This window comes from Brachypodium distachyon, chromosome 3 (genome assembly GCF_000005505.3).
Source record: "Brachypodium distachyon strain Bd21 chromosome 3, Brachypodium_distachyon_v3.0, whole genome shotgun sequence".
NCBI lineage: Eukaryota > Viridiplantae > Streptophyta > Magnoliopsida > Poales > Poaceae > Brachypodium > Brachypodium distachyon.
This window is the reverse complement of record NC_016133.3, coordinates 15,751,471-15,823,559: the sequence shown is the minus strand read 5'-3', so window position 1 is coordinate 15,823,559 and position 72,089 is coordinate 15,751,471. Positions and strand designations below refer to the sequence as shown.

The 72,089-nt window shown below is 43.9% G+C and overlaps 1 protein-coding gene, 3 long non-coding RNA genes and 1 pseudogene across 21 annotated transcripts; 2 read left to right on the top strand and 3 right to left on the bottom strand.

Annotated features, from left to right (window-relative positions):
* The first annotated feature begins 26,899 nt into the window (after positions 1–26,899).
* LOC104584056 lies at positions 26,900–30,240 on the top strand. Of its 18 annotated transcripts, none has more exons than XM_024460526.1 (5): positions 26,900–27,469; positions 28,168–28,217; positions 28,717–28,758; positions 29,812–29,870; positions 30,042–30,240. In XM_024460526.1, the coding sequence occupies exons 1-5, from the start codon at positions 27,148–27,150 to the stop codon at positions 30,064–30,066; spliced, it is 498 nt and encodes a 165-aa protein (XP_024316294.1). In that variant the 5' UTR covers positions 26,900–27,147; the 3' UTR covers positions 30,067–30,240. The 18 variants fall into 18 exon arrangements, 6 of the variants coding, with proteins under 6 accessions (XP_024316294.1, XP_014755872.1, XP_014755873.1 ...); XM_014900386.2 differs by lacking the exons at positions 29,812–29,870; positions 30,042–30,240 and adding exons at positions 28,980–29,040; positions 29,132–29,463; XM_014900387.2 differs by lacking the exons at positions 29,812–29,870; positions 30,042–30,240 and adding exons at positions 28,980–29,040; positions 29,122–29,463 and having other exon boundaries at positions 26,905–27,469.
* A 3,361-nt stretch (positions 30,241–33,601) lies between these two features.
* Positions 33,602–34,384, bottom strand: LOC112271819. Its single transcript, XR_002965292.1, has 2 exons — positions 34,186–34,384; positions 33,602–33,734 (listed from the first exon to the last, which is right to left on the bottom strand). It is a non-coding gene; the product is annotated as an uncharacterized LOC112271819 (long non-coding RNA).
* Positions 34,385–37,677: 3,293 nt separating this feature from the next.
* LOC112271808 lies at positions 37,678–41,875 on the bottom strand. The gene is made up of 3 exons (XR_002965261.1): positions 41,861–41,875; positions 38,334–41,761; positions 37,678–38,236 (listed from the first exon to the last, which is right to left on the bottom strand). It is a non-coding gene; the product is annotated as an uncharacterized LOC112271808 (long non-coding RNA).
* Positions 41,876–46,779: 4,904 nt separating this feature from the next.
* Positions 46,780–49,038, bottom strand: LOC112271941. Its single transcript, XR_002965498.1, has 2 exons — positions 47,211–49,038; positions 46,780–46,954 (listed from the first exon to the last, which is right to left on the bottom strand). It is a non-coding gene; the product is annotated as an uncharacterized LOC112271941 (long non-coding RNA).
* Positions 48,884–60,166, top strand: LOC100846723 (annotated as a pseudogene).
* The last annotated feature ends 11,923 nt before the right edge of the window (positions 60,167–72,089 follow it).

The following is a 72,089-nucleotide window of genomic DNA, read 5'->3' as shown; positions in this document are numbered from 1 at the left end:
CAGTACATGTGATACCTGTACATGCCTGTGATGGTTGAGAATTTTGTCTCTTTGTGAGCAAAATAGCCGACTTTTCTATATAAAAGAGAACAAGTTATGCCTGCCATGGGTTATGGATCAAGTTGTTTCTCAAACTGAATTAATAAAGCCTCCATTCAAGTTTCAGACTACAAGCCAATAAATATTGTGCAGTTCTTCCATGTTCACAAGTTGCTTTGTGTAACAATCTTCTTAATTGTGCAGGTGAGACAAGAAGTAAAGATTTTCTTTATTGTGCAAGAAACAAGCCGAGACTTGTGTAATGTGACTCTGAATGCAACTTGTAATACAGAGAAACCTGGCTGTTAAATTTCTGATAATGAAAGTTCCAATCTAAAATACAGAGAAACCTGCCTCTTCATTATATGAATGCCTACTGTACTCTCCTACTCACCATACATTGCAATATGAATGTTGAATATTGTGTACCTATCTCTTATTTATCTAGCCTATTCTAAATGTTGAATGTTGTGTACGTGCCTCAGCTTACCCTGTACTCTGTTCTTGGGACACTAGATGCTGAATGTTGTGAGTTCTGTAGGTGACTAGCTAGTTAGCCGGGGCAGCAGCAAAACCAATCCCGTGATTACAGTATTTCAGTGTGCTGCCATGTATATGCTCGTAAGTTCAGTGAACTTTCCTGAAGAAAATATTCTGGTATGGATAATAGCCTCTGACTTTTCTGATGACAACATTCACACTGAACAGGTAAGATGTACTTAACAATTTATGTCTCAGCATGGTACAATTATGTTAACTATACATATAACACATATTTCCCTCTATAGCCCAACGGCCGGTATGCTCCTTTAATCCTCAAGAGGATAGGGGAAGTCGGGAGTTCGATCCTTCGTACCTGCGTGTCCTGCTATAGGAAAAAGAAACAAAAAGGCAGGAGCGGACCAACGTGTCCTTCCAATTATAGGAAAAAGAAAAAGAAAAGCAGGAGCGGACCAACGCACATAAGCAGCAGAGCGGCCCGGTACCATAGCCCATAACGACCCCAGCATGGCCAATTAATGCAAATAGAAAAAAGAAAAAACGTGTACTCAGTGCTAGAAAAGAAAATTAATTCCTCTCAAATAAAATAAAATAAAATAATTTCAGCCATATCGGCCCAACACGGCCAATTTACTGCAAATAGGAAAACGAAAATAAAAACGTGAACTATGAAACAAAAATAATTTCATCAAGTTTTTTTTGTCTAACTAGCATGTCACAAATAACGTCATAGAGAGGCAAATGTATAGTTTTAGTCATGCATGACGTTTTTTCTCATGACGATATTTCAATTTCGTCAAAGGGTTGCATGGCAATTCGGCTTTGGACAAACCCATGACGTTTTGACGAAAATCGTCATAGATCTATGACAAAATAATTGTGCGTCATAAAGAAAACGTCATGGACCACCAGATTTCTTGTAGTGTGATGTTGGTTTCGGTAAATTGATTTACAGTGGAGAGACACCGGCTAATTTGTAAAACCTAATTTTGTACTCGCTATGTCGCAGCTCCCTTCTATAAATCGATGATACACCCACTTCGGTGTATTCTAGAAAAAAAATCAAGTAATGAACATCGACTAGTTGTGGGCAAAGAAAACACAATCTTGCACCGAATGGTTGGAATCTTGGTCTGGTATGCATGAATTCACCAAGCTAGTGCGTGGATATCATTTCCAATGGCACCAATGGAAATCTGGTTCTCGCATACAAATTTCGGAGTAAAGACAAAACAAACTGAATCACACTAAAAAAAAAGTACTCGCAAGAGTTCCACCAAAGGCTAATCCTCATCCTTTGCAGAGGTCAACAACTAGTACATGGCTAGCAACGAGTTCACCTGGGAATAAAATCGGGGGCATAACGGAAATACTACCTCCGTTTCATAATTCTTGTCTCAAATTTGTTCAGAAATGAATGTATCTATTTCTAAAAAGTGTCTGCATACATGCAATATTTCGATAAGAATTATGGAACGGAGGGAGTAGTTATTCCGAACAACAACATCAATCTAGTAGGGCTCCGGGATCCCCATCAACCAAACCAGAGCAGGATCATGCTTGGAGTGGCAGGAGAAGGGTGTGGGTGGAACTAGAGGAGCTACCTCAGCCCACAGACCCGAAGAACGCTGCGGCATTTCCCGCTGGCTGATGCTGCCGCCGGCCAAAAGAATGCGGCGGAGCCTCCTAGGGTAAACCTCGCTCTGATTTCGGTTTTTTTTTTTGAGAATACCTCGCTCTTTTTTCAGTGAGAGTGAGTTGGGCTGTTTGGCTGGTCCTCCTCATTTGTCCACGAAAGGGCCCAACAAGTCACTTCACTTTTTTTAGCTGCACATTCTTCATTCTTCTTTTTGACCTCACTCCAGTGTTCTTTCTCTCAAATTTTTTTAATACGAGTAGTTCAGTGTGAGCTGTCATGCAAGATTTTTTTTTGTCCAAAGACTTAAAACTCTGTTACGGAGTATTTTCATAAGTGGACTCATGTCGCACGGCTCCTTGGTGCATGGTCACGTGCATCACTAGCCCGTCGTGTCTTCTGAATGGAAACCGTGCATCACCGGAGGAACAACAACGAAGATCGCTTCGAATGCTGACCGGTTGCCGGAGAAGCGCGCCGAACAAGATCACACGGAGGAAGATGGACCTTTTGTTGTTCTTGGAGTGGCCATCAGCTCTGCTACAAAGTCTTATGCCGTTCTGGAGCTGACAGGTTTGCTACCGGATAAGAAACTATTCCCTCCGATTACTATTACTTATCTTAAATATGTTCAAATACGTATGTATCTATGTGTAAAAAGTGTTTAGATACGTGTAATATTTTGACTTTCGGCGTAATTATTCTGCTCCCTCCGTCCAGAAAGGACTTGCGGGGTGATTTTTGCGAAAATAAACCTCTCGTTTTCTCCGACAAGCATCCTCTCCTCCCCCGTCTCGCCCGTCCCCGTACCGCTCCGCGCGCCTCGCCCGTCGCCGTGCCGCTCCGCGCCGGCCACCACGCCGGCCACCACGCCTCGCTCGCACCTGCGCCGCACTGCTCTCCCTTGATTCGGATGGCCACCACGCCTCGCTCGCGCCTGCGCCGCGCTGCTGCTAAATGTGCCGGCAATTCGGGCGGCTCGGCGTACTCCGGCGGTTCAGCAGCAGATGATCGAGGTGGCTCGGTGGCTACCTCCGGTGGATTCAATCTGGTGGGCATGGGGACGAGTGAGGCGATGAGCTGGTGACGTGGTGCTGCGGTGCGACGAGGTGGACAAAGCTTCTACCTTTGTCCTCCATGGCAGGTGGAGACTGAGCAGTAGGTCGTGCTGAGGCAGCTCAGCGACCGGCTGGCCCTCTTCCTCGTCGTTCCCCATCTCCTGCAAGCTTCGAGGGTGACCAGGATGACGACGTCCAGCCCGACCACGACGGATCTTTTTTCTGCTCCAATTTGCTGCAAATTATGGTCAATTTCAGCAAAGAAGCTTGTTTAAGACGCTGATAACACATGAAATTATTCTCATACTTTTGGTGGAAATGTACATCTGTCAGTTGGAGCTGGTTTAACTTTCACGCTGGAGGGGAGTTAGCTGACTTCATTATTGTTCTGAGGAACACTGATGCCATCAAAACATTCAGAGGAAATGCACATCTGTCAGTTGGAGCTGGTATTGAGTTCAGGTGCTCAACCATTCAGTTGTTTTTCCATCTTTTTCCATCTTTAAATCAAGTTCAGGTGCTCAACCGTAAGTTTTTAAATTTGCAACCAGTGACTGTTCTACTCCTAATTGTGCTCTGTTTGGTGATTTAGTTGAATAATTGTGCTATGTTTGGTGATGCTCTGACCACTTACTCTGTTTGCAAATAACCTAGAGTAACTAAAACTCGGGCATCTTACTCTGTTTGTTGCTATTCTCTTTTAGCCTGAATGTTCCATAGATCTACATACTCCTAATCAGAAAGATTACTAGGCCTGAACTTGCAGTATACTCCTAATCAATAATTAGTAAGATTACTTGGCTTATTATTGAAATCAAAACTCTGTGTTACTTAGGGCCAGAACTTGGAGCTTTAGAAATATGGACATCACTTTACTGGAGTAAAATTTAGTTGATTAATTGTGCTCTGTTTGGTGATGTATGCTAACTGTTTGGTTCTGTTTTGTCCTTAAACAGAGTAAGCTTGTATACAGAGTAATGCTCTGTTTACACTAAGGATATAATTGTGCTCTGTTACCTAGGATAAAATAATTTATATAGTACATGTACTCTGTTTAGTCCTTAAACAGAGTAAACTGTATACAGAGTAATGTATGTTTACAATTATCTTGTTTAGTCCTTAAACAGAGTAAGTTGTATACTAACTGTTTGGTTCCACAGATCATGAATAATTATTCATGTAGGATGACCATATTAGAATAATCAGAAAGATTAGTTCCACAGATTAGGCCTGTTCTGGGAGTAGAAAGATTGCAGTTTCAGTAAAATGTTACTGCCAAATTTAGATTATTTGTTTGTCTGCAGTGGGATTGAAATCAGAACCTAATCTGCAAATTGTGTTTCACGGTCTCTTGTATGGAGGAAATGACATTCTTTTCGAGTCATATAGATGATGAAGTATGGGCAAATGTTTGCAGGTTAGTTTTACCTTCTCCTTGGGAAATTTATGGCTTATTGAGCTGATAAACAAATCAAGTGTTGCAATATGTTTTTAAATAAAATTCAGTAAAATTATAATTTATGTAGAGATACGCTAAAATTGTCTAGTACACAAGTACTATCATACACATGGTAATATCATTCTCCTCCTTTCTCAACCTCACATTTTCTTTTTCAACCTCTCCTTCTATAAGTGATTTGGTTTTTGTTAGTAAATCTGCCGTGATAAATGGTAGCTAATTCCCTTCTGCGCGCTCCTTATGCTTGTGCGGGGGGTCATAACCTATTCCTTCTTCCACTTTCATAGCCTCAACCATACGGTATTGCAGTAGTGTCATGAAGCTTCGAGCGAGCTTCTGGAAATCGTCATTATTGTATTCTTCCTCCACACCCTCTATTAGTTCTTTGATACTTGCCGGTGCTCTGCTATCGGTGAGTGACTGTAGGGACCTGAAGAAGCACAGGTCGAGGACATTCATGTCCGGACTGTTTGGAGGCTGTTGTATCAACTTAATGTCCAAATCAGTCTCGTCCACGACCTGTCGAAAAGCATCATCAGTAGGGAGGAGATGAGGTTTAGCGTTATCTGGTTGCATGAGGATTGTTCTTCCAACACTGTCGTCGCACGGTGCTCCGACACCGGGGGCGTGCAGCCATGGCCCCCTTTTAGGTTCGGTAGGGGCGTCGGGGTTCGCCCTGGCGGTCGCCGGTACGGCCGAAGGGGCCCTGCAGGACCGGCGAGATGCAATGCTAGAGGTGCGCGCTAATTCAAGAACAAACACACGCACGTTTTTACCCAGATTCGGGCCACCCAGAGGTGTAAAACCCTACGTCCTGCTTGTCTGGGCTGGTATTAGTTTAGAATCGGGTTTTTACAAGTTGCCGGGCAAGTTCCCGGGTTTTCTCTCACTGGCTAGGTACTCCTTACTACTCTTTGCTGGTGCTGGAAGTTAACCATAAGCTGGTCGAACTCAGCCCCACAGTCTACTGGAGCCAACCAATCTTCTGCCCAGCCCCTTTGACCGTTGGCGAGGGTTCTCCTTTTATACTCAAGGGGATGCCACAGGTGCCACGGTGCATGAGCTACAAGTGTCGGGCGGGGAGGCATACAACTCTTCCCGGTGAGCTGGTGGCGCGCATGGATGCCACCTCCGCCGCTAGGGGTCTAGAACCTCTAGGGTAGGATTGGACAGCTACTGTTTCTTTGATCGGACGGGTAACGACCCGTCGGTCGGCTCATTTACTGAGCCGTGCGCCTTGCTTCTTGCCCTGGTGGGACCGTGCATCCCACGCCCGCCACGCGTCCTCGTGGCGCTGTTGATCTGGCTACTGGGCCCCGCGCCTGAGGCAGGGGCATGCGCCCGGGAACCCCCTGCCCCGGCAAGTCGACCTCGGGAAGTGCCTGGGCCCAACACACCCGGGAACACCCCCCCCCCCCCCCAGGAAGCAGCTTCCCGGGAGGCGCCCAGGTGGAAATATTCCCTGAAGCCCCGCTAGCCCCTTCCGGGATGGTAGCTTGCCGGGCTGCTCATAGACGCTCCTCGGGGTGAAACCTTCCCGGGGACTCGGGAACGGGGCCCACGCGTCGCGCAGCGGTGGTACCCCGGGTGCCACTGGTGCGACATACACCCTCATCTGGCCACCGATCCTGGATCGCTGGAATGACCTTCTTGCAAATGTACACTCTCATGACATCATAACATTGACTGATTTCAGTTCAAGTGTCCCCTTATCTCTGTGTTTGGAATTATTTTTAGCTGGCGTCTCTTGGACAAAGACCCAGGTGCCTATCTTTCCATCGAATGTGACCTCTCCACCTTCACCAAATCTTGGCTTCGCCACAGTCGTCAAAAACATAACTTTCCCAATGCTGTTCTTATTCTGCACTGTGCGCAATGGTCGAGGTTCATCGGGAAGTAAATAGTAGTTATTGTTTACCCGGGTCATGTAGAACCACTTTTCATCGATGTGGACGATATTGTCCATTTTCTTGAAGAAAGGGCAAGGAGTTGTCAACCCATCATCGTCAAGCATCGAGACACATAACTCTAGTATCTTAATCTTGTTTGCTGCTGTCATCGAAGGCTTCAAGCTACTATACTATGTCGTGTCAAATCACCCAGCTTGAACCTTAGGTGTAAGGTTGAGTCCTAGAATTTGTATGCTTCTATTCTTGTTCTTGGATGAAGGGAGTACTCAGATTCCCGGGGGGGAAATAAGTCCTGGAATTTGTATGCTTCTGGTCTTCCATTGGAGCTAGCTGCTACACTAACAGATTTGGACCGAAATGAATGTGTTCAGCACTTCAGCTTTGATTCCGGATGCTTCCTATTCCCATCAAAACATCGACCAAGACAAGGGTTGGATCGCATGTCATTTTGATGACTACCCCCGATCTCCTGATCAAAGTTCTTGGCATTGTACATCATGGTATATACGTACATATATGCATCAAGAAAATGGGGATCGACTTCTTGCCAAGGTATGGTGTAGAAATCAGGCCGACACAAAGCCTATTTATGTATCTAGGTATATATGCAGCAATTAAGCATGTCGGGCCCCAGAAAATTTTGTCCAAAGTTTGTACTTGCGGCAGCTGGTTAATGATATGCAAACATTAATTTATGACACAAAAAGAGGTACTCTGGTAGATGGGCAGGCATATGTGGATCATATCGTAGGCAGATGCCAAAATTCCAGTGGTTCGTTTCTATATAACTCCATTAACAACAAGAGTAGAGTGCGATGTTTATATTTTCTTTTTCTGGAAATGAAGCGATACAACCACATAGTAATTGATATGGAGAAATAAGAAACACACACTATCTAGCTAGGATGTTCATGTGGCAACATATACTGGGAAAAGGAGGCATGTGGGATTCAACATCTAGTTGTAAATGGGCATTGTCTCAATGAGTGCGAGTGATTATTACATTCGCCAACTGTTATCATAGCACCTGCAGAAGACAATGAAGTAATCAACGGATAATATCATGGCTGAAGTGTACATGTACAGTCTATGCATGTTTCCCTCGGCAAATTAAAATTCGGTTTTGCTATATCTAAGTCGACTAATTTTTAGTTAGAGATAAGTCGATTTATCAGCCATTAGATATGGTCTGTGTTTTAAGATTCGAGACTAAAAATTGAAAACGGAGAGTAAAATGGTATCCATATATTAATCCAATGGTTATGACACGATCGACTGAAATTTAATCCTTTTGATTAAGAAACAGTGGACTGAGATATAGTCACGCCCATTAAAATTCACCAAGTGTATTGATTACTAGTGTATCAAAGGTACAACAAGTAATCCCATGCAAGGGAAGCAAAAAGCATGTGCAATAATTCTTTTCAGCTGAACACAAAATGCTCGATGATGAAGCTTTGTGGGCAAATAAAACACAATCTTGCACGGAATGGTTGGAATCTGGGTCTTGCATACATTAATTCCCCAAGCTTGTGCTTGAATATCATTTCCAATCTTCCCTCAAAAAATATCATTTCCAATGGCACCAACCTTAATGGAAACAATGGAAATCTGAGTCTCGTGTACAGATTTCCGAGCAAAGACAGAACAGACTAAATCACACTACAGAAAAATACTCGCAAGAGTTCCATCAAAGGCTAATATGAGGTGTGTGGATGGAACTAGAGCGCTACCTCGATTCGGTTGGAGTGGCGATCCCATAGACCCGAAGAATGCCAGCGGTGATTTCCCGCTGGCTGATGCTGCCGCCGGCAAGAGGAACGCGACGGAGTCTATGTAAACCTTGCTCTCTTTTGCGGTGAGAGTGAAAATGAGTTGGACTGTTGGTTGGGCCTTCTCAGTTGTCCCCTAATGGGCCCAACAAACCACTTCACATTCTTCGTTTTTGATTTCACTTGTGTCTTTCCTAGTTTGTCCCTAAAGGTTAAAGAGCCCAACAAACCGCTTCACGTCCTTCTTTTAGACCTCACTTTAGTATTTTTTTTGTCTCTCAATTTTTCTTAATACTCAGTATTGTGTGCAAGAAAAAAAAATCTCTCAAAGAAAAACCCCTGTATTTTCGTAAGTATTTCGTGTCCCACGTCTCCTTTGGTCACGTGCTTCTGTATATAGCTGACGGATCTTATGAACGGTTGCTTCAAATGCTGACCGTCGTCGGAGAACTCGACCGTACAACTCTCCACCAAGCCCAAGGTCTCTAGGATCAAGTACAGGACAGGCCTGTTGTTGTAGTTGGAGTGTGTACACGTCAGGTATGTCGTGGACGCCTAGCCAATGTCATTTGTGGCGAGCGCCTAATGGCAAGCTGGTTCTCCCCACACCTCTGGCCATTTGCCCTCGGATGGAAACTCATATGGCGTCTTGGAGCCGCTAGCTTTGATTCTGGATAAGAAACTAATTGTTCAAACAGGTTTGGACTTTGATTCCGGATTCCTCCTATTTCCATAAAAAAACATCAACACGAGACAGGTTTTGAACTCTGGATATCACATGCCATTCTACGGAGTACTGCCCTCTCTCCTCAATTTCTGCTTAAAGCTCTTACATCCAGACACTGATTTATACTAGACATGTGACTATTTATGTACCTAGATTTGCAGCAAGTTAGCATGCCAGCCCTAAGAAAGTTTTACCAAAGTTTTGTGCTTGCGGCAGGTTAATGATATACATGCATTACTACCCCAAAATAGGGAGTACTATATATATGCAAGCCCAGTACTCTCTTAGGTGGGCAGGCATATGTGGATCATGTGGTATAGTCAGATGCCAAAATTCAGGTCATTCATTTCTATATAACTCCATTAACAAGAGTGGACTGCAATGATTATTTCTTTTCCCAGAAATGGTACGTTGCCAACTTGTGGGCGGAGAAAACACATTATCTAGCTGGGTTGTTCATGTGGCAACATATATTGGAAAAAGGAGGCATGTGGGAATCAATATCTAGTTGTAAATGCGGGTGGCGGACTTGCATGGTCTTATCGAGTGCGAGTGATCATTACATTTGCTAAATGTTCCCGTAATACCTGCAAAAGCAATCAAGTAATCACTGGACAGTATCATGGCCGAAGTGTACATGCACGGTCTATTCATGCTCCACTTGACAAAACTTCGCTGAGTGTATTGATTATTATTGTGTCTAAGCTACATACGCTGTGAGTCGGACTGGTGCAATTCATGTGCAGAAAACTAAATTCAGAGTTTAGCTTCATTACAGCCTGCTAGTTCCTTTGGCAACTGCAGAGCAAGTCGCCTAAGCTAGCTCTAGAAGGTTTCAAACTTGTGCAGTACCTGACCAGGGTTGTTTTAGGAAAAAAATTGCACTGTATCGCGGGCATAACTCGGCAATGGTTACAACGAACAAGAACATTGATCTAGCTGGGGTTGGGGATCCCTACCAGGCAGACCAGACCAGGATGACACATGGAGTAGCAGGAGCTAGAGCAGCTAGCTCGATTCGGTTGGAGCAGCACCCGAAGAATGGCGGCGACGATCTCCCGCTGGCTGATGTTGCCGCTGCCGAGAGGAACGGAGCGGAGTCTCCCCCGGCCCCGCACCCTCGCTCTTTTTGCAGTGATGAGAGAATTTTATTTTGGGACCGTCTAGGGAGTGCGCGCGCACTCCCTAGTCTTATGCGGTACTCACATCCGACGGTCCAAAATAGGAAAGCTCTCTGTTCCACGTTCTGACACGTCGACGTGAGGAGGCCACGGTCCGTTCTTCCGTTCCCTCCGCGGCTCCGCGTGAAAGAGCTCACGCAGTCACCCTTCATCTCCCATCTCGTTCCCTGTACGTGACCCTGCGGCAGCAACACCATTGTAATAAAAAATGTGAAAAACAACTATGGAGTATAACTCATATGATATTTACAGTATACATCAGATTTAAATTGAGAAGAGAACTAAACAATACGTGTGTTAGAAAATTTGTTGTTGGCTTCAAAATAATTCTGTAAATCCAAGAAAGTACTGAAAACATAATTGCATCCACTGGTCTATATAGACAAACAAAAATCTTCCACTTGGAAGGGGAAAAAGCTTGTCCTGCCAACTCTTTAACCAATGAGGCACACATTCCACAAACCCAAGAAGAGCAGAAATTTGTTCTCTTCATTGCAGTAACTGTCCTGTCTGGAAGTAACCTCAATGGATGCAAAACCCCCTTCCATCCACCCTGTTAACAAAATAAGAACAATAGAAAATTAGAGCAGCAACTGGCAGGATGTAGAATATTGGGAAAAAATTGCAACCATTCGAAAGCAACACTAGTAGGGAAGAAACTTGTTGTCTAACTTCAAGGTAAAGTGCCTAAGATGGATGAAATTTGTTTTGTCATGTACAGACATGTATCTGAGTTTCGGTCAGATTGGTTCTACCTTAACTATTTTTTGTGCAAACTGAGGGTATACAAGATGAAGGTTACTCCTATCCAGTGGAAATTATTGAACAATGTACTAAAAAAACTCACAACTATGGCAGAGAATTACTTTGCAAGGAGAACAATGGTACATGCTACGTGTATCATCATACCTAATTAGGAACCACAAGCTGAAGCCTATAGAAATTCTGTACACAAAAATAACCTATGAATAGCTTTAGCTTTAATGAATGACATGACCGAATGCATACTACCTAGAAACTTGCTTTGTGGTAAAGGAAAACTACATCGTTGGAGTAACATATCAACGTCCTCCAAAACTTGATCAACCCACTTCACATTGACATCTAGATACAGACATGACCCAAGCTTGAGCTGAACCAAAAATGTAGCAATAGCATTAAAAAACTTCAGGAACAAGGGAAAATTCATACACAACAACCTAATATAGTTCACAGCAGCATAAATAGAGAACCTAGTTACACCTAGTACCTTTTAACATTGCATCTCACCTCACATAATATGGGAGAGATGAGATCTGACAGCAGACAGATCCATGCTTTATAGGACCAGGAAGAAGTTCGTTTAGGATGAGAAGGGCAGCACCATGGATTTGACGGTTGCTTTGTCATTTCTCGAAAAATGTTGATGGTGTTTGAGCATGCAATATATACTTGGTGCTGAAGTACTGATAATACCTTTCAGCATCATCATAATTCATAGTTAAATCTAAAACTATTGGAAATACTTAAGTTAGTTTCTTACATCCTGTGATAATATAGTCCTCATAACGCTAATATAATTTATAGTTACATCTAGTGCAATACAAATTTACATCCAATAGTGATGACCAAACCCATTTGCTAAACCTAACCACTTGGCAAAGTATAATTTTCATCTAAGACCATTGCACTAACTCTCTAGTAGATGCAGAGTTATTCACAATTGTGCTTGCAAAAGTAACTTCTATTGGACAAGACGACTAAAGGAGTAGTTAGTTCCCGACAAGCACATAATTACATCTAGATCTAGCAGCTGAAAGTAACTATGTGTAAGGAAGTAACTAAATCAATTGGCTTAAAATTTTGTCACAAGTACAAATCATACTTGTAAGTGGAGTTACAACCAAGTAACTTAAGCATGCCATTTCAGATCCAACAAAAATAGTAGCTCATATCCAAAACAAAAGAAACAATTCAGACCTTATGACCAAGCTGCTCCATATATAGCAACCCCAGTTAGATCCCATTTCATTGGTACTTACATAACTACATCTAAAAAATCATGAAAGTAACTCTTAAGATTAAAACAACATCCAGTGAACTCATGAAAGAACTCTTAAGATAAAAACTACATCTAGAGAACTCATATAAGTAATTGGCATATGTTGAAACTACATCCAGTGAAACCTAAAAGTAACTCTTAACCTGGAATTTACATCCGAGAAAATAAGACGATCTCTTCATGGAAGACATTCTTAACTCAAAGTTGTCACTACGGGTAGAGGACCAGAGCGCGGCGTCGATGCTTCTGGAGGCATCAAGCAGCGTCTGGCTTGGCTCGGGAACGAAGGGTGCCAGCCGATGAACCCGTTGGGCCGTTGGGGGGAGACGTCCAGCACCTCGATCGTCAGGAAGAAAGACTCGTCAGTGCCGGAGCTCGCAGGGACGGACTCGCCAGAGAGCGAGCTGGCACTCAAGACGAGCACCCGGAGCGCCGGGCACAGGACGAGAACCGTCGTGGGGGCCTGGCCACCTTGCAGAGATGCAGCAGCTCGTCACCGCTGTCGCAGGGTCGACGACGATGGTGGATCTCGCGGAGGAGAGCGGCGGCCTAGGTTCACGAAGGGAGGCGGCCGCGGCTCACCCAGAGGAGCGAGGCGGCCTCGGTTCGCGGCGGGAGGCGGCCGTGGCTCTCACGGAGGAGGGTGCGGCCTTGGTTCGCGGAGGTAGCGGCGGCTCACGCGGAGGAGGAAGGTGGCGGCGGCGGCTCATGAGGAGGAGGGAGTTGGCGGCGGAGGCCTTCACGGGATGGAGGCGGGGGCCAGCCGGCGGCGGCAAGGGCACATCAGGCAAGAGAGGTCCATGGAGGAGAAAATCCAGAACAGAAGAGATAAGGAGGTGAGAGAGAGGGACGGAAGGAAAAATCAGAACGGACTAAAATTTGAAAGAGTAAATGCTCAGGGAGAGAAACAACCCCACGATTTGATCGGACGGAGCTCACGGTGCGCACCACGTGTGACAAGCGAGTGCACGGTCACAAATAAGATTCGGCGTTTTATTTTTAAAACTGGTGAGAGTGAAAGCGAGTTGGCTGTTTGGTGTCTTCGAGCCGCCAGCTTTGAGTCCAGATAAGAAATTAATTATTCTAACAGCTTTGGACCAAAACCGGTTTGTTGAGCTTTGATTCCGGGTTCCTTCTATTCCCATCAAAAACATCAACGAGACAGGTTTGGAACTCTGGATCACATGCCATTCTTGCCCCTCCTCAAATTTCCGCTTAAAGCCCTCCTTACACATGCCAGACATCGATTTATATATCATACACGATTATGTGCGTTCTTGGCATTGTACTTCATGATATATATATGTATGAAACAAAAGATCGGGATCGGACTTCTTGCCAAGCTATGGTGTAGAAATGAGGCTCACATGTGGCTGTTTATGTACCTAGATAAATAACTCATTTATTTTTTTTCGGGAAAAAATAGTACCAGTGGCGGTTAAGAACCACCGCCACTGAACACATAGTAGTGGCGGTTAGGCAGGACCGCCATTGGAAATTGTCCAGTGGCGGGTACTTTGCCCACCACTGATGTACTCCACGCACTTTTCGGGTGGTGCCGGAGGGATTTACAGTGGCGGTTTGTGGGTATTCGGTGGCGGGTATTTTACCCGCCATTGTTGATCTCGGAACGGCAGTGACGGGTATTTTACCTGCCACCGGTGCCGAAATCTCCAGTGACGCAGAGTTGGTGACGGGCGTGATCACCGCTACCAACCCCATTTTTTGACCGCCTCTGGAGGGGTTTTCTGGAGTAGTGAACGTATGGTCCAAATTAGTTTTGGCTATACAGAAACAAAAAACAATTGTAAGGTATAAATTAGTCAGGAAGAAATATAGATCGATCTACACCATTTTTTTGATAGGACAACATTTGACAATTAATGTAGTAGCATATAAAAATATTACTGAAACTACATACAGAAACAACAAAGCGCAAATTGCGTGTAACGGATCAAGGTCGAAGGTAGAGTCTACACTATTACAGAATGCTCATCAAAGTGCACTTCCAATGCACCAATCTTGAGTTGTATCATATACATTATATATATGATTAGATACAACTTTTACAATCTTTTGTATCATAGTTATGCATCTAAACAAGCTATCTCTTTTGGGAAACAGAAATTATGAATTTTCTAGGATGCGATGCTAATAGTGGTATCTAAATTAAGATACAAATTATTTCTGTTTCGTCGTATAATTGGATACCATGTCAGATATTTTCTTAGTTTCCATGTTTTAGATAAGGTACATGGTGGAGCATTGATAGGACTGCCTCATACACTTCGAAGCAGACCATCAATTTTAATTTTTGAGAAACATTTGGCTTTATTGATTCAGCAAACGGAGTGCAGATGCTTGCAACAAGCTGTCGTTGACATAAAGTTATAATGTGCATGAAACTGATAAGAAAATAAATCAATTACGGCTTTATAATTTACTAATATAAAAAAGAGGAAATTGAAAGTAGCACTGTGCATGACGCTCCAGAGCGGGGCCGTGTTGACCGATATCCAATCCCCTGGTTCAATGGTCATCTCGCTTGGGCTCTAACTGCTCTCCTCTCTGTTGTTGGGATGAGTTAAGAGGGGCTAGGTTTTGAAGACAAAGAGGAATGCAGGGAAAGATAATTAGGCGGACATGGCCCAGCTTCATCCATAGATATAAGACCTCCGTGTTAGAACAGGTTTGTTCGAAAGGGGTCTCTTGTTCTTCCATCAAATATTATGTTTTTTCCTGGTACTCGGGTTCAAATACCCATGGATATTTTTCATTGCTTAAATAGAACTTTCATAAGCGAAGAGAGAATGGGAAGAGAAGGGATTTTTTTTTAGAAAATGAGAGAAGGGAATGAGTATCCGAAACAACAACCTTGTCTCTACTAGATAGGGTTAGGAGGCCTCGGGACATCAACAAGACCAGCAAGAATAGTCTCCACTGGGCCACAAGTGTCGGCGGGGCCTAGTTTTTTCAGAATCTTCCGCCCCGCAACCTGCAAAAGGAGTCCCCCGTTCCCAGAAAATACAGACAAATGCATGCCATCGGCCATCAGGCGGTGAAATGGTTAGCATTGCGTTTGAATGACCACCAAGCATCAACACTGGAGCCTTCGGCCATCAACCACTTTGACCACTTCGATGCCCCACTCGAGGCTGGACCGGGCCGACCCGCAAGGGACAACTCCTCCGCGCGCAAAATCGGCCCATTTCCACGACGCAGGAGAGAGCCCTGCTGCCACCTTCCATCAGAGCGTAGAGGGCATGTCCGCCAATTTTCTCTCGTAGGGCGGTGGCTAGGTCAGGTGCTTAAGTTGCAGGTCGGATATGTTGTCGTGAAGAGCAATCGCCATGCTTGCGAGATCTGTTTCTGTTCCAGCTTCTTCTGGCAATGACAAGAAGCGTGGAGGAGCTGCTCGCGGACCGGTCTGGAACAAGAGTACTCCACCATTGCTCTATGTACTCCCGCACCCAGATCGACATTTGGCATCTGTATTGTTTCTGCGGAAAAAAAAATGTTGGGGTGAATCCTGCCGAGGACCAAAATAAAAGAACCATAGGTACATTAATTTCAGACCAGATGATACCTTGCTGCCGCAGCTGAGCCCCTCCAGCTGCAGGCGGAGCTGCATCCGCCATGGACCATGGATCTTGGCAACATCGGGCTCGAGGTGGGCGGTGAATGGCTGTGTGGCGCAGTTAGCAGAGAAGATGGGGATCGAAAAGCCGTAAAATGTGCTGGAAGGATATGTGCTCAATACTCTATCCATCCCCTAAGTCACCTCAGATGGGACATTTCGCCAAGTGAAAATAGGTACGGTAAAAGCAAACCCCACCTGGGAGCATATCTCTCAACTTGTTCTGCACATCTCAAAGCGCAATGGTGCGGTCTGGATATGCCAAGCGGTCACTGATACATGTAGATTTGCTTTTCCCCAACTCTAAATTGGTTTTATTAGATCCTTCATGATTTTTTTTAGGAGTATACTGATTTGATATTCGTATATTTTTCTATTAACTAGGTCAAACTTAAAGACGTTTGACTTAGAACAAAAATAAAACGTCATCAATATTAATTAGCAAACGAAGATTAAGAGAAGAGGTGACCTAACCAATAATATGACGATCTTATTTTGTAGCACATACGGCATTGGAACTCAGCCCACAGAAGCGTACCCATTGCTCACACATTGCAAAGATCAGAAGTAAGATGGAGAATAATTGAGCCATAGTAAATTCTAGTGTGGGACATAAAGTTTCCGGTGCCTCCTCTTCCTAGCAAATCGCTGCTGCTCCCTCCGATCCTAAATTGTCGTCGTGGTTTTAGTACAAATTTGAACTGAAATCATGACAAGAATTTTGGATCAGAGGGAGTACCTGCTATCATTGCTTTAGCCATGCATTGATCTGCAGTGATACATCAAACTGCGTGGGTAGAATTTTTTACACGCTGAGACACAATATGTGAGCTCCCTTCGTCGTGAGAGTGGATGTGCAACCCAAACACCGGCCACGGTTAATATCCTTTTGTATTGTGGTGATTTCCTTGCAGATTTTTGTCGGAAAAATATGTAAGTCCTGCTATTTATTTGCTCCATACATCAAGTCCATGTATATGTATGCAAATGGTTGCTATTTATCACAGATCGATGCAGCAATAAAGTATATAGATACTTAGAGATCAGCAAGGGGTACCTGCAGGCAGAACGTGCGTACCCAACAACCCTAGGTAAATGGCATTGTGGCAGTGGTTGCACAAAGGTACAACTTCTTCCATCGGTTGCAAATACTTATACTACCATGCATCTACGGTTGTACATAGATCTCTTGGATCCCATGAAACCCTTCCAAACTAAATTCAAGGAAAGATTAGGCATGCAGAACAAATTCAAGGAACATCGTCCGATCTTGAAACTATAGTTCACCCAGCCCTCGTCCAGCATGATCCCAAAGGGCCTCTTGCTCCTTGATAGTGACGATAACATTTCTGGATGAAGAGGCTTATTTTGGAACATACGCTTGTTGCATTCCTTCCATGTTTCCGATACTGTGAGGAGCAGATGGGAGAGAAGGAATGCATGGCTAAAGGTCACTGCTGAGCTGAACTGCACATCCCTACAATTAACCTCCGTAGATGAAATCATTGATCGAGATGCAAAGAACTGATGGGAGACAATAGAGGATCTTCTAAGGATTCGTTCAACCTGAATAGGCAGACCGTAGCAACATGAGAAAGTATTTGATCCTAATGTGCGCAATGCAACAACCCTTCGAGAGCCCAAGGAGGGCAACCTAGAGGATGATAATGTCCTTACTCTTGTTCTTTATTTTGTAGCCATCCTCATTTCCTTTCTTTTTGAATGGAACACATATGTTCCAAGCCGTCCTCATTTTAGTCTAGAGCAGAAGTTTCTGGTGCCTCTCCTTCTAATAGATCTTTGTTAATTCACTCATGTGTGCACATGCTATGTTCATTCCTCAGCAAATGCATATCTGCAATAGTGTGAACTGTGAAGAGTCTAAAATTTTCTAAGAACATGAAAAAAAGATACGGAGCACTCATTTTTATTTGCCCCAAGAATGCAGTCATAGAGATATATGTAACCAGCTACTCCTTTCAATCGAATCGGGGGTAGGCACGGGATAATTACATTTTTTCTAGATAATGAAGTAATGGAACTATAAAGAGGTATTTATCGGCACTGACGTGAGGTGTATGCATAAGAAAGGACATGTATTGAACACTAGTACTATAACTCAGTCTAAGAATGGTGGGGACATCATTTACTGTTTACAAAATTAAGATTTCTTTCCCATTTCTTAATTCTTTTTAAAGCTAAGGATGGATACGAACGGTGTTGAAAACTATGACCCCTTATTAGGAGAGACAGTTTTGTTTACTGCACCATGCTTTAATTTATGGAACCACATAGGCTCCATACATAATAGTTTTAAAAGAAAAAAATCAAAATTTTATCGGAAATCCTGTCCGAGACGAACCGTGACCGGACGGTAAAAGGCCAAGACAGGTGTGGCTCCAGATGCCACACTTGTGTTCCACAACCTGATCATCATAGCAAGTTTGAGGATTTGTTATTAACAAGAAAGGAAAATAGATATGACCATTTCCTTACATATATAGTTTACAGCACAACACAAATATATAGCCCATGTAAACAAGTTTAACAAAAATATGCTTCTGCCATTACATGTTGCTCTGTTTTCTTTGTATCTAAAGGTTCCAAACCCACGGTAAGCATGGGTAATTAAGCTCACTCTAGCAGCACTATTGCTATTGCTATCGCGCAAATGGGGAGGAAATTGAGTCTGTTCTGCTCCTGCATAGTGGATCACACTCGCAAACAATCCGAACTCTGACTTCCCTGTTTTGGATGAAAGGTCTGAGGCCCAGCTTTCATAGAACACAACAAAGTCTGAACTCTATCCTAGTGTCTTCCCTGATTTGTTGTCATTTCTAGTCAAGAACTCAATTTTCCTGGTGCCTCTCCTTCCTACTAGATCCGGAATAGCAGGTGTAGCACTTTCCGGACTATACATGCAAATGCTATCTGCTATAGATCATTGTTTAAGCTATAGCCTAGCCAGTTTGTGCATGGACCTGCAGTTTTATATAACCTAGATTGAATTTTCTGTGGAATCAATAAACAAGAAGAGGATGTCTCGTCCTTCGTTTCCTCCGAGTATGAATGCAGGTAGCTACTTTCTTAGTCCTTGAATTGAATTGGATCCTGCATGCCAGCATTAACTGGAGTAATGAAACTCAACGAGAGCAGGATGACACATGGTGTGCGTGGAACTAGAGCGGCTACCTCGAGACGGATGGAGCGGCGAGACAGCAGATCCGAAGGACGCTGGCGGCGATTTTTTCCCGCTGGCTGATGCTGCCGTCGCCCGCCGGCGGGACGAACGCGGCGGAGCCTCCCTGCCCTACCCATGCAACGCCCGCGTGCTGTTCGGAGTTGGGCCGGCCCAGTATTCCTACCCAATAGCCGGCACATTTATTGAGAAAATAGTACTGCAAAATAATGGGCTTCCTGGAGCCGGGAGCCGAAATACCATGTCCAATATCGGCGATTTACCTCTGTTGAATGCTTATTCTCAAAAAAATATCATAGGACAATATTTTGACAATGTATTATAGCATAGAATATATTACTGAAACTACATACAAGAAAAAAGAAAGAGCAAATTGCGCGGGCTACTCCATGTCACATATTTTCTTACTTACCATGCTTTAGATAAGGTGCATGCATGATGGAGCATTAGGAATTCCTCATATACTTTGAAACACACCATTAATTTTATTTTTTGAGAAACATTAGACTTTATTGATTCAATAAACAAACTGCACATGCTTGCAACAAGCTTTCGTTGACATAAAGTTATAAGGTGCACAAATTTCATTTTTTTTTGCCCTTTGAATTAGCTGGTAATTAATTAGTCAGTGCTGCCTAACTAGGAATGTTAGAGAAAAAAATTAACTTCTTCCACACAAGTTATACATAAAACATTCTCGAGCTAAGTTGATGTCGTTTTATCCGTGTGCTGCTGTGCAGCGTATACTTTTCAGCATCTGTTTCTCTTTAGCTTTAGAGTTACTTTGATCTGTAATAACTCCGTGGCAGTTTCTTTATTGGAGATCGATTGGGGGAGCACATTGTTTTTAAAAAATAAAAAAAAATCTAGTTTCTGCGCTTTTTAAATGAATGTACAACTGATTACATGCCACGTGAGTTTAAAACAACTTTCTCATAATGTCATTGTGACACCGATGTTGTACTATTCCTCCAATTCCCGGCAACCGAGAGTTTCTTGTTGTGCAAAGATTGACTCTGCCTCTAACTCCTCCCATGATCTGCATTGGGATGTTTGTTTTAACAGCTCCATCATTGACATACTATAGACAACACATTGGCCAGCATGAGAGTATGTGATGAGGAAACAAAACTCAGCCCTCCAGCATTGAGCATTCCCTCTGCCCCCTATTCTCAAACGGTTTCACATGTATCGTGTAAGGGAGTAATTTACTACTCTAGCTTAGGGATGGCACCCGGGGGATATGGGTATGGGTGGAGCCTTCCCATACCCTTACCCGCTCGATTTGAGCTTACCCGTTACCCGTATCCATACCCGGCAACGGGTACAACTTTTCCCATACCCGTTACCCGTCAGGTAGACCGGTACCCGCAGGTAAAACTACCCATAATAAAATTTGATAAACAATAACATGGTCTTTAGAAACGACATCATATTTCTCGAAAACGCAGCAACTTGAGTACTATATTAGCACATTATAAACAACAATAACACATAAAAAGACAATTTATTGATAAAATGGCAAGACATAAAGATGAAAGCTGCAATACATCGTTAGTCTCTCTTCTCTGCCAAGATCTCACCCCTATGTGAGTTTATTATATGGGTAAATGGGTACACGGGTATGGGTTATGTGTTCCCATACCCGTACCCGCTATATCCGATGGGTATGAAGTTTTTCCCATTTATGTACCCACGGGTTAAAAAGATGTCAAAAATATTTAACTTGTAATGTTGCCTAGTAATAATTAAAACACATAATAGATGTATGAAGTTTCAAAATTAATTATATCGTATGTGATCGCAATAGATAGAATTTAAATTGTATATTTCTAGATTGTTCAACATCCCTTGTCCAAAGAAATCCCGAGGGGGTACCGATGCCCAACAGTGCAAAACCTCTCATATATATGATAGGTCGATTGGAACTTTGGACCGTCGGCTATATTACAAACTGAAGGTGCTGGACTCCACTCAATTATAAGTATCCCCGTCGGTGTGTGCGTACCCTTGGCGATTATACTAATTGACAGTAAACGTACCGTCAACTCTTAAACATGTTGACGGTGAGAAATAACCGTTGGCCAATACATATTCGACGGGACACGGTCGGCTATCAGAGTCACATGACCGAGCGGGCAACCGTCGGATAATTACTGTAGGCTAATACAATACCCGACGGTACCGTCGGCTATTAAAGTAATGGCTAACGCCGCATAGCCGACGGTTTACCGTCGGTTAAACTGTTAGCCGACGGTGATTTCCCCCTCAGCTAAAATGTGATATCTAGTAGTGAATTTTAGCCCAAACCCGTATCCTAATGGAGATTTACCCGCCGGGTACGCGGGTAATAGGTACCCATTGCCATCCCTACTAGTCTAGCTAGCTCTGGCTAGTTCTGTCTAGTACTCTATAGCTTGCTTCTGAGATTTTACCTTGCTATTTATCGTCTTCGGGTTGTGTGTGTGAACTGTGAAGGGGAAAAGAAGAGTGTTAGTTACGTTTATCTCTGAGATCTGAACTCATGCTATAGGTGCAAATGAGTATCCAGGCACATGTTTCCATTTTCATCGTTCCCTGCATCTGTTGGCCTTCTTAAACTTGAACAACACGTGGTAGATGTACGCTATAACTTTGGTAAGGTAGATAGGGTACGCTATCACCTTAACGCTAGCGGGCAACACAGGTGTACCCTGGTCATGTACAGCCAGATATCAGAAATCGAAACTCCCTGATTCGTGTGACATTCTAGGAATTTACGCGTGAAGCAAGACCCATGTAAGAAACACAAGTGGAAACACAATTGTACCTCTGATTATTATGCCACTATTTTGGAAATTTGAACCGTAAATATCCATTAAGGAAATAGTAGACGAAACAAATTAGGTGTAAATTATAGTTGTCTAGCTAAATTGTAGACCGACAAGTATTTCCTAGCTTTGAAACAAAATGTGAATCTTAAGTCGATACATGTACTAAGGAAGAGCTGCGTATACCATACATTCTGAAGTCAAATAATGTTTTATTGAAAATGACTTAGGACTCCTTGCGTACGTATCTTAGGGACATAGAGATCCCCGTGTGCTTCAGATTTAATTGTGCACTTATAAATACTGTACCCCGCTGTTCATTTGAATAAAGCAATACGATTCCCACAAATTGTTTGGTCTTTACATTCTACTATCATAAAGCACCCACTATTTTGCATATGTAAGTCATGTGTATGCCAACCACTCGCAAGTATATCATATATAAGTTAACACTTCTGATACAATACAACCCCCCTCCTCTAAAAAGAAACACAAAGACGGTTCAGATTAATCCGTACCCTTTCATAAAAAAGGACACAATGGATATTAAACAATATTTTCTTTTATCATTTCCATATGTCTTCGAACAACACTCGATGTTTTCAATTTTTTTAGAGATTTCACCGTTGGATTGTCATGAAATTTCACTCTATAGTGGTACGCACAATTCCACACAATCTCACTGAAGGGCTCGACGAAATATTTCTTGAGCCAGCGGGAAACAGGCGAACAAGTCGGATGTTCGTGCTGTCCCGCACGGCCGCGAGAATTCGAAACAGCACTCGGTGTTTCGAATCTTTCCGGAAATTCCACCGTTGGATCGTGATGAAATTTTACATTGTCGTAGTAGATAAAATTTCGCACAAGCCCACCGAAGGGATCGGCAAAACACTTCTCGAGGAATCGGGACATATTCGATTAAGTCGGATGTTCGTGCTGTCCCGCACGGTCGCGAGAAATCCAAATAACCCTAAGTATTTTGAATTTTTCCAGAGATTCCACCGTTGGATCGCAATGAAATTTCACAATGTCATAGTACACAAAATTCCTCACAGTCTCACCGAAGGGATCATTGAAACATTGTTTGAATCAGCGGGAAACCTGTTAACATCGTGCTATCATGCAGGGCCGCAAGAAATCCGAACAACACTTAGTATTTTGGTATTGGCCGGAGATTTCACCGTTGGATCGTGATGAAAAGCATTGTCGAAGACACAATCCGAACATTCTCACCGGAGGGATCGTCGAAAAAGCATCGTGCTATCATGCAGGGCCGCAAGAAATCCGAACAACACTTAGTATTTTGGTATTGGCCGGAGATTTCACCGTTGGATCGTGATGAAAAGCATTGTCGAAGACACAATCGAACATTCTCACCGGAGGGATCGTCGAAAAAAGTTCTTGATGCAGAGGATACCTTGCGAGAGAGAAAGGAGGGAGGAAGAAAGAAAGAATAGGAGGAAAAAAGAAAACGTGAAAAGACTACCCTTTAAGTTTGGGGAGGGGGGTGTATTGAATTAGACCTCATAAGTTAATACCATGTTTGGATTCCATTGCCTAGCCTATAAGTTTTAGCTAAGACAGTGGATATTAAGCTCATGTTTCAATAGAACTTTCATAAGCCAAGACTCAATGGAAGAGGATGAGTATCCGAAACAAAAACCTTGTCTACTAGGGTTAGGAGGCATCCAGACATCAACAAGTCGAGGAAGAATAGCATCGGGTGGGCAACTAGTGTCGGCACGGCCTACTGACTCAATCAACCGTACGATGGTTCAAAGACGGATTTGCAAGATGGATCCATTGAAACCAGCTGTTAAGCAGTTGGATGGTAAAGGATGTCCCTCTCATGGCTGTTAACGGAGGGTAACTGCTTGCACTGCCTAGTCCACCACGAGAAACCTGTTTCGAAGAGTAACAGAAGTAACAACATATAGAGTAATGATGAGATCTGACCTGATTTGATGAGCTTTTCTATTGTGTCCCCTCCGTTACTCTCAGTTTTTGCCAGAACTAGCCATGGATTCATGTGATTAATTTGTACTTGAACTTGTGTCTGTATAGATTAACTGCTTGCTTGTGAAGATAGATGCTGCAGGACCGATCAGTTGCGGCACCAACGAGCCCAGTAGTCGATGTTGCTATCTTAGAGTCCTGTCTTTAACTCTGGCGTTCAACGAATGGGGTAGTAATGAAACATTGATAAAAAAAATGTATAGCCTTTATCCCTGTTTCAACCAACGGTGGATCTTAGAAGCTACTCTTTAAAGGTGAGGAGGTACAAGTGATACCTCCGAAGCACCGAAAATTGCTCCATTTAGTGCTCCGCCTAACGCGGAACATCGTTCAATGTCAAAATCTCTTCGACACATTCTTATTTTATTTTATGGTAAGGCCTTCCATTAACTGGTAGTAACACATATTACACAACCTGTAGTGTAACACATATTACACTCAAGACTAGACACGGTGTCATCGAGCCATTCGAGAGCCCTTTCCTCCCTAGCAGAGAGGGCAAGAGAATTGCATCCAACTAGTTTTAAAATCTCTAGCTCTCTGATAACGAAGCACAGCTGGATTGGATCGCCATGTACTGAATGTACTCCTGTGGTTATCTCCTGGTAGTTGCTCTCCACTTGAATTTCCAGGAACAGCCGATTGCGGAGGGTCATCAGGCCATCCAGGCATGCGCTTGCTTCAGCTTCCAACGCATCTCTGCATTGCCGCACGCGCCCTTGGCAGGCATCATAGAGAAATGCGAACAAAATAGCGGTTTGTGATGCAGTCTTGCGTGCTCAAGTTGAGCTCCTGGTGCCTCTCATGCCTAGTATGTATGGTCCCATGTATAATCGTTTCATCGCCAAGATATATCTACAATTATGTTCTGCTGTTCGACATCGGTCTATAAAATTCTTGTCCCCGTGTCAATTCACAGAGATCCTCCTGCATATATATACAGAACTGTTTAACCGAGGCTCCTGATTCGTGTCGAGAATATTTACACGGACATTTTCGAAAATCAACTGGTGGAGATCTATATATGGACTTGGGATGGCACATGAGCATGCACTAGCTCGTCACAAAACCCAGCTATCATTTCTGTATAAAGACGCTAGGTACACATTGGGCTCGTCACCAAAACCGGTGAAGGCCTGCATGCATCCATGGATCAGGGTTGAAATTGGGACGGCCGGACACACCAGCAGGGGCAGTTTCTTCCTCTGGCACCTGGAAACGGACAGCAGTAACAGAAACGATGGCACTACATTGTCCACATTGTAACTTTTCTCAAACTTATCTACATCGAATCAATAAAAGTCAAGAACATCGTTCACAAGTTCATCCGGCATTACAAATATAGCACCGCAAAAAGTTCTTGGGGCGTACTGAGTACAATCCACCTTTCTTGTGCAATCCGCTGCACAAATTTATAAATAACTCGGAAAAAAATGTATATAAACTTTTAGACATAATCAACTCACATCTAAAATTTGAACATCGAACACGACATATGTAGGAGCACAAATTAAAAATTCCGAAAGGGGAATTCTTATACCGTTAAAATAGGTGATATGAGATAGCAATCAGGTTGAAGCATTCAAAATGGGTAGAAAGAACAAAATTTACTGCGATGCAAAAAAGATCTGATGCTGCAGTTCCAAGATATATGACGCTTCAGTCTAATGTCTTTCGTTCGTTTCAAGAGTCAGTAGCTCCATCATTGACATACTCCGGTCCACATGGGTGTATGTGATGAGGAGGAAACACAACGTGCATTATTCTTTTCAGCTGGACACAAAATGATCGATAATGAAGCACGGCAAACATTGACTAATTTGGTTGCGAACTTATGGGCAACGAAAAGACAATCTTGCAGTATGATTTAATTCAAAAAGAACCAACCTTAAATGGGAACATCGAAATTTTTAAGCAAACACAGAACAGACTACGTACAAAAACTAGTTGCAAGAGTTGCATCAAAGGCTACTAATCCTCGTCCTTTGCACAGGCCTGCTACTGTTCTTGGAGAATGTATGGACCGCGTATGTCGTGGACAGCAAGCCATAATGGTGTATGGGGGGCGCGGCATGACGACCTGGTTCCCCACGCCTCTGCCCGTCAGCTCAGCTAGAAAGTCTTGTGGCGTCTTGGAGCCGCCAGATTTGATTCCGGATAAGAAATTGATCATTCGAACAAATTTGGTCCGAAGTGGATGTGTTCAGTTTTGGTTCCTGCTTCCTCCTATTCTCATAAAAAACATCGACCCGAGACGAGTTTGGATCACATGCCATTCTGCTAGCTAGAGATGCCGCATTTAGGCATGCCGGCCCTAAAAAAATTTCTCCAGAGTTTTATGCTTGCAGTGACAGGTTAATGATATACGTGTGTGGACTAACTTATGACTGCAAAATATATATGCAAGCTTTCACAGCCACGTGCCAAAATCCCATGCATTGATCAATATAACTTCCATTGACAAAATGACAATATATAGTGGACTCAGACGACTACATGGAGAAAAGAACGCACTGTCTAGCTAGGTTGTTCATGCGAGAGTTCATGTGACGACATATATTGGGAAAAGGAGGCATGTGGAAATCAACATCTAGTCCTAGATGCAGGTGCTGGCATAGACATTGTCTCAATCGAACCACTTCTCATTGATGTGGAACATGTTTGTCATATCGTTGAAGATCGGATTGAGAGTTGTGATCCAATTCTCATCAAGCATGGACATGCAGAACTTTAATCTTGCAACATTATTAGCTTGCTTCAGCAGAGGCTTCACGGTCCAAGTGTGACGCTTCAGCTCACCCCACTTGAACCTTCTGTGTAAGGTCGAGCGACAAACACACAATGACCTTGATAAACCTCGAAGTGTCCTCCTTCAATCCTCGAGAGATCCAGACCTTTCCTCTTTCTGCAAATTCCCCTAATCTCTATCTCTTCTTTATCTCTATCTCTATCTCTACTGCTTATAAAGACACGAACTTAACTGACAGTCCGCCTGGCAGGAGAATATTCCCTCAAAGATGCTGGTTTAGCACCTCAAAGACGCTGGTTTAGCGCCTGCAGAGGGAAAAAACCGCAATTATACCCCGTTAATCGCTTCAAAACGAGTCTTCTACCCCGTTACCTCCCGTCGTAGGCTCGCAGCCCCGCCGCCCTCCCGCCCCATGACGCCGTCGCCGCCCTCCAGCCCCGCCCTCGCATCCCCGGAGCGCCGCGCCGCTGTCGCGCGCCACGGCGCACTGGCCGCGCTCGTCCTTCGTTACCAGCCGTCGTGTCGGCCCGCGCGCCACGACGTCGAAGACCGCCGCTCCCTCCTTCGCCACTGCCATCTCCGGCGCAACATCGAAGCCCCTCCCAGCCCCGGCTTGCAGCGCCACCGACGCTTCCTCCTCTTCTTCGGCCACCGCTGCTGTTGGGGACCAGAAGCCGTGGCTTTTCGTCAGGCTCGGGAACCCCGGCAGGATGTACAAGGGGACTCACCACAACGTAAGCTTCTGCGCTCTCTCGATTTGGGTACTGCTTCCTGTATTCTGAACGAAATGCGTGGCCGATGTTGCCCTATTCTTGTTAGGTCGTCAAGCAATCTACCGCCTTTTAGAGTTTTAGTAGCGTATTTATGCCATGGCCATGGGTTTGATGTAGTTCTTGTTAGATCTTACTTTGGCAATCAATTAAGAGCTACTACAAGGCCTTTGTTGAGGTAAGTTTTTTTACCGGCGCAAATAGCATTTGAGAATCGATTTCTGATATTTATCATGCTGATCGCAAGCAATGAAACTCAATTATATTCACAGTACATTGAATGGATAGAAGTAGCAGTAAAATGTTACTCCTAATTTTTAGTTTGGCATCCCTGAATTTTGTAGTCCTAGCAATTGCTCTCGAGTTTCATTACTGTGCATTTGTTTTCTTTGTTTAGGCTGTTCTTACAAGGAAAACACAATCACAAATGAGGCCTACAAATACGATCCTACTATTCTTACTATATAAAGTATGCATGTGAACATGTCATATGATGTGGAAATCGATCTTTTACACAATATTTCAAAGGGATGGGATCCTAGCAATGCTGCTACCCAAACTGAAGCATGTTGGTCTATTAATTACTAATCTAATACTTGCTTTGTGGCATCCATTTAGTTTTTAGGGACGAGTCATTTATGCTTTATATATTTGGTGTATAGGTAACAGTGGCAGTTCATGTTCTAACTCCAAAAAAGATTCAGTTTCACAGGTAAATACAGGTCGTGGTAGCAAAACTCCTGGAAATACAAAATAGCTAGGTAGCTTTCCAATTTTGTTCTTGTTGCAATATACTCCCCCCTGTGGTTGAACATAGGTCGCTTCCACACCTGGTCTGTCCTAAAAGAGGAGATGTTCTACGGAGAAGATTAAAATCTTAACAAAGTTCTGACTGTCAGTACAACATATTTTTGACACTTCTGGTTCCTGTAAACGTACCCGTACAATCTGGTGGCTTTTCTTTTACATCAAGTGTTACTTAAGATCGCGAAAGAGATACATCTAAGTTCTTTTAAATATGGGCAACTCATTTTCCTTAGTGTTCAAGTTAGAACATCAATAATTATGTTTCTGGGTGCTGATAACCTGATGTATTTATCTCAAACATGCGGCTGTTTTTTCTCTTTCCTTTATTAGAGAACAACTCGAGTTTGGTTTACAACGGAACATAACAAATCTTCTGTTTTTATTTTTGGCCGGTGACAATCCAGGAGCCGGTGGCAGCATCCAAAGGGGGCAGCGCCGGCGGCAAGGTGAGTCGGTTTGGTCATGGCTCTGTTCTACTCCCTCCATCCCATATTAAGTGTCTCAAATTTGTCCAAATATGGATGTATTTATGCCTAAAAAGCGTCTAGATTCATGTAATATTTCGACACTTAATATGGGACGGAGGGAGTACTTGTCTCCACTTGTTCGTGCCTCATCTTTTTTAGGGAATGTCAGCTCAAAGAAGATTGTTATTTTGCCCGAGCAGATTGTTTGCTTGGCCTACTCTTTGGTTCTAGGTGTTGAGTGTCACACTCTTTGTGCTCAAGGTATACACCAATTGCAGTTTTATTAGCAATTAAATTCCAAAAAGAAGTGAAAAAGAAAGATCTTACACACACCACTAACAGTTCTGGACAGCACATGGTAAGAATATGGCGTGGTAGCTGTGTGTGAGACAAGGGGATTGCTGACGGGGATTGCGGCGTCACGGGGAATTCAGATAAGATCATAAATTGTGACAAAAGGAACGGTGGCAATTGTGTTGTATGGAAATTAAGAAAGTTGTGGTCATCATATTTGTTATTTTTGTATAATCGAGTATTCGGTCTTATGCAATGTGCTGAAACGATGGTTATATATCATCTCTTTTACCTCCCCTTGTTGAATTTGCGGAACCTGGTAATAAGACTTCTTTGTTCACAATGTGTTGTTGATGAATATGATATCCAGGGTCTTGGTATTGCCTCTCATTATTGATCGGTGTATCTTGTCACTGTTGTTTTACTGCCGATCACATATACACACACATGGCCATTTCAGTCAAGGTTCTAAGTTTTAAGCAAACTTTGGACTTGAATAAAATTAACTTACTTAAAATAAGATTCTAAAGATATGTTTTAAAATTTAGGGACGTGCATGCACGTGCACATTTACTAGTTTTTCCAAGGAGGAAAACTAGTTCTCTCATGGTATTTTGATACTGCAGGCTCAGACTATGAAAGAAAAACTTGATTATCCTGGTAGTGAACATGCAGAGTATTGAATTTCTGAATCAGTTGCAGATTGATTTCTGAATTTCGGTCTGACCACAAATACAGGTTGATTTGACTGAAAACGAAGCTCGCGAGAAAGTTAAGAAGCTACAGCCTATGAAAACGTGAGTGACATTCGAATACTCTATACCACGTCACTGCGCATCTTCTCTGTTTTAATGTGTAACCACAAAAATACTCCAAGGCAAGAGTTCGCCAAACTTGTCTTACTTCAAAGTTCAGAGACATTTTTGTCTTGACATACCTTCTGCAAAGCTATTTAACCACAAAAATAGGAGGCGGCACGGGAGGACGGAGTAAGGAGGCGGTGGTAGGCCGCGAGCTGTGGAGGCGCGACGAGATGAGCTCACGAGGCCGCGAAGTAGGAGGGGATCGCCAGGGTCTAGAATTGTATCGGGTTTGAAATGTAAAGGGTGTAACTGCAAAATGGTGTTTAATTTAATTTTTTTTGTCCCTCGCGACACTTGAATCGGGACAGTGGGAGTAGTTGTCTAGCTTGAAATGCCAACAAGTGTTTCTTAGCTTTGAAACAAAATGTGAATCTTAAATCGATATATGTATTAGGAGAGCTGTGAATACCATACATATTTATAACAAATAATATTTTTATTAAAAATGACTTAGGATTCCTTGTCTACGTATCTTAGGGACGTAGTGATCCCTGTGTCCTTCAGTTGTAATATATTGCGCAGAGCATCTGCACTTATAGATACCGTGCCCCTCCGTTCAATTGAATCTAGCAATACAATTCCCAGCAATTATTTGTTTTTTACATTACTATCATAAAGCAACCACTATATATTCTGCATATGAGTCGCATGTATGCCAACCACTCGCGACTATATCATATATAAGTCGCATGTTTCAATTCCATTGCCTATATATAGGTTTTAGTTAAGACGGTGGATATGGAGCTCATGTTTCAATAGAGTTTTCATAGGCCAAGAGTCGATGCAAGGGAATGAGTATCCGAAACAAAAACTTGTGTTCTAGGTTTAGGAGGCCTCGGCACATCAACAAGTCGATCAACAATTCCCTATAGCTAGCCGCCCCTTATTAGGAGAGATAGTTTGGTCTACTGCATTATGGATGCATTTATGGAATCCCATAGGTTTGATACATAATATTTTTTTTCTCGCCAAAAAACAGATACATAATAATTTTACAAGAAAAACAACTCATAATTTTATCATAAATCCCGTCTGCGACACGGAGCACGACCGACCGTTAAAAGGCGCTGTTATCACGAATTCTAATCCCCTCCAAAAATAGATCTAGCATCCAAAACCTTGGTCAGAGATGACACGGAGCACCACCGGCTGCCACACTTGTGTGCCACAATCTGGTAATCACAGCAAGTTTGAGGATTTGTTATTAGTAACTAGAAAGAGAAATAAATATGGACATTTTCTTATAGTTCTGCATAACACACATAACCCACCACATGCAAACAAGTTTAACGAAAATATTTATACTTCCGCTGTTACATGTTCCTCTGTTTTCTTTGTATTTAAAGGTTTTAAACCCACGATAAGCAATGGTAAGCTCACTCTAGTCTCTAGTAGCGCTATTGCTATCGCACAAATGAGGAGGAAATCGAGCCTGATTCTGTTCTCGTTGCAGCAAGGATAATACATCACACCCTCAAACAATCCGAACCCATCCTGTCCTTTTTTGGAGGAAAGGTCCGAGACCCAGCTTCCATAGAACATACCGAAGTCTAAATTCTATCCTAGTGTGCCTTCCCTGATTCGTTGACATCTCTAGTCAAGAACATGAGTTTTCTGTTGCCTCTCCTTCCTAGTAGATCCGGAGTAGCAGGGTTCGCACCAAGTAAACAAGTAACCCATGTAGAACACAATACAATACACATAATCCATGTAAACAAGTTTAACGAATATATGCTTCTGCTGTTCTACCCGCCTCAGTTTTCTTAAAAGTTTCAAACCCGCGATAGGCAAGGGTATGCTCACTCTAGCAGCAATGTTGGGAGGAGGAAAATGAGTCTGATTCTGCTCCTGCACAAGACTGTTTTTGGTTTCAGCAGGTCAACATCACACTCTCATGCCGTCAGAACCCTGTCTGTCCCTTTTTAGAGGAAATATCTGAGGCTCAGCTTTCATAGAACACAACGAAGTATGAACTCGATCCTATCCCCTTCCTTGATCTGTTGTCATTTCTCCTCAAGAACTCAAGTTTTCTGGTGCCTCTCCTTCCTAGAAGATCCGGAATATATAGCAGGCTTTGACATGGACCTGGACCTGCTATCTACTATCGATCATTGCTTTGATAGCCTAGCCAGCTTGGACATGGACCTGCAGTTTTATACAACCTACCTTGATTTTTCTGTAGAATTTAAAAATAAATAAGAAGGCGTCGATCTCCTTTGATTTCTCCGGGCAGGGATGCATATAGATAGCTTCTTAGTCCTTGAATTGGATTTGCATTGAAGCATTAATTAATAGGAGTTATGAAACAATAGGGAGGTACTCCCTCCTTTACAAGATACAATGCATATAATTTTGAGTAAAATGCATTTGAGGTCCTAAATGTATTCCACATGTGTCAAGTTAGTCCAAACATTGTGCACATACTACTTTTTATTTTCTTTGTTCCTAAAAGTAAGGAGTCATAACTCTGTCCTAATTCAAACTTCTGAAAGTTTGACTAAGTTTATAGAAAACATATCAACATCTAGAATGTCGAATAAGTATAGTATGAAAATATATATCGTTAATTTATAAAAACTAATGTAGAGTCGTAGATGTTTGTTGATTTTTCTATAGAGTTGGTCAAACTTGAAGAAGTTTGACTTAGAACAAAGTTAGGACTTCTTACATTTAGTAACAGAGAGGGTAGATTTTATTGTTTTTAAATGTAAAACAAGAACATTTTTACATTTTCACATTAGCTTTAATTAATTATTTTTCTAACATGGTTCCGCGCGCAGCAACACGCTGGAAATCACCTAGTAGTTATATATGATGGCAACATGATAAATCCCTGCTGTGTATTTTTGTTATCCTATATCAATTTATGGCAGCCAGATCCTTCACACAGAACAATTGAGAAGCTCGCGGGCAGTTCATGGAAAAAGTAAATCAGTTGCTGAATCTGAGATCCAGAAACCATGCGTGATTCAGAAACAAGCATGGGCGGGAGGCAGGAAATTCAGAGACCAAACCCGATGGAGAAGGTAGGCGTTATTTTAAAGGTAAAACAGTAGGTGTAAAAACTACAACCCAAGTTTTAGTAAAACGAAAGTTATTGTACAATGGAAAGATGTGCTCCTACATGAGAAAGAAATGAAAAGCCTATCTGAATGTCAAACTAACTCTTGAAACATGTGTAAGTGTTTCTCTTAGCTCTGTGAAAAAATTGGTTGAGCTCTTCCTTAAAAAAAATTCCTGCATTTATAGAGTTGGCTGTGGAATTGTTGAAGATAAAGTCATTTGTGGTTTTCCAGATGCTTCAAGTAGCAAGGGTGATCGAATGCCATGGCGGATGGAAACTCACCATCCTTCTCTACTCTACACCACATGGCAATCAATGTCTTCGGTATGCTCATCCGGTCTAGGGAGCTAGCAGGTTGAGCATAAACCAGCGATGTCTATCTCCAAAAGAGATTTGACAAAGGCTTCAAGCCAGATTCCTGGTGCCTCGTACTCTAATTTCTTAGTGATACGATTGGTATATCCTACTCTTTGTTTCTTTTGGAAAACCCAACATATATAGGGTACTTTTTTCGGATCCTCTCCTTCCCTCGCCACACAAATAATTGCTTAAAGATGTGCGTCTTGCACATCGAGTTCACAATATATAGTAGGTAAGAAACAAGGGGCCGAACGTGCAACTTATTAGCTAGTGAATCAGTACAAATCCATAAAACTCTATATATACATGCAAATATTTGTTTTGGTCAAAGGTGTCACGCTCTGGACCACGCTCCGCATGCCAGCTGGCATCACCTGCATGGCAAAAAATGTGCCAAATATTGAGATGTTAGATGAACTCTTCTATGGTACACCGGAATTAATTTGGACCGTCCGTTTTCTTTGATCTAATAGCTCAGATTAGTGACTACTCCTTAATACTCCAATTTAGAGATGCGGAGTAGTATCAAGTGGAACCAAATGAAGTATTAGAGTAAATTTCAAGAAACCACGGGTTTTGGGGCTAGGGTTTCACGGGGCACAAGTTTTGTGCTTTGCAACAAAAAACCACAAGTTATGAGCCTAATTGTTTAGGAAAACCCAAATGACTAGGATTAGGCATTTTGATAGCGAAACCGACAGATATGGCCCACAAGTAAGTCGCCACGTCAGAAAATCTCTCTTTTTTCCAACCCCTCATCTGAGTTTGTATTTGCACCCAACTCCAAATCACATCTGAGAAAACAAAACAAAAACAAAAAGTTACCAAGAACCCGATGGTAGCACGGGTCAGGGGCGGGTCGGCACGGGGCAGGTGCGGGTCGCCGGCGGTGGGATGGGGCAGGAGGACGCGGCATGGGGCTGGCCGATTGCCGGCAGCGGGCCGGGGCAGGCGGAAGGCGGGCCGGGATTGGGGCGAGTCGCCGCCGGCGGGCGGGGGCAGGCACAGCGGCGCAGGGCAGGGGCGGGTCGCCGGGACAGGCGGGGGCTGTGCGGGGCGGGCGGCGGCGGCGTCGAGCAGGGGCGTGGGGCGGGCGGAGGCGGAGGCGGTGCGGGGGCAGACGGAGGCGGCGGCGGGCAGGGACGCGGGGTGGGCGGAGGCAGACGGGGGCGGCGGCGGGCAGGGGCGCGGGGCGGGCGGAGGCGGAGGCGGCGCGGGGCGGGGGCAGACGAAGGCTAGGCGGGGCAGGGGTGCGGGGCGGGGGCAGATGGAGGAGGCGCAGGGCCCGGCCGGTCGCCGGTGGCTGTCCGGGGCAGGCGGAGGCGGCGCTGGGCAGGTCACCGGCTGCGGGCAAGGTAGAGAGGAAGAGAAGCTCCATGGCAGTTGGTGGGGTGAAGGAGAGTTTGTGAATAGAGCAAAGGCAAGGGGTCTATGTGAATAAATGAGATGCACAAAAACTGCCAATGTGGCGGCTGACCTGTGGGCCGTCTCTCTGTTGGTTTCACTGTCAAATAGCCTAATCCGGGTCATTTGGGTTTTCTGAAAAGATTAGACACAAAACCACAGGTTTTGTGTTGCAAATCACAAAACTCGCCCCTATGTGAAAGTCGAACCCCAACACCTGTGGTTTTGTGAAATTTACTCGGAGCATTAAGAAGTCATAGATAAAAAGTTAATCTAAACCCGCAACTTAACACAACGAAAAAAGAAAAACGGTTTTGCTATTAGACGAATTATTTCTTAGTCGATGATAACAACCTTTTATTCAAACATTGAGATTCGTATAAGATTAATTAAGATTGGATGGATAAAAAAATCTTTATTGGATGGGTTCCATTGTCGACCGAAAATAACTATATTTTAGGGCACGGATAGACACTCTCAAAGAAAAAAAATGTCGGCAGTTTCCGTCGTTATCCCCATCCCGCATCTCTTGGCCGATTCACTTCGCACGAGCAGCTCTACTCCGCCGTCGCCGCTGCTTCTGCAGACCGCCTCACGAGCTCCCTCCTCCGCCGCCTTTGGTGCTGGAGGCGACGCGGCGGCCTCGACGGCTCGCTTATTTCCTTGCTACAGCAGCAGTTTAATTCTTTCAGTTTACTTCTGAACTCTAAGATTTTGGATTGAGTTCCTCACTACACTGGTGCCACCGTTACATTAATGACGATTATTCCTATTCGGATCACACTTCGTCATGTATCATGGTTCAGAAAAATGAACAATCAAACAAACAAATTATGCTTGAAAGAAAGCTCGGACGTAGTTAATTAAAACATGGTAAGCTCCGACTCAATAAACATGGTTGCCAGGAGAAGGCAGCGCCAGAGAAGATGATCGGGGCAGTGTGGCCGGAGTTGAAGAAGAAATGCGGCGGCGTGGGCTGGGTCGAGGTTGGCGGCGGCGCGCTGGAGGAGGGCGAGGAGCCGAGGACGGCGCGGTCTGCGGTGGCGCGCTGAATTAGGCCAGGTGCTAGGGGAGGGCAGCGGTGGCGTGCTGAGACGAGGCTCCCCTTATTTGGAGGACGGCTTTTCCTGAATTCGGGATCAGGAAAATCGACGAAGCGATGTTTTTTTCCTTTCCTTTTTGTGAAAAGACTACCATGCCCTTCCCTAATAGTCCATTTAGACTATGGAGTGTTAGGCACAGTAGAAAACGTCTTCAACAGTGCATTGTATTTTTGCACGTTTGCAATGACAAGGAGTAGAATTGATACAGGAATCATGGCGTGACTGCATTTTTGCACGTTTTCCCGTTGTCTTCTCATCTTCTTCTCCAAGATGTCCTTGCACTCTTTTTTATTTATTACATACTTCTTGCTCTTCTTTCTTTAATTTACTGATTAGCCCCAACAATGTCCATTCATCTGAGTACTCCGATTTGTAGAGTATCCACCCAAAATTTGGTGTTTATATAATGTCTTTTCGCACTGTTCTGCAATAAAAGGTAAAGAGCTTCTAGTAACTGATTTCTGGAGTATACTGAATAAATAAAATTATGCTTTTAGCCGACGTTTTCAGTGACAAGGAGCAGAATTGACACAGCCCGCAATCATGCTAAGAATATTATGCAAATTGTTGGCGGGTTAATCCCGAACAGTAAACTTGTAGCACCCTGGTTTGGACACTTGGCTCAACGAGATGTGCATACGGGGAAACGAGCTTCACACCAATATCTTGCCCCCATCACGTCCATGGCTCCTTTGCTTCCTTGCGGTCTTGGTGTTTCGTCTGTTGTGCTTCGCTCGTCGCCTCCGCGTTGTGCTGGCTTCAAGTGGCCTCCGCCTCGCGTGGTCTTGACGTCACAAGCGCCCAAGGTGTTCATGTGTCCTCCTACACACCAAGAAGATGCAAGGGGAGGAGAGCTCACAAGAAGAGATTTTATTTAATTAAGATCCCAACCCTTACATTGTGTTCGGCTACTCTGACAACCTTAAGCATGGGTCACGACTTCGAGAGTCGGAACGACTACGTGGGTCGGGAAGCTTCTACACTCGACGACTTCAAGAGTCGGAGTCTTACGTCGAGCGACTTCGAAAGTCGGAACGACTATGTGGGTCTGGAGGCTTCTCCACTCGACGACTTCAGGAGTTGGAGTCTTACGTCGAGCGACCTCGAGAGTCTGAATGACTACGTGGTTCCGGAGGCTTCACCACTCGATGACTGCAGGAGTCAGAGTCTTACGTCGAGCGACTTCGAGAGTCGGAACGACTACGTGAGTCTGGAGGCTTCTCCACTCGACGACTTCAGGAGTCGGAGTCTTACGTTGAGCGACCTTGAGAGTCGGAACGACTACGTGGTTCTGGAGGCTTCACCACTCGACGACTTCAGAAGTCAGAGTCTTACGTCGAGCCACTTCGAGAGTCGGAACGACAACGTGGGTCTGGAGGCTTCTCCACTCGACGACTGCAGGAGTCGGAATCTTGTGACCTGGGATGACAAGGGGAGAGGCATGACCTCAAGCAAATGCCACCCACCCAAAATATGAGTGGGTGCCCTTCTATTTATAGATTTTGGAAGTTGAAAGATTACAAGCTTGCCCCTAGGCAATTTACGGTCATGCCCTCAGTCCTTATGCTTGGCCGAGGGCAATTGTGTCTTTTCCTTTCTACTTCTAGGGAATATTCCAATGAATCTTAGGGATGAGGGGGAAGTACATGTTTGCCTCTTACATAATTACAACTCTGCCACTCTAGGAAGCAACTACTGTGATGTGGTATGTACTGGTGCAATGAGATGATGCGAGATGAGGAGTCGTATGAAGATGGGTGCTGGGCCATGATGAGGCCAGACGTAGCGCGTCGAGGTGCAACACAGATTATTAGGGTTTATAAGAGTCAGAATAATTTGCGTCGATTCAGGGTGGGCGGGGACCCCCTTCCACAACACAAATGATATTTGTCACACACCTCAGGCGTCACAAATCAAGTAGCAGCCATTAGATTGCCGCGACAGCCGGGACTCCATCTGAACAACACTGTAGAACAACAATGTAGTTCAGGGGTGATATGGCCAGACTTATCTCTGGATAGCATCATGGAGAGAAGTGGTCAATGGAAAGTGTGAGTTGTGGGTCACTGCATAGAGGCGGAAGAGAAGCCGGGGTCTGGCAAGAAGGGTAGGGGTGAAGTAGCTGCGCCGGGGAGAGGAGTAGTTGCGACAAAGGTCTTGGTTGGTACTTCATATCTTGAGGCACTGACCATGGTGAAACGGCTTTCGTTGTCTGCCATCTTGCATAATCGAATTTTATTTCCTGATGCCACACAAGTCCAAATGTTGCAAGCTCCATCGATCGAGCCGCACGCTATGCAACGTTTTGCATCAACCAATTCCGCATTTCATATCTGGCATCATCCTTGTAAGCGCACCTAAGACCCGGCCTGTATATATCAAGTACAGTATATGTGTGAGCTTCTTTCGTGGGTTTATGATATCCATGAGAACGATGAGACACGATGCCTCAATTTATCGATCTACCTAGGAAGTGAGACGTCGGCATGGTTTAGGATATCCATGGCTATCATATTTGCTCATGTCATCCCGGTGAGCTAGGCCGGGTCCGTCCATGGAGGTGGTATGTCTGGCGCATGATCTCTCGGGGCGCTAGTCCGAGCCTTCTCATGGCCGTCTTTTTTGCTCATGTCATCCCGGTGAGCTAGGCCGGGTCCGTCCATGGCGGGGTATGTCTGGCACATGATGTTTCGGAGAGTTAGCCCGAGCCCTCTCATGGCTATCTTATTTGCTCATGTCGTCCCAGTGAGCTAGGCCGGGTCCGTCCATGGAGGGGGTATGTCTGGCGCATGATTTCTCGGGGAGCTAGTCCGAGCCCTCTCATGGCCGTATTACCTTCTCATGTCGTCCCGGTGAGCTAGACCTGGTCCATTCATGGTGGAATTTTATTGACTTGGCATTGTCATGATAGATAGGTGTTGTGAATAAATCTCATCCTGCAAAAGGCATAACATAGAAGATTCACGTAGTTCATTGTGTCAAACCAAAGTCGACAAAGAGGTGAATGTAATGTCAAGAAATATTAATATAATAAGAAAGTAAAATGCGGCTAGATAAATATCAAAAGCTCAAAATGTAGCTCGGGGTGTTGAACCCCTTGCAAGCTTATACCCATTACTTCATGAGGTTCGGGAGAAATTAATTGGGGTGTTGAACCCCCTGTGAGTTCTGTTAATTGATTCACCATTGTAGCCGATGGATGGCTTAAGTGACGCCATAGGCTCGGAGTGTGGCCTCGAGTGGTTAACTCTTAGCGCGGTTGCACCGATTGCTTTTTGTTCACGATGGATTGAGCTTCACGTATGACGGTGACGGATGTTGTAAGCTTGATGCGTCACGGGGTGTTGAACCCCTTGCGATTTGGTGCCAATCGCTTCCTTGCCGCATTCGATTGGCGCTGCTCGTCATGTGTGCCATCCTGAGCTTGTTGTTCGTCCCAGGGGTATTGAGCGAGGCTACAACAATTGCTTCATTGAAGTATCTAAGTTGACGTTGAGAGTCTATGAAGAAAAATGCATCCAATGCCAACCCGATGACAAAATCTCTAGCATTATCGATAATGCTACGTTTTTTCTTTTACCTGCCATCGATCCCGCTAGCTGCTGATCCTATCCACTCACTCACCTGCTCCTTCCTACTCAGCTTTCTTCTTATCTTCTGCCCCTGCGCTCTCTCTTCTCCCCGCCCTGCTTGCTCCCCAGCTCGTCTCCCAAGCTCTCTCCTCCTGTACAGGTGGTCGAGCTAGGTTGAGGATGGTCCAGCGAAGGGCACAGGCGCCGAGCAGGGAAGGGGACTTGGTGGTTCGGACGGTCTTCGGCGCCCGCGAGCTCGAGGCTGGGTGCAGAGGTCATGCATGGTCTGCGGCCTGCACACCAAAAATCGGGGCTTCTTTGTTGAGCAGCGGCGCCCGGCGAGGCACGGGCTCCGGCCTGGTGGCCCCGAGCAGGTGCGCGGTGCGGGGTCCTTAACGCGTGTGCGTCATAGGCGCGTGGCGTGGCCTCATGGGGCGAGCGCATGCGGAGTGCATTGAGGATCGGGTGTGGAGCGCGGCGGGTCGGGGAGGGGGACTCCGGCGCGGTCCTGCGTCGAGGCGCGCTGGTGCATCCGTGCGTGGCTTCTGCGGAGCGCGGACAAGATGGCGGTGACGGGCGCGTGGCGCAGACGCCGAGCGAGCTCGGGGAGCAGAGCAGCGCGGTGGAATGCAGAGCGGAGCGAGGCCGGATCGGGTGTGCGGCGCGCGGCACCCCGACGGTGGTGAAGCTCCGATGCACGGAGTGGCGACATCGTAGCCAGCGTGGCCGCTCTTTCCCGTGGAGTCGCCAAGGTTGGTGTGTCCTTGGGCGCTGAAATCGATGCGTGGAGGCAGCGGGAGCGCCATGCGCGCCGTTCCTCGTCAGTTTTGGGGGAGCCTGATGGGATGCTGCTGCAGAGGACGCCTGCAGAGTGCAGAGGACGTCACGGCGGCGGGAAGCTCAGCGCCGGAGCACGTCTAGCTAGGCAGAGCGGCCATGGCACGCTGGGTCCGCCGGGAGCGTCGTGGTCAAGCAAGGACGGGCACAGCGAGGCGCCAGGATTCTTGTGAGCTCGATGCCCTTGGTTGTCGGCAGGTACGCGGCGGCAGGAGGCGGAGGTCCGGGAGCGAGCTCGGTCGCAGAGGGCCAGCACTGATGGGAACCAGGCGGGGGCGAGTCGTGATGTTCTTGGGTACAGGCAAGGCTAGCAGCGACAGACGCAGGAACTGACCGTCTGGCAGAGGAGAGCTCGGCCAGTATCTTCAAGCCTAGCGCGACTAGATGCAAGACGGCGTCGAGCGCGGCGTGCTTGGCGAGAAGCTTCAGCCAGAAGGTGTGCCTTCGTGTGAGTCGCTCGCATGCGGCCGGCCTGGAAGCATCAGCAGCCACCAACGTGTCACTGCAGGATGGAGCACCTGACGTGGCATAGGACCTTGGCCTAAGGATAAGGATGAACTTTCTTATCAAAAAATAAAAATAAACATAAGGATAAACTTCAGCGTGCAGTACGCACATCAGGCCACTGCTCGATATGATGGTGTCCTGGCGCTGGCTGGAGCCACGTGGGGGGCCAGTTTTCTTTGTACGTATCATCTAGAGGTTGTTTGTAGATAATGGTCGTATACTTGTATATTTATTTGCGCCATGAATTATTCTACTTCACTATATTTTGTGTGAGTTCAACCTTGCTGGCATTGTCTATGTTGACGGTGTCCTTACACTAGGCTTAATTTCAGCACGAGCCCGGCCCATTGCGCTGACACTGCCGCAATATGACTTTGGTGTCGGCAGAGCGAGTTGCTTTGCGCGGCACGTTGTCGTGGAGTATTCACTGCCCGCGGACAAGGATAAGACGCTACTCGACACAATGTGCCGTCGCCAAGTCTCCGGCGCACGGGAATCAGTTGCTTCTCGACATCATCTTGGAGTTCCTTCGAGTTCCTCGGACGGATCTGTTGATGCGATATGGCGCTTTGCGGAAGGCTTCTCGACATGGGATGTTGCCATGTGACATCTCCGATGCACCTAAAGGACCTTTGGAGTTAGACTTGATGAAGGCACTTGCTTGGAGTGTTAACATTTCATTACATAGCTTCTCGTGTCGATTTCCACAGATGGCGCCAACTGTTGGCGGGTTAATCCCGAACAGTAAACTTGTAACACTCTGATTTGGACATTTGGCTCAACGAGGTATGCATACAAGGAAACGAGTTTCACACCAATGTCTTGCCCCCATCACGTCCATGGCTCCTTTGCTCCCTCGCGGTCTTGGTGTTTCGTCTGTTGTGCTTCGGTCGTCGCCTCCGCGTTGTGCTGGCTTCAAGTGGCCTCCGCCTCGTGTGGTCTTGACGTCACAAGCGCCCAAGGTGTTCATGTCTCCTCCTGCACACCAAGAAGATGCAAGGGGAGGAGAGCTCACAAGAAGAGATTTTATCTAATTAAGATCCCAACTCTTACATTGTGTTCGGCTACTCTGACAACCTTAAGCATGGGTCACGACTTCGAGAGTCGGAACGACTACGTGGGTCGGGAAGCTTCTACACTCGACGACTTCAAGAGTCTGAGTCTTACGTCGAGCGACCTCGAGAGTCGGAACGACTACGTGGTTCTGGAGGCTTCACCACTCGACGACTTCAAAAATCGGAGTCTTACGTCGAGCGACTTCGAGAGTCGGAAGGACAACGTGGGTCTGGAGGCTTGTCCACTCGACGACTGCAGGAGTCGGAGTCTTGTGACCTGGGATGACAAGGGGCGAGGCATGACCTCAAGCAAATGCCATCCATCCCAAATATGAGTGGGTGTCCTTCTATTTATAGATTTTGGGAGTTGAAAGATTACAAGCTTGCCCCTAGGCAATTTACAGTCATGCCCTCGGTCCTTATGCTTGGCCGAGGGCAATTGTGTCTTTTTCTTTCTACCTCTAGGGAATATTCCAATGAATCTTAGGGATGAGGGGGAAGCACATGTTTGCCTCTTACATAATTACAACTCTGCACTCTAGGAACTAACTACTGTGATGTGGTATGTACTGGTGCAATGAGATGATGCGAGATGAGGAGTCGTATGAAGATGGGTGCTGGGGCATGATGAGGCCAGCCGTAGCGCGTCGAGATGCAACACAGATTATTAGGGTTTATAAGAGTCAGAATAATTTGCGTCGATTCAGGGTGGGCGGGAACCCCCTTCCACAACACAAATGATATTTGTCACACACCACAGGCGTCACAAATCAAGTAGCAGCCATTAGATTGCCGGGACAGCCGGGACTCCATCTGAACAACACTTTAGAACAACAATGTAGTTCAGAGGTGATATGGCCAGACTTATCTCTGGATAGCATCATGGAGAGAAGTGGTCAATGGAAAGTGCGAGTTGTGGGTCACTGCATAGAGGCGGAAGAGAAGCCGGGGTCTGGTAAGATGGGCAGGGGTGAAGTAGCTGCGCCGGGGAGAGGAGTAGTTGCGACAAAGGTCTTGGTCGGTACTTCATATCTTGAGGCACTGACCATGGTGAAACGGCTTTCGTTGTCTGCCATCTTGCATAATCGAATTTTATTTCCTGATGCCACACAAGTCCAAATGTTGCAAGCTCCATCGATCGAGCCGCACGCTATGCAACGTTTTGCATCAACCAATTCCGCATTTCATATTTGGCATCATCCTTGTAAGCGCGCTTAAGACCCGGCCTGTATATATCAAGTACAGTATATGTGTGAGCTTCTTTCGTGGGTTTATTATATCCATGAGAACGATGAGACACGATGCGATCTACCCAGGAAGTGAGACGTCGGCATGGTGTGTGCCAATCCATGGTCCCACCCACCACGGCAAGCTATAGTACAACTGCTGGCTCGTGAGGGCCTCAGACACAACTTAATTACATTTAATTCATTTATAAATGTGTATCCATTCATGTATGTATCAACATGTCAACTATATATGTACATGGACACAGCATCAACAATTTTTTTGAGTAAGGTACACCATTAGTCCATAAACTCGAGCGAAATGAACATTTTAAACCATAAACTCGCAAACCGCACAGATTAGTCCATAAACTGGGATTAGTGTAACAGTTTGGTCCAAAAACGGTTCGTCGAGGCATAGACACGCCACGTGGCCGCCACGTCAGCTAAGGCCAGGACCGTGGCTTCCAATCCCTCTTTCTCATTTTTTTTTGTTGCAAAATCAACATGGAGATATTAGGAGACGAACCTTTCGTTGCGCTCGTGCACTCTGCTCTTCCTCTCTCCCCTCGACGGCACCGAGGCAACCAAGACTCCGACGTTGAACACCGACGGTCGGCGAGTCGACCGCAGGTCAAGGCGGAGATGGTGCCGTAGAGGCGACAATCGGGCGACCATGTCAGCGAGAGGGATCTACAGGGGGCACACCGGTGATGGGGCTTCGTCCTTAGATCCGGTGAATACAACACTAGTCTATGAACTTGGCTGAAATAAACACTTTAGTACACAAACTAAAAAAACACACACATAAATTCCTAAACTAGGATTAATGTGACACTTAGTCTAAAAATGGTTCGACGAGGGTAAAACACGTCACATGGCCGCCACATCGGTTTCGGTTAGGAAAAAGAAACAATTTACATTTTTTCCGTGTCTGATTGCATTGTTTTATTTGTGTGCTTGATTATCTTTTTGACAACTCAATACCCAAAATTTTGTAACACTTTATCAACGGAGTACCTGACATCCTCTCAACACGAGTTCACTTCCAACCTGAATCCATACACTTTCTCCCTGCACATCTTCTTGCTGCTTGAAGTTCCATGCCTGTGTACCCTCCACGGCTATGGCTTCCAGCCTCGGAATGCCATGCCTCGGTGCCACTGCCATGCATATATAAGGTCGATCGCAGCCACTCTACACCAGTGGCAATGTGCACACGGCTTGGTCTGATTTTCGTCATTATTGGCATGTGTCGTCACAAAGGTCGTCTGCCATCTTGTTACGGCTTTGTGCCACAAAATGCGTTCTGAACTCAAGCCTCAAACGAAGTAACCCTCACAAACTTGAAGTTCACTTCTGATGCCTCCTCTTCCTATTTGAAGCCGTGACATGGCTTGCACTATCTGTAACATCTATTTGCGTTGTTTCTTTCTCTCCAGTTGAGAACCGCTGATATATCACCAAGGCTTAAATATTAAGCCCTCCAATCCATAGAAGTGTCGTTTATTTTGTACTAAGTTAATACAAACTTTATACTAAGTGGATGACACTTTTTATGAATCGGAGGGAGTACAAATAAAAACCTTTTACGGTACCCCTGTATACCGCTAGAAGGGAGGCATTATTTTAGTTCTTAAAGGGCTCCGCTGCTAGGCCAAGGTTTCGCCGTTTCGCCCCAATTGATTTTTTCGCTCGATCCATGTCTAGTCTATTCCTCCTGCTGTTTTACACACACCCTCGCCCTCATCTGTCTCAAGGCAGAATCTTGGTATGATGATGATTCCAAAAAAAATGTGAGAGTGCAGCTGCAGAAGGAAAATGGCGTTCATCAAACTCAAGGAACAATTTTTCTATTTTCCCTTGTCCTTTCTTCATGTTAATTAGATTCAGTAGTTGAACATCAAGCACAGGAGTTGAGTTGGACGGTACAATCATGCATTTTAGTCATCATGGCCACAGGTGACCCGCCTCGCAATTTGTCAGAACCCTAGTGGCTGGTTCGTGCGGGAGTGGGGAAGAAGGGAAAGGCGACAGAATTAGCCGGGTGGTGGTGGTGGGGGGGGGGGGGGTATTCTCCCGTGAACACGATCATCAGCTGATATGTTAGCACCATCTTTCATATGCTTTGCATTTCTAATCCTTTTGATTTCATCATCTCTATCCCAAATGTACTATCTCCGCTGTGTACGTGGATCATATATTTTAGATCGTTAGATCGTGTTCCTTCATCATGAGCGGATCAGGAGCCATAGCACACTCCTATAAATCTTGAATAGAGACTAGAGTGCCTTAAAAATGCCCTTTTTTAATTCTAAACATACATGGAAATTTTAATAGCCTACACGTAAAAGACACGCATCCGGGAGGGCTGCATGGGGACCCCGTGCTATAGAAAGAAATTTGCTCGAGGATGGTCATTCCACTACTCTGGGAAATTGTTTTAGAAATCAAAAAACATTTGCTGGATTATAAGGGGGGAAATGTTGATGGCTATTGTTGCAAGATAGGTTGAAACAAGATAAGCTTCGCTAGGATTTATGTGACATACTAGCCTATGTCTTAATAGGATTGATATAATACTCATATCAACAAGGTATACCTTTTTTTCCGGAAGCCTATCCGAAAAGAACCTCAAAGTTAAGTGTTCTTGGCTTAGAGAAATTTGAGGATGGGTGACCGACCGGAAAGTTTCTCCCCGAAGCATATGAGTTAGGACAAATTGCGTTGGAAAGACATGTGTTGGTTTGTGTGGCCAGTTTTGAAGCTACAGAGCTGTCAGGAGTGACGTTGTGGCGTTACAGATGGACAAGCGGCTGCTCCTGTGAAAAGCTGTCTACTTGCTTGCATTGAAATTAACTTCAGTTGGAATGGAGCATTTGGTAATAAAATATGATCATTGCTTGGGAGTAATCCCTTTTGTGCTCAAAGTTCACTTTTGGATGCCTCCTTTGCCTATTTTGGTGTTGGTCATGCATGGCTATAACATTTGTTACTAGACAACCAGTTCTCGACTCCTTTTTCTCGAACTAGCTTGTATACAAGCCAAGCCTTTTATATATGTTGGACCCTATAGAAGTGCAAGAGGTTTAACTCAACGGCCTGTAGTAACTACTGATGACTCATTCATAAATGGTTCGCCGGAGAACTAAAGCCTATGGAAGGACATGAATAGCATTGTTCTCTGTTGGATGCAATATTATCAAGACATAGCCACATTCAAGAGAGCACTTTCAAGGTCTGTTTGGGACAAGGGAATAGTGTAAAGGAATTTTTGAGATTTGGTTTCTATGGATTTTTTTTCCTTTAGGGGTGTTTGGAACAAAGAAAACAACAATACCAATTCCTTCGGAAAGCGAAGGTTCCTATACTTTTCAAAGCAAACAAAACTTTAGACTAGACCTATGGTTTTCAATCCTCTGTTCTCGTTACTCTGTTTTGAAAATTTGTAGTTTTTTACTTTATACTCAATCCTATTCATGTGTGTTTTCCTATTCCCGTGTGAGGAGTCCTCCCGTGTTTGTTTTCTGAAGTTTTTTTTGTACGAGAGACCCGTAAAGTATCAGCAGAAAATCTAAATTTTCCTAAAAAAAAGGAAATCTAAATTTGTATCCTTGAGGACTTAAACCTAGGTGGTTGGATTGCATATCTAGTCCCCAAGCCAAGTGAACCAATTTCACTGGCACAAAAGCAATCGGAGGGTGGTAGGACGAACTCATCCGGAGTTGAGTAGTCAAAAAAGCATAGGGAGAGAATTTGTATACCACGAGAATACATACAGTTGACACGCTTTGATCTAGGAAGGCCTTCGATAAAATCCAATGTGGCCATCTGCCAAGCTCGGGGTAACGAGCCCTATCTTGCTTGGACTGTTGGCAAATGGAACATTCCTGGAAAAGAAAAAATTAACAGCTCCATTTAACTGCTTAACGGCACAAGGTAACAGGGAAAGCAGAATGCCCTCCGGATATGGGCTAGAACATGCTCCCTTCGTTTCATAATTCTTGTCGAAATATTACCTTAAAAATGTCTAGATACATGTAATATTTCAGCAAGAATGAAACGGGGGAAGTAGTGCCATAAGAATTTTCATGTGCAAGCCAGAGTGAAGAGGTAGCCAAATTTTGCCATCGTAGAGAATGATACCATTCTTCCGCTGATATGAAGCAGCAATGTCCTCAGTCCAAACTGGTTGGCTCGATGAAAGAGCGAGCACAGTGGGCTCGAGATGAGGCCGGCTAGATAATGGGTGAGCTACTCTGTTTTCACTGCCTTTGCAGTAAACAATCTGAAATTGTTCGCCTCCGTGGTCGCTCTCTGTCTTGCCCAACCCCTACATCATCTCGGGTAACACGGTACAGTAGTACATTGTAGTACTCCATACAGGTCACCCATCACAGTGCAAAACAAAATCACCCATCAGAGTGCAGGTTAACATCGGCCATCACAGGCAAAACAAAATCAGGGTTCAGTTCTAAAGCTGGCACGAAAGCTCAGCGAGCCACGCAGGGCGACGCAAAGGACTGAAGCGCAGGAGCTGCCATCTTTGACTTCTTCATGGGCAACAAAGAAAAACAACTCTAAGCATGCTCAATAGCTTCCATTCTCCCCTGTGCAGTTCCTCTTGCTCTTCTCTCGTTTCACCATGCAGCAAATACATGTACATTTTCTTGTTGTTGCCTTCTTGCACTATCCAGTTCTTTCAATTCCTTGGTACTTTTCATCTCAAAAAAAAGTCCTTGGTATTTTTTTCAATAAACGTGCAATATATAGCCACATCTACAAGCCGTGCTGTACTTGATAGAACAGTTACACTGACAATAGCACTTTGACTAGCAACAGTACTCGATATGAGTTTATCTAAAATTAAAAATGCACAAATTTTAAACACAAAGAAGAGAAATAGAACATGCCTTGAATCATTGTAGCAAACAAAATGCTTTGCAAATGGCAGTAATTCATTAATTGCACGACCCTTGTTTCTAAGAATTGCAAGAATAATGGTCATCCGTTATCTGTAAATTTCGTATTAAATCTGCGACAAATAATATGGATGGAGGGAGTACATTAATTACAGTCATAGAGTATTTTGGTAACGAAGCAAACTTAATGAAACTTACATGCAATCTGAAAAATCAACGGTGGGATTAGACTTATACTAGTGATCTCCTTCCTAGGTAGTAAAATGTACCGCAAAAAGACACCTAATATATTATTCGTTTCTTCTGATTAAAAGACCCACATCATAAACCATAAAATCTACCTAGTACAACAGAGACTACACCACAAACGTACGACAACAACACTAGAAGAAAAAATGGACACAAACCAGCACGTGGTGTGTTGAATATGATTACATCTGCTCTGCTGCAGAAGTATGTGGTCTGGTTTGCAGATTGTTTGGGAGAAGTTGTTTTGCTTGTGTTAAGGCGTGTTAGCTACCTTTCTACCCGGCTGGACAGATACCACTGCTGGAGCAGATGTAAGAGGAAAGCTTGGGAGAATGAGAATCCCCAATTAAGCTGGAGAAGATGTTCTATATTAAGTTCTGAACCTGTTAGGGGCATTCTATGCGTACACTTTTTTCTTTGTTTATGGAAACGGAGCAGGGCGAAAAGCCTTTTGATCTGAGAAAAAAAATTAACACCTCCGGCAACCAACAGCTTACGATCAATTCGAAGCACAGGATTTACCTTTAATATTGAAGCAGACAGTTCACCTAAAAGAGAAACTGACGGCTTTGGAAAGCTGCTGGGAGCAGGACGTCCTTCTTGTATATAAATGAACTAGCCGTCTCCCACGATCACCCAGCCATGCACATATCTCATGCATAATATCCAAGAAGAGAAAGAGAGCCTGTGAGGACCTTGAGCAAGGTAGCGAGAGTAACGAACTGCACAGGTATATATCATTGATCAGTTTGAGCTGACCATCTCGCATACTAGCTTGAACATTGATCAGCATTCCGCAGCAGCAGGATGTGGAGGCTAAAGGTGGGTGTCGGGGGAGGGAGCGGGAGCGAGTGGCTTCGTTCGAACAACAAGTTCTTGGGCAGGGAGGTGTGGGAGTTCGACGCTGATGCCGGCACGCCGGAGGAGCACGCCCATGTGGAGCGCCTGCGTCGTGACTTCACCGAGCATCGCTTCGAGAGGCCCAGGGAGTCCGAGGATCTCATCATGCGCCTGCAGGAACGTTTATATAGTACTGTATATATAACGCTAATTTGCAGACATTCAGAGCTCCTCTGAAACAGAATTATTTATTTATGCAGTATGGGGGCAAAAACCGACCAGGAGTAAACCATCCCGTCAACAAGCTTAAAGATTATGAACAAGTCACAGAGGAAACTATATTAACTTCATTAAGAGGAGCTCTCAATGCATACTCTGTTTTGCAAGCACATGACGGACATTGGCCAGGTGGTTACAGCGGGATTTTATTCATTATGCCTCTCATAGTATGTAAACCATCTCTTTATTTAAATGTTATGTCATAGCCTCATAGGGCATGAAATGCATATAAATGTAATGTACGTTTTAGCACTCTGTAACTGTTCATTTTTTAAATTAATTAACATCAACATGACAAATAAAATAAACCAGAGAACCCTAACTTGAATCCATAACTAGCTAGACGTATTTCGTAACTATCTATAAATGCTTACATCACCATAACTTATCAAAGTTGTATCTCTTACTTTCAGATATTTGCTTTGCATGTCACTGGATCACTCAGCATTGTGTTATCGCCAGAGCATATACGTGAGATATGTCGATACATTTACAATATTCAGGCAGGGAATATGATCTCACAATCTCGGATAATGATTTCTATATTAAAAAGAAATAAATAATGATTTCTATATTAAAAGCAATAAATAATGATTTCTATATTAAAAAAATAATGTTTTGTGAAAAAAATACATGTAGAATGAAGACGGTGGTTGGAGCACTCATATTTTGGGCCCGAGCTCCATGTTTGGTTCGTGTCTAAATTATACTACACTAAGACTCCTCGGAGAGGTGCTTCATGATAATGATGCCTTGCACAAGGGGCGCGCTTGAATTTTATCTCATGGAAGTGTGACTGCAGCACCGCAATGGGCAAAGATATGGCTTTCGGTATGCATCGTAACAAACCAATCAAGAACTAAGTTATGCATGTTACCATGACAAAGCGTTCAGGATTTTCTAAAATCATTCTAATTACCTGAGTTTCTTTTTATGTCTTCCTGGTTTGGTTTTATAATGTTTAATACTATTTACTATTAAATACCATGTAAGAATTAATACCTAATCAACCATATTAGCTAGTCTTTTATAAGTGCTGTTACAGAATGCTTGTAGTCAAACATTCAAAATCATTTAAATTTACTATATAAAAATATCTGTCATAGACCGTTTTTCCAATATTTTTGCAGCACCAACAAGAAATTTCAAGCACACCAACTAATATGGCGTACGGAACAAATAACCGAACTTGAGATCTTTTCAAATAAAATAGTTTTGGGGGCAAAAACATTTTAAAGTGTCACCCCTTCCCCACTTTTCTAATATCTAGTAAAGCTAATAGGATGGCCCAACTTGTCAATGCCATTAACATCTCAGAGCCAGTAGCCAGCATAATGGAGAGTTTCTTTTTTAATATATGATCCATCTATTATGTGTTATGTTGAAGTTTCACAAACTAAACTTTCTTTCAACCCAAGGTAATTGGAGTGTACGACTGGTCTGGGAATAATCCAGTTATACCGGAGCTTTGGATTCTTCCACAATTTCTCCCAATTCATCCAGGTAATTGCTTAGCTAATCACAATAGCTGTATGGTACATCTGAAATATCAAAGGGTAATTTTTCCAAGCTAAGCTATCCTGTTATTGTTATGTCAGTACTCATATATATATTACTACTTTGCATTTTCTCCAAGGAACCGGTTATTTTCTACACTACAAGATTAATACAATATATTTCTTTTTATTTGTAGGAAAATTTTGGTGCTTCTGCCGGATGGTTTATATGCCGATGGCATATATTTATGGACAAAAAATTGTAGGGCCTATCAGTCCAACTATATTGGCAATAAGAGATGAGCTCTACAAAGAGGAGTACAGTCACATCGACTGGAACAAGGCTCACAGTTCTTGTGCAAAGGTCTGCTATTTTCCATTTGTATCCATATAAGCTCAGACTCTTATATTGCTACATGCATGATACAATAAAATAAACCTGTTAAATTGGTAGCCTACTAAATATACATGCAAAGGGGGATTTTGTGCGTATCACATAATGCAAAGTTGTGCCGTTTTGGATCCAACTTCAATTAATCTTTTGGTCTTTGTTAGTAGATAGTGACTAAGATGGTATGTGTCGTTGACAGATATAAATTTCGAACCTCCAATATTTGTAGTACTTCCTCCGTCCAACAAAGGATGTCTAAACTTTGACTAAATTTGAATGCACCTATACACTAAGTCATGTCTAGATACATCCAAATTTGGACAAACTTGAGACATCTTTTCGTGGACGGAGGGAATATTATTCTTGGCTAAAATAATAGATAACTCACTGGAAAAGCAACATGATTTGTAAAATGCAAAAATAGCTGTGATGTTTCCTTTAAGAAAGAGCGGATGTACGCATCATTTGTAGCTTCTAAGAATTTGGCTTCACATATTGTATTGCTAATATGAAAGAAATTCATCAATGTCCAATATATTGTGTGAATAAAACGTGAGGTTATCTTAGCTTGATCACTGAGATTGCACATGAAAATTTGATTGGATAGCTATTCTTATACATATATATATATATATATATATATATATATATATATATATATATATATATATATATATATATATATATAAAAGCAGTATGGAATTTCCTCAATTTTTGTATCGTAACAATGTATCTATATACTCCCTCCGATCCTAAATTGTTGTGGTTGTTTTAGTACAAATTTGAACTAAAACAGCGACAACAATTTAGGATCAGAGGAATAGTATATACTAATTTGCTTATCATTACAGGAGGAGCTTACTTACCCTACTTCGCGTGGGCACAACATCGCTTTTGCTTTTTTAAACAAATTAGTGGAACCAATGTTAAGTTGCTGGCCCTTTACCAAGATAGGAGAGAGAGCTCTAATAAGCCTCATGGAGCATATCCATTATGAAGATGAAAATAGCAACTATGTTGGTTTGTGCCCTATTAACAAGGTATGTCTATGTAATCTTTTCTTTTCCCCACCACGAAACATCATACCTCTAGCTGCATGGAAGAAACTAGGATCCCCAGGAAATGCATGCTTACACGAGTGATAGCACCATATTTCTGCAACGATATAATATTTTTCACGCAAAATTCGTTGCAATATATAGGAATCCCTGTAGAGCTCTCATATATGCACCTATGCACCCATCAGGAGAAAACCCTTTTGTGCATCACTAAAAATTCTGAAAGTATCTATGCATGTATATTGTGCAAAACTATCAGTACTATCAAAATTTGTGTGTCAAAATATGCTTACTTTCAGATGTAAAAAAAAGAATACATAAATACTAATATATTAACTATGTGTCTAGCGATTTATGTTTCTTATACAGATCATAAATAAGAACATTAGAAAATAAATTAATATCAGTAATACTTTCGTTATATACATATATGTAAAAATATTTTCACAATTTCTAGAATCGGTTAATAGCTTCTTTGATAAAGAAGCTTATATACTATAAAGGGTTATCCAGAATCTATAGCATAAAGTCAACACACTGGTTGTCTCAAAATAGTTAAGACACTCCCAAGACCAAAAACATTGCTTCTTCATGATGGCATGTTTACCAAACCAAAGCTATTGAAATAATTTGCATATAAATTTCTGGCATTTTCTTTCAGAGCAATAGCTTCCTCTTCCTTAGTCCAATTATGCATAACTTATTCTAGTAGTTATCTTTCTTCCCTCCGATTGGCGCTAAACCAGAAATTGAATTGGACTTCTCTGACTTAATATACATTTTCTTTCTTCAACCAATGTTCGATGCAGTCCTTTTATTTTTCACATATTTTGCTTCATGATTCCTTTTTAATAAATGTTGATATAATTTTATTTATTAATACCCATTCCATCATGATAATATATTATCCATATAGCCATTATCTAGTATTTTTCACTAATTTTATTATCCATGACTAGGTGTTAAATATGATTTGCTGTTGGATAGAAAACCCCAATTCAAATTCATTCAAGCAACATATTCCAAGGATTCATGATTACCTGTGGATTTCGGAAGATGGAATGAAGACTAAGGTACTCTTCATGTCGTTTCATTTAAGTGCTCAGATCTTTTTCATACTATTGAGTTTTGTATCTTCAAGCGAACTTAGAGGGTTTTCTTGAAGTCTCCATCTTTTACCCATTTGGTTTCCCCATATGTACATACTTGCTTTCCTTGGGAAAGAATTAATCATTTCTTTAAAAATTAGGTGTACTCTGGTTGCCAAAGCTGGGAGACTGCACTTATAGTTCAAGCTTTGTGCTCACTAAACCTTATTGAAGAAGTTGCTCCAACTCTTCGAAAAGCTCATGAGTTTATTAAATATTCACAGGTTTATGGCCTTTGATCCCTTTTTATCAATGATATAATGTATAGCATCGTAAAAATTGACACTGCATGCTCTCCTTGAAGGTTAATCAAAATTTTCCAAGTTACAAAAATTACTACCGTGAAAGATCAAAAGGTTCGTGGACACTTTCAAATGGAGAGAATGGTTGGTCTATCGCAGATACTACTGCAGAAGCAATTAAGGTTCTGGATATCACGTTTTTTCCTTAACTAGCCGACATGCCAAAGTAACTTACCTTGCATACATATAAGTACATGTTACTTATAAACAAGACAAAAAAAAACTCATAACCATTAACAGAATGCTACACTTGTCATTATGTAAAATACAAATACTGTTTCGCTGATTCTGATGCTTTGTTCTTTTATACAGGCGCTATTAATGTTGTCAGATATTTCTCCAGACCTTGTGGGGGATCCAATAAAAGAAGAAAGATTGCATGATGCTGTCGATTGTCTTCTTTCTTATGTGGTATGATTGCATATAAGAGTGGCTAACATCACTAACAGAACTCCGATTGTATTTATGTGTGGTATGATTGTAGGAGATCTGAAAAGATCAAAGGTTACTTCTTTATGTCTATATTGCCAAATGGAACCAACACAAAGTCTCTGTCCGCAGGATCTGCGCTACAGCAGGCATGCACCATAAGTCGTAGACTAAATAATTTGTGTGTGAACTGTATGATCTGCATCTCCAAAGCTATGTGCATTGTGACAAGCATATTATATCTGGGGTTTGCCATATTTTATTCTAACAGTAATCTAAAAAATTTACTGGCAAGAACAATTGGGCTTTCTGGGTAAACAATTGGTAGAAGAAGATTCTAGAGAAGGCGTTTCTTTTTTCTTAATCCCATATTTCTAATCTGCAGCTTAAGAAGATAGAAATCTGTTGGTAATAATAGAGTAACCAGCAAGGATATATAACACAACCAGAAAGATCTTGAATAACCTTGTAATTAACATGATGTTAAAACCAACTGAAATTATGTATTTGGCACCATTATCTTACATACCTAACTTTATATTTTTTAGTTAAATTACTATCATGACATATCGGTTTCTCCTTTCGAATAGAAAAATACTAGTAGCAAAGAAATTTGCTTTGAGTTGCTGTTGTTTTATATATGGATTACTGGGAGAGATAAATATTTTTATTCAGATAAAGTTGCATGTATAAAAAATAACGTGAATGACATCCAAACAATATGTTGGCATTGTTGAAACCAAGAAGAATGTATCGTATCACAGGACAATATGATCATGTTTGCCACTTTATATGATTGTACTAGTTTCTCCTGATTATTCTGTAGTATTTGCCTTGTCATTTGGTTGCAGCACGGCTCTTTGAATCCTGGCACTTAATAATTGATATCAAGAATTGCGAAATTTTTATTCTTCCCTTCTATTATACTATTTCTCTATCAATTTTTAACCATGTACACTACCTCATAATTATAAGGGGCTCGCTAGACGTCCCTCAGGGGATAGTTTCCCCGATCCGCCGCCTCCCACCAGTTGGATCCCTTGAAAATGCAAGTCTCGTCCATCCATTAGTCGCAGAATAATATTTCCGAATCAAGCATTTTTTGTGTACATTTGCAACATGACAACTCAATGCAACATTACAAACCTCGCATGCAGCATTTGCAACATCAAAACAAATCCCCTCGCAGCATACCCTCAATCGTCGCAACATAATGCCATTGCGTACGTAGCAAAAAAAAAAGAACTCTGTACATGCTTTGTAAGTATGTAGAGACACCGTTTGCAACAGTAAAACAAAAGGCACTAACCTCTTCTTCTTCGGCACCAGCGAATCCCGAGGCAGCAACGGGCACAGGGGCATGTCGGGGCCGGTGCTTCCCCTTCCGGCGTCTGGTGCTCCCGTGGTGTCGGCGAATTGAATTATTACCATAATTTTACTGCTCTCCACCGACGGGCATCAAACCGTCGTCACTGATGGGTTCCGGCGCCCGTCAATGGTGGTTCACTAACTGGGCCCTGCCTAATTAACCCGGCGCGCGGCCGGCGACGCCCCTTGGCAGCGCCGCCGCCACACCGACGAAAAGGTAGAGGGGGCATAAAAGGAGATAGATGATCGGGGTAGGACAAGAAATCTGTAGGGGCAGATAGGGGCAATGGGCCTGGGTGCGCTGGATTTTTGGGCCAAGGATAATTTGACCTGGCCCAGTTGGTGTAGAAGAGAACAGTGATGGGTTTTAAATAGGGCCCATGACCCATCAATTGGCTGCCCAGCCCAATACTAGTGAAAAATTGAAACCCTTTCTCCCGCGCGGTCAATTTTTTGTACATGAAAATGCTGCTTAGCGCTAACACGACAGATCATAATAACGGTTTGGGCTTTTTGATCCACGAATCAATTTACCGAACTGGACGTCAGTGTCTCAGTTACACTTTAAAAAGACCTGTGCCCTCTCTCTTTATTCCTTTCTTAAATGGTTCTACCGAATGTGCTTGTAGCTTGCGTGATAGTGAGGCAGGAATATGATATTCCTTGGAGGTCCCGAGCCTCCCCGGCATGCCTCTTTGTTCCTTTCTTAAATGGTTCTTCACTAAACCCACACCCTTTTGTTGCCAGTTGGCCCATACATAAATACAAGAGATCAGAGAATCACAAGATAGATACAGAAGAGATGAACCGTCTATCGAGCGCTGTGCAATGGTGGGACGAGTCACAGCTGCGCGTCCTCGTCCTGGCCAGCCTCGGCGTCCAATACTTCCTCACCTTTTTCACCGGCGGGCGTAAGTTCCCCATTCCATCTTGGTACAGATTTTCCATCTGGTTGTCATATTTAGGCAGCGATGCCCTTGCGATATATGCTCTCGCCACACTCTTCAACCGCCAAAACAAGCAGCCACATTACGACTCCGTTGCGCATGGAAGTCGTGACCTAGAGGTGATATGGACGCCTATCCTGCTAGTGCACCTCGGCGGCAAGTTCTTCATAACCGCTTACAACATCGAAGACAATGAGTTGTGGAGGAGGCACATTGTCACAGCCCTATCTCAGGTAATTAAGGAGTGTTGTTGTGGTACACAATGTTTACTTTAGGCCTCTCCCACCGCTCGTCCCTTAGCTCTGGATCCTAGGAGAAAATCCGATGTGGCACCGTGGTTAATGTGAAAAACGTAGAAGCCGGTTCTTGTGTAGAAGACGGTTCTTGTCCCATGCCCCAACGCACACATTAATTCCACTCGATCCCGTGCGGCCGGCGCGGCGATTTTTCTCTCTGCTCTGTTTCTCCCCCAATGCAACCAGCAACAGCTCGCCTCGCCCTCCTGGCCACACCACGCCCTTTCCATCTCCGTGGTGGCGCGGCGCATCTCCGTCACCACTCCGTACTGCAGCCTTCCAATCTGCAGTTCCGTTGACGTCCCCGCTCCATCAACGCCGGTCCCCTAGCCATCTCAGTCGCGGCCAACAACTCCGCCCCGGCCAAATTTCAATGGAAAGCAGTAGGGAGAAGAAGGCTCCAGGGCAGTACCGTTTGGTTTGGCTGATCCCAGTCACTCCTCCGCCAACAGCGGTAGCACAATCCCCATGATTTATGTGTTAATCACCATGTTCGTGTGGTCAAGAAAATGCAGGCATGCAGCTCTAATCAGGGGGAAATCATGGAAAATATATTCCGTTTTGGCATTGTTTGCGTGTTCTAGAAGCAGCAGCTAATAACAAAAGAATGCCATCTGTCAGTTGGTTCTCTGAAATCAATTGTTGCTAGAAGATGTGCGCAGCAAATTGTTAATTTTGTTTGGTGGCTAGTACTTGTAGTACTGAATTTTTGGGCGAGTTGAGGTCGATCGTGGTGTGGTTTTCGAGCAGGTTCAGCAGTCACCAGGTGGCTTGTGTCGTCAGTTCAAGTAGCATGTCAATTTCTGCGTTGCCCAAACTGAACTCAAAAGGGAATTCAGTTTTGCTTCATAATTTCGGTTCAGTTTATAATTTCAGTTTACAGATTTTGTACTCCAAAATATATTTTGGTATATTTTTATGATAATTCATTACCACTATTTTTATGAGCGTCTTCAAATTTTAGTTCATGTACTACAGAGACTATTCGTATGAACTACTTTTATATGGTTTTATGCCACAAATAGGACACTTTATATGTATGAACTATTTTATATGTTGGTTTATGCCACAAATAGGCCACAATGTTGAGGTGCAAGTATTAATCTCAAATATAATTAATTGCAATCCTACAAGAGACAACACTTAAGGGACAATGCATTGGGGATATTTTCTTTTAGCATTTATTATGAGCTAAGAGACACTTCCTAAAAGACGATGCACTGGGAATGGCCTTAGTTGATCTGTACGAGGGACCGGTTAATTGAATGGATCGGAAAATGGTATGGAGTAATTAATATGGACTTCCTATGGTTTTACCTCTATAGAAGCTAGCTTTATGACATTACTTAAATTTGTTGTCTGCATCCGCAACTGCAATTTTAGTGTTGTACCATTGTTGTTTTCCATCCACAAACTCCAGTTTTCTTGATCTAAATTATACATCTCAGGTCACTGTGGCTATCTACGTGTTCTGCAAGTCATGGCCATCATCGGCCGATAAGAAGTTATTGACAGCGGCAATCTTGCTTTTTATCCCTGGGATTCTACAATGTTTTGCCAAGCCATGGGCTCTCCAGAACGCTAGCTTTAATAGCCTAGCCAGTTCCGACCCCGTTCACAAGGATGCAAATATGAACAGAGAAGAAGAACTTGAGAATTTTGTTGAAAAAGCAAGGATTTTCATCATGGACAAAGATTCTGCTTCAGTAGAGGACAAGGAAAACCTATCTATCCCCAAAATCCTATTTGTGGACTTCACATATACATATTCTCACCGTCTTACCAACCTAAAATCCTTTTGTGTGCTTGACGACAAAGAAGCTTACAGTTCGCTAAAAGAGGGGTTATCCAACATTTTCGATCTTCTCTACACCAGAAAGAAGACAGGGCCTGTCGAAGAAACAGACTTGAAATGTCGTGAAGAACGTGGTACACTCCTATGGATGATCAGTGTCCTTGTGCCAATACCAGCGATCATTCTCTTTCACATTAGCCATAAAAAAGCTTACAATACTAGTGACATCATCATAACATTTATGTTGATGTACAGTGTTGTTGTGCTAGAGTACCTTGATGGTGGCCTTATAATGATTTTATACTCTGAGTGGCCTAACACAGTTGCCCAACATAGCATTATAGGACACTTCGCCCACAATCGAAGGCACAACAAATTAATGAGCTTGGCAAGACGCTTGAGATGCAAGGACTTAATTGACGAATACTGGTCCATGAAGCCATGCCACTCATCCCAGAACATTACAATGTTAGTGCGTCAACATGTCCAGAATGGGTGGAAGCTCTACATAACGGATGCCGAGAGTTACAGAGAGTTTAATGATATCAAGGGCCAGTGGACACTTGAGCACGAGGGATGTCATCCAAGCCTGGGTTGGAGTTTGGAGAAGTCATTCGACGAGAGCATTCTTCTCTGGCACATCGCCACGGATTTCTGCTTTCACAGCATGGGCAGTAGTACATCTCTTGTTCATGGTCAATGCAGAGAGATATCAAACTATATGGTGCATCTGTTGTTTGACAATCCTGAGATGCTAATGGCAGGCAGTAGGAAAAAACTGTTCAAGATTGCCTGCGACGAACTCGAGGACATCCTCAAGGGTGAGGAAGCACCGGTGGACGAAGACAAAATCGCAAAGAAAGTGATTGAAAAAGTCCAGTCTACACAAGGCTCAAAAGGCAGCTTCAGTTTTGTGCAAGACGCTTGGGTGCTTGCTGAAGGTTTGATGAATCTTGGCAGTGCGAAGATGTGGAAGGTGATCCAAGGTGTGTGGCTGGAGATGATGTGCTTTTCTGCTGGCAGATGCCGAGGGTACTTGCATGCCAAGAGTCTTGGCTATGGAGGAGAGTACTTATCCTATGTCTGGCTTGCATTGGCACACTCCGGGATGGAAACTTTCCCAGAGAGGCTCCAGAGGACAAAAAGGCTTCATTTCGGGAAGGAGAAGACCAAGCACCTTCCGAACAGAAGCAAATATAATGCCGCTCCATCTACCTCCGGCATGGAGCTTCCGAATGAAGAAGAACGTGTTGCTGATCAATCTGCGTCCCGAGGCACGGAAGAAATAATCATGGCAGCTCCATCGGCTTCCCAAGATGATCGCACCGTGGAGATTGTTGTCTCACAATAACATCTCCAGCCTTGTTATATTGTTTGTACGCCAATGCCTGTACTCTACTCTAGATCTGATGCACTATACTACCATGTTTATTGTTGTGATTGTTATATGTTCTCGCTCCTGATGTTGTACTACACAACGTCAATTCGTCAAGGTCATATTTACCCCATTTGTAGTGTACAATGTAAGCACAGTAGAAATTTGTGTCAAATGTCTGATCATCTTGTCCAAAGGTGAGGCAAATTTCATGTTCCAAAGGGAAGCTTTATTTTAAAAAGGTATGGGAAGTGTATCATATCTCCTCTTCCTATCAGATCGCCACCCCCCCTCCCACCCCTTCACATCTGACATGGATGTGGAAATAAACAATAACTCCCCTCACGCCTGACGTGGGTATGGATAACAGAATTGGGAAATGTGGGGACTGATACTTGAACCCAAAACCTCAGCTTTGATACCATGTTAGGAATATGCAACTTGTGTTCCTTGGTGGCCAAAGGCCCGTATATATTGTACATGTGCGACAAATATCTAGAAAGCCCCTTATACAATAGGAATGTTACACGGCTAGATATCTACAACTCTAAGATGGCATTCAGGATGTGTATGAGGACCCAAAATGGAAAATAAGAATTACACTATAGCACTAGTTGCTATCTTTCTTTGAGAGATGTCTTCCATAGTCATGAAAGCCACTGCCATAACATCCAAAAACGTTGCTTCGAAGATTCCATGGAACATTCAACGATTTCTTTCCAACCTAATGTATCACAACAAATAGGTCAACACCTCCCCAAAAAAGGTCCGATATTTCTCGTTGATGTGGGAGATGTTTCTGGCCCAACAATCATTCAACGAGCGACTATTAAAGGCAGCTATATCTTTAAATCCAGTTTCATAACAAAACTATTACGAAAAAGTCAATTTGCAGAACACAAGAAAATTCCCCTATGGATGGGCAGAGCCACCGCCCGGCTACCCTGGGGATTTGTGCAGGCTCAACTCGGTGATCTCTTTTATAATTAGCAACATCCTTGGAGCAAATGGTGGCAAAAATCAGAGATGTTTCTAGTATATAAATAGCACAAAATTAAGTTTTTGCCCAGGCTTTGACTTCAGCCTTTAGGCTGGCTCCGCCACTGCCCCTATGCTTAAAATGCCTGGACGTACATCTACAAACAAATTAGAAGTACCAAATGACATGGTAGAGGCCCCGCAAACCGCATCATCGTTGTCGTCATCATCAAACAATAATTCGCATAATGCACGAGAGAAGCCACGATCAACAACTACATGCCACGATCTAGGAACTAATTGGCAAGGGCAGCGACAACAAGAGCCTGAGAGACCAAACCCTAGACATCCAAAAAGGCGAATGGAGAAAATATTATGAGAGGCAAACCCTAGTCAGAGGGGGGGGGGGGGGGGTGGAAGGAAGAACGAGACACTATCGAGGAGGGTAGACAGAGGTGTCTGATACTTTGATCTCTGTGTGCTGGCCTGCGGTTTCTTCTGGAACAGCCTGCGAAGTGCCCTGGCTCGCTTGAGGGTAGGATGGGCGTTCACCGGGAGAGACGAATAGAAAAATGAATTGTGTGTGGACGAGGGGTTTCGTGAACGGAAACGCCTCATCCACACAATTAATTTTTTTTCTATCTTTCCCTGTCGACGTCCATCCTACTGCCGGCGCTGCCGGCAAGCGAGCCGAGGCACCTCGTAGGCTACTGTAACGGACACCGCCCGCCAGCACACGGAGATCGAACACCTCCACCACCCTTCTCGGTAGTGCCCCGCCCCCGCCCCCCCCCCCCCCCTCACATGACTAGGATTTGCCTCATAACGTTTTGTTCCACCCGCTTTTGTTGGCCATCTAGGGTTTGGGTCTCTCAGCCTCCTGTTCTCGATGCTTTTACCCATTATTTCCTAGATCGTGGCATGTAGTTGTTGATCGGCGCGCCTCTCATGCATTATGCGAATTATTGTTTGATGATCACGATGATTGCGGATTACTGGGGCTCTATCTTCCATTTGGTAGTTCTAATTTGTGTGTAGATAGACACCCGGGCATTTTAAGTACAGGGGAGTCTTCTTGTGATCTGCAAACTGAGGACTCTCATAATATTTTTGTTATGAACCTTGATTTAAAACTATAGCTGCCTTTTATTGTTGTCCCCTAAATAATTGTTGTGACACAAACATCTCCCACATTGAGGAGAAACATCGGACCTTTTTTGGGAGGTGTTGACTATGTCGTGAAACATTAGGTTGGAAAGAAATTGTTGAATCTTCCAACCAATGTCTTTGGAAGTTCTGGAGGTAGCTTCCAGGGAAATGGAAGACATCACTCAAAGGATAGTAGCAATCAGAGTTATACTATAATTCTTATTTTCCTTTTTGGGTCATATTTGTACATAACAAGATCTATATTTATATGTCCATATCTCGGTGAAATGTGAAGAGAATATGCCTTTGACTAATGTTTTCTTAAATCTATATCTTTGTGATAGTCCTGACTCAATAAGTGGAGTTGTGTGATATTTCCTCTAATGCAAATTTAGTTTTAGTATTGATAGTCCCATTTCACATATCATATCCAACTTAGCCTAAAGCCAGAATTAGTAGAAGTTTACTCCTCCTGAATCCCACACCTGGACTTTCCAAATTTTCACTTATGGCCTTCACTAACTGGTTATCTCTAATTTTTGTGCAGACAACTGTTGCTCATCACCCGCTTGAGTGAATGCCCCTAGTAGATGGAGATGCCTCACAAGCGCATTAGACTACCATGGGTTCAGGATAGCACTCGCGATAGGATCAGCAACCTCCCTGATGATGTGCTCCACCATATCTTGTCTTTCACGACTACACGGCTCGCTGTGCAGATGTGTGTGCTGTCCACGAGGTGGCGCCACATTTGGCAGTCTATGATGCGTTAATGTTGAGGTAGGTGAATTCACCAGCAAGGAGGGTTTCATGAAGTTCATGGACAACTTACTACTATACCGTGATGGTCCGTCTTTGGACAACTTTCGCCTAAGGAACACGGAAAGTAATGTTTTCGTCAGCCACCCCAGAGCTGGCACGTGGGTCTGCCATGCGCTGAATAGCAATGTTCGTGTGCTTGGATCAATGAGCATCATCATACTTTAAACCTAGATGACGAGTTTAACTTCACCTGGTCGGATAGGACAGTGCTCAGGGAATTGTTTAACCTAGACCACTCTTCATTCACTTCAGCACATCTGAAAATACTCAATCTCTATTGTGTTTACGTCACTGCCCATTTCATAGAGAAGCTCTTCTCTGGCTGTCCAGGATTGGAAAATCTAGCCATTATAGACTGTCATCTTATGGCCTTCAGGTTCTTCTCCCGCACTCTGAAGAACTTGATCATTAAATCACTTAGCTCCGCTTATGGTTATATTGAGGATTATGAGTTTGAAGAACTTGTGATAGATATCCCCAGTCTTGTTTCACTCTGTCCGAAGAACATTCCATATTTTGCACCTCGCCTTGTGAATGTATCATCCGTGGTAAAGGCCTCAATTCGCCTGCACAATAGTGACATTGAACACTGCAATATTCTGAATGCTCTGCCAAATGTTACGGATCTGACATTGGAGTCTCCACCTTGCCCGGTAACCTTTTCTTCTAACTTTGTAGTTTGTGTAAACTAAAACAAATCCGCAGGATTGCTACAAGTCGGTCGATTGATTGAAGAGGAGACACTGCAGGAACAAAAGAAAAAAGGAAAAAAGAATGAAAAAGAGCAGCTGTGATCTGGTGAAATTTCAACTAACCTGGCCAAAGGAGATTGCAGTTTGATGATGCCAAGGTAAGATTCCAAAAAAAAACTCCCCCTGTCTTTTATTCCCCTCCTCAGTTTTGCATGTTCTGTTCTCTGCTATGCTCTGAAAATCATCTGTCATGTTACCAGTCGTTCACAGAAAACAGTCAAGATTTAATTGCTACCCTATAGTTGACAGACACACAGTAATACTGAAATTGCAACAGGAAATCGCAGGGCACACTTAAGCAAGAAAAAAGATAAGCCGCAGAAAGCTAGGACTGTTGTCTGTGCTTTTCAAGTTATGCCGATAGAATGAATATAGGAATAAATTATACAAAACAAATTTATAGAAAAAATAAAACAAATTCAATAAACTGTAGATCATCATCTCTCTGATATCCAAAAACTCCCCTATTAACATTTGAATGATGCACTCTTCTGTTGATAGATTTACATTGCTGATTAACTACTAGAAATTAACTGATAAACAAAAACACGTAGATGGTGGATTGGCGGTCAGTTAATCAGGTGTTCTTAGTGGTCGGCGTGTGTGAATTATTAGATTTACATTGATGATTTGTAAAAAAGTGAAGAATAATTACAAAGTGACCTTTAAAACAGTAAAACGACTTTAGCATTGATTTTGACTTGCAGACTGAATATCACACTGACTGTAAACTCCTTTCATGCCCCCCCCCCCCCCCCACCCACACACACACACACCCACATGTTCCTGCTTGTACAAAAACCACATAGACCATAAAGTCATGAAACTTATTAGGTAGAAAGAAAAAAGTGAAAAATGGCTGTATACAGTATGTATTATGCTCTCCATTAAAAAGTGCAAAAATTCAAGTCAAATATAAAAAAAGTCATGAGGTATGGAATTGACATACTGTAAAAGAAACCAGATAATCGTGTCACGACTCAGAGACAACCTCAAAAGGAATTGACATAATTAGAGATGTTGTCAGCCGGTAGAGGGATTGTTGCCAGTGACGGCGTTGATGATAAGTATGCGTGTACTCCGGTGGAAACACAATATCTATGATCGGGCAGTGTAGACGTGTCTGTGTCATGCCCTCTTCGCCTGCAAAAAAACTAACCATTTTTTATTGGTTTTCCCCCATGTCATCGTTGCCTCGTCACCCAAATACTCTTCGTCTCCACGATGCCCCTGCCCTGGGATCCTGCCCCTTCTGTGCTTGTTCGCCTGCCTCCTCTCTTGCTCATCCCGAGCTCCTCCTTTCCGACGGAAAAGTTTTGCTGGGAGCTCGCCCACATCGATGCCTTTATTGTCAACATATATTTTTCTACCACATCTAGTTAATAATTTGAGGGTTAGGAGAAGAAGACAAGGGGGGGGGGGGGCGAAAAGCAAAGATCCTACAAGGCTATAACCCCCGGGACGTTAGCGGGGTGGCGGCGATGTTCATGCAAAACGATGGTAAGGGCATCTCCAAACGTCCACATTTGCCCTCCCCATTTTTTCATTTGGGGGCTCTTTGGACAAATGGGGATGGAGAAAATAACATGGTATCCAATCGGAACCCCCATTTTTCCTCCCATTTGAGCATTTCATTTTTGTTCCCAAAGTTTCAGTTGCACGCAGTAATTTCCCCATCTACCTGCTTCAGGAGGCCAGCACGCGTGCAACCATACTACAACCAAATGTTTCCCAAATCACAAGTACAGAATTCAGTTTCATCAATAAACAAACCGAATTCTCCTCATCAAGTGCAGAATTCAGTTTCATGACAAAGGGAAATCACTAGAGTGCTAAAGAGAAAGGGGGATTGGTAGAGAGCAGAGAGCATTCTAATAGGAATATTTACAGATTGTCCACCTTTTAACTTCCCCATGTATTCTAGAAATTGATCAGTATCGAATGCATCTTACAGAGAAAGAAAGAAATAAAAACATCATCTTAACCCACCCAGAGTAAATTTGACTGAAACCTGCAGTAAAAAAAGAGAAATTTGACAAAATGCCACGCATTTCTTCGTACCTTACTCCAAACGCCCGTCTTTGCTTTTCTTAGCCAAAATAACATACATTTCCTTCACAGGTCGACAAAATAGCATTTTTTTTATTTCTTAGCCCATTTTCTCGACATGGTCCCACATGTCATTTTTTTTCTGCCTCACATTGCCCCCTGCCTCAGAAGCTCACGCTGGATCGGTTGGATTCAGAAGCTGGCTGGCTTCAGACTTTCCTACAGCTTTCAAAGAAGAGAAGAACGATAGAGAAAGGAGAGAAATTAGCGGCCGCCGTCTGACGGCGACGCCTGTCTTAGCCCTCCGCAATCGCGCCCGATCCCCTCCGCGACCGCCGCTGAGCCCTCCGCGAGCGCGCCCGATCCCCTCCGCGCTCGCCGCCGTCGGGCGCCCGGCGTGAGCCCCCCGCTGCAAGAGGCTCTGCTGCTCTGTGATACTGATTTTTGCAGTTCGATGATTCGAAGGTTTCTGCTGCTGTGTGGAGATTGAATGTTGGGTTCTATAGGTTGTTGTGTTGTATAGAACTATATGTGTATGCAAGAGGCTCTGTTGCTGTGTTCTGTAGTGTCAAATTTATGAATACTTGTAACACTTGTTTGGGATGAAATGCAATGCAAATACCATGACCATTTTGACATGGCATTCCCTCATGTGTACAGTTGGAAATATCAACAGTTGGTACAGGAAGTTTTGACAAATTATAGACTAAAAGAATATAATGCACTGACATTTCAAAGCTTGCATAGAGTTCATATGTCCTAATAAAAGATCTAAACAAGGTTTTAATCAAAAGTGAGTCCACAATCTCACTATAAACAGACCAAGCATAAGAGTCACGTATCTCACATATTACATGACAAAATTAGGATGACATAGCACAAATTTAGCCCAAAAGAATCATTATCAGGACCAGGTCGCACAATGCAATTTTAAGATCTTTTCTTTCTCTTCGGTGTGATCTTCTTTGCAGCTGTCACAACAGATCTTGGCGGAGAAATTGGTTTTCCATATACTCCCTCTGATGCCTTTGCGAGAGCAGGTTGCCAATTTTTGCATAAAAAACAGAGCTAATTGGATGGAAGAAATCGAACAAAACTTTTCTTTCGTACCTCCTTGTCACAGGACCAGGGCTGGTTTGTAGGACAGGCAATACAGATGCGCCTCGAATGGGAGTTCCAAGAGCAACTTGACTGGAAATTAAAACAATATTTTGTATGAAATAGTTATTACTTGCATCGAATAAAGAGAATAAAAACATAATTCTTTTACCTCCTTGTGACAGGACCGGGGCTGCTCTGTATATGTAGTGAAGACGTGCCTCGAACAGGAGTTCCAAGAGCAGCTTGACTACAGAACACAATAATCTTGGTCTGAAAAATGTGGCTTACATATAAAAAGGAATGGAAGAAAATAATCATTACTTTTTACCTCCTTGTAACAGGACCGGGGCTGCTTTGTAGGACAGCCCATGAAGTAGTGTCTTGAGGGGGGCTGGTTTGAGCATCTTCTTCAAAGGCACATTCAACATCAACTTCCGTGTTCACAGGTTTCTTTCTAGATTTCCTTGGCCTGCCAAAAATCAAGTGATGTAACTAATTGATAATACAAAATAAATATAAGAATATAACAAAACCAATTGAGATTACCTTTTCTTCACTCAATTAGTAGGGCAGCCAGCTTCTCTATGTCCCAATTCATCACACTTTTTGCATCTGTTTTGGCTTCCTAACTGATCTTTCGGTGGTTTTTTCTCAGAGCTGCTCCCTCCTTTTTCAAGGCAACCTTTTAATCTCAGTTTTCTTGATCTTCCTGCTGACCTTTTGGGAAGTGGAGCATGCAATACAAAGTCCAACTTAACATTAGGCCACTGAGACCTATCTGTAAGAGGCTCGATCCCCTCATTATAAGCTGCTCTGAACATTTTCACAGAAAGGTATTCATGCAGATATTTTTCCATCTGGACATTTCTTCTTCCAATCAAGAAAACAAGTGCATGTTCACAAGGTTTACCAGTGTGCTGCCACTCAAGACAAGTGCACTCATTTTGTTCAATGTCTACCACATGCCTCAAGTTGTCTTTTTCAATGTTCCTTACCTCACATTTCCAATTACTAGATCTTGTAACCTTTAAGTGCCCAAGACCCTAGTCTTGTTATTGACTTGTTGTACAACTGCAGGAAGCATCCATCCTCGGAGGTTGTCCCCAATCTTTCTCCTTGTGTCAAACAATTTCATTATCTTCCCTCTAAGCGTGTCAGCTAGCTCATCTACAGGTAGATCTTTGATTCCTCTTATCCAGTTGTTGAAACACTCCGCAAGGTTGTTATAGATGTAATCACATTTGATTTCAGTGTCGAAGCTAGACCTCATCCATTTCAAACTCAAATATTTTCCCACAGTGGGGCTTGCTTCGACAACCTTGCAAAAATGCTATTTTGTCAACCTGTGAAGGAAATGTGTGCTATTTTGTCTAAGAAAAAGAAAGACGTGCGTTTGGGGCAAGGTACGAAGAAAGGCGTGGCATTTTGTCAAATTTCTCGTAAAAAAATGGCATCGATGTCTCGGTACAGAAAAGAAGTGGAACGAGCACCGCACCTGGTTGACATGCACGATGCGATGCCGATGCAGCGGTGCAGATCACGAAGGACTGCCTGGCCATGGGCGAGACGAGCCGGGAAGCAGCGGCAGCTGTGCCGTTGCAGGTCGCGGAGGAGGAGGAAGGCGAGGGGGGGCGAGGGTGGAGGAGGAGAGACGGCAGGAGAGGAGGAGCAAGGTGGCAGAGGCGCGGGTGCGGTGCCGGCGGCGGAGCAGGATGCACGAGGGTGAGGCGCACGGCGGCGGGGCGCGGGATCCACGGCAAATTGACGGTGAGGACCGCCAGATCTATTGATCACGCGTAGATCTTGAATCCTTGATGTTGTCATTAGACTGGACGATGAGGATAACTGTGCCGCTAAGACCAACCTCTAAAAATTTGCTCGCTCGTCATGACCATGTTTCTTCTTGCCCCCACATCACGTCGTCATGCTTTCCTGATGGTGTGCCACTGTTACACTTGTTGGGCTAACCTTTTGTCGGGGCTACTTGCGGCCGAACTCATATAAAAAAATGAGAATGGAGTAATCAGGATGCCGTTGGGGAGGGTATGGGTTAACCCATGAGTTCCCCTCCCCGTACCTAAATAAGAAATTCCCTGTACTTTACCGTCCCCGTAATGCCTTTTACCCATTTTATCCATACCCACTGGGTGTTTGGATAATTTGGGCAAACAAAACAGCAATCCAGGATGAGTAAACGAACGGCTTGGAAGCAGGACGGCGAGAAATCTGTAGAATATGAGGAAGATTTGGACTCCATTGTTCTGCTCCGACAATAAAGACCAAATCGAAGAGAAAGAAATAAATCATTGAAAGATCCATCAAAAGGCCTCCACAGTGTGTGCCAAATAGAGGTGCCAAATGACAAATATGGCTTTTTTCACCGCATCCCTCCACTGTGAGGCCGGTAGAAAATTTGGAACCGGAGCAAGTAGCTGCTCCGGTGCTAAATTCCGTTGGACAATAAACAAATCGATCTCAATGGAAACTACCCTCACCCGTGGCTGCTGGCGCCATGGCAACGAAACCGCCGGCCTGACGACGCGAGGTGTTGGGAAGAGGTGCGCGGAGGCAACGCTCGATGGTAACGCTGGGCGCAGGAGAAGGCGGTGCAGAGGAAGCGCTGGGCAGAGGCGCTGGATGGGAGGCACCAGGCGCAGGAGGAGACGCTCATCTTGCCGAGTCCAGGTTTCTCTTTCTCCAATAGCTCGAGCTCCCCGATCTACCTCGAGAGGAAATGCATGCTGATGAACCTTGGATGGACAAGGAGCTCATCTAATGGTAATTCCATTTTTATGACGTGCATGAGAAGATTTTGAATGACGGAGTTGATTTGAGGAGGGATTTGGCAGAACTTCTACAGCAATGAAGGAAGGGGAGAAGCATGGGGGTTCCACGCGGCAGTTGACTGGAGAGAGAGATGGAAGAAGAGAGAAGAATATAATTGTACCAGCACAGGTGGGTCCCATCGAAGTGGATGTTTGGCACCCCTAACGTTGGAGTAAAAATGGCGCCAGATATTGCTTTGTTGGCATATTTGGCTTTGACACGTTGTGGAAGAACCTTACCAGACAAAAGGAAAAGAAAACCAATCACAATCCTAGGCTTTTGTTGAGGCAACGCATTGCAAGCACCAAATATTTGAATCTATACATCGAATCAAGAACATCATCACACCAGATCCATTCCACATTTCGTTGAGGTAAACTTGACAACAAGAAGAGAAAGGAAAAAATTGGTATAGGTCCCTCCAAAAAAAACTTGGGATAGGAAGAGGAGGTCGGGGTTGTTGGGAAGAACTGGGCAGGGTCGGCGTTGTGTAGGTCGCCGGAATCCGCCCGACGAGCGCGACTACAGCTTCGTCGTGAGACGGCGGTGGTTCCTGGCCGCGGCGACCACCACCTGCGCGACCCTCGTCAGCGGGCTGCCCCTCGGCGGCTGATGCTTCAGGTACGCGGGGACGCCGACGAGGAAGATCAGACCGTGCTCTGCGACCGCGACGGACGAGACCCGCTCCACCTGGACGGATTCCGCCAGCGAGCCACCGGACGGGAGAGGCGGGTCGCCAGCCAGGATCGAGGATTGGGGTTGGGAACTTGGGATCGAGGGATGAACGATGATGGGATTGGGGAACTGGGTATTACCCGTTATACCTCCCAGACTGGTGCACAATTGTCCATACCCGGCCCGTTCCCTATGGGTAAAGTATTTTATATTCATACCCGACCCAACACTATGGGTATGGTTAAGGTAATGGGCATTGGTTGTTCAGCGGCATCCTGATGGAGTAACCAATGTCGAGTGTGCTTCATCAGGCTCTCGAAAAACAATCAAACTAGAGGAATATGTGACGGTGGGTAGGGGTGGGCATTCGGTTTAACCGAACAGTTCGGTTCGGTTTTTCGGGTATTTGGAAAATTCGGTTTTCCAAAACTCCTAACCGATCGGTTCTTACAGAAAAGAGGAACCGAAATTTCTTAGCACCGAAAATTTCGGTTCGGTTCGGTTTTTGACCGAAATAACCGACCAAGAACAATGAACAGGGATTGCAAATTAAGCAGAAGCGCTCGCTGCGGCGGAGTGTCAATGGGAAAGACAAATCGCGGCTGGCCCCCGAGATAAAACGCCTCCGCCGTCAGATTATGGAACGCCGCCGGCAGACAGTCCGCAGCATCACTAATGCCGCCCGCCAGTGTGAGAGGAAGGACAGGGAGGAGATATAAAAGGGAAGAGAGGTTCGTGCGGTTGTGGATTTGGATCCAATCGAAGGCCGCAGAGCGCAAGCAAAGATTGGCGGCTAGGTTAGAACTCACGAAGCAATTGCGATTGCGATTGGGAGAAGAAGGACCGACCAAAGCAATTGCGATTGGGGGAAGAAACGGGGCTCTGGCCTCGTGACTTTGTGACTCGTGAGTCGGGAGATCGAGGGATATTTTTCTTCCCGTCCTAGACTAATTGGGCTAGGTCCTGGGTGGGCTAAGGAGAGAGAGGGGGGGGGGGGGAACTGAGGCCTAGACGTGAACCGGGACACGTGGATCGCGGATGGGGATATCGATTGATTGGAGTTGCCTTTTTTCCTCGTTTCTATTTATAGTTCAGTTTTCTCGGTTAATTCGGGTAATCGCTGATCAGAACCGAATAGACCGTATTGAATTCGTTTTTTCCAAATTGTTAACCGAATTTTGAACCGAAAGCTTCAGTTTCGGTTTAATGGGGTTCCGTTCCGGTTATTTCGGTTCGGTTGATCGGTTCTCGGTTAATATGCCCACCCCTAACGGTGGGAGTTAAAAAAATTGTTTTCCGAGAGTCTGTATCATGCTCTCAAATTATCAGTGGAAAATGAGCCGACGGGAAAATCCGATGGGAAAAAATATAACAAGCAAGTTTGTCGCGTTCTCCATTAGGAAACAATCGGCAAAGATGAATGTGCCGTCTCTTTCCAGTCAACCCCTGCCCGGCGGACGAGAACACGTGTCCACCAAGTTTGCCGTGGGTTCTTTCCGGCTTTGCAGAGTGTCAAATCCAGAGTTTGCGGTCGGCATACGTACGCCTTTCCGGAGAGTCTGATAGACAGCTCTCGACAAAGAGTCTGCCACAATCTCCTTTGAAACTATATATCCATGGGTCACTTGTCAAAAGTACAAACATAACAGATATGAAATTGACAATTAATTAATACAAAGCATTGACAGTTACGTATATAATAAGAGTACAATACATTCTTCACAAATTAAATCTGTAAATACAGAACAACATATGCATGCATGCATACATACAAGAAG

What these genes read in the sequence shown, in the direction of transcription:
- LOC104584056 (XM_014900385.2), top strand. Translation starts at nt 27,148, where the DNA reads ATGACGCCGTCGCCGCCCTCCAGCCCCGCCCTCGCATCCCCGGAGCGC. An exon ending in ACAAGGGGACTCACCACAAC is followed by an intron (nt 27,470 to 28,167) that starts GTAAGCTTCTGC and finishes TTTGGTGTATAG; the next exon opens with GTAACAGTGGCAGTTCATGT. An exon ending in AAAAAGATTCAGTTTCACAG is followed by an intron (nt 28,218 to 28,716) that starts GTAAATACAGGT and finishes GTGACAATCCAG; the next exon opens with GAGCCGGTGGCAGCATCCAA.